Source organism: Pongo abelii, chromosome X, assembly GCF_028885655.2.
Source record: "Pongo abelii isolate AG06213 chromosome X, NHGRI_mPonAbe1-v2.0_pri, whole genome shotgun sequence".
In the NCBI taxonomy this organism is placed as follows: Eukaryota; Metazoa; Chordata; class Mammalia; order Primates; family Hominidae; genus Pongo; species Pongo abelii.
In genome coordinates, this window is record NC_072008.2 from 98661412 (window position 1) to 98733500 (window position 72089).

The window sequence follows — 72089 nt, forward strand, 5'->3', positions numbered from 1 at the left end:
TGGCACTGCATAAATTCAAAGGATCATCAGTGGCTACTATGAGAATCTATATGGCAATAAATTGGAAAATACCTAGACACATACAGCCTACCAAGTTTGAACCAGAAAGAAATCCAAAACCTGAACAGACCAGTATAAAGTAAAAAGATCAAAGCCATAGTAACATGTCTCCCACTAAAGAAAATCCAGGGACCTCATGGCTTCCCTGGTGAATTCTACCAAACACTTAAAGAAGAACTAAAACCAATCTGACTCAATATTTTCTGAAAAATAGAAGAGGAGGAAATCCTTTCTAACTCATTCTACAATGCCAGTATTACCTTTATACAAAAACCAGACAAAGACACATCAAAAAACAATACTACAAGCCAATATCTCTGATAAATTTTGATGCAAAAATGCACAGCAAAATACTAACAAACCAAATTCAACAATACATTACAAAGATAATTCATCATGACCAAGCAACATTTATCTCTGGGATGCAAGGATGGTTCAAAATACACTCTTCAATCAATGTGATACATCATATCAACAGAATGAAAGATAAAAACCATATGAACATCTTAATTTATGATGAAAAAGCATTTGATAAAATTCATCATCTCTTTATAATAAAAACTGTCAAAAAACTAAGCAGATAATAAACATACCTCAACATAATTAAAGCCATATATGACAGACACATAGCTAGTATCATACTGAATGGGGAAGAAAACCAAAAAACTTTCCTCTAAGACCTGGAACATAATAAGAATGTCCACTTTCACCACTGTTATTCAACATAGTACTAGGAGTCCTAGCTAGAGCAGTCAGACAAGAGAAAGATCTAAAGAGCATCCAAATCAGAAAGAAATAAGTCAAATTATACTTGTTTGCAAATAACATGATCTTATGTTTGAAAAATCTTAAAGACTTCATAAGAAAACTATTAGAACTGATAAAACAATTTCAGCAAAGATGCAGGATATGAAATCAATGTATAAAAATCAGTAGCATTTGTATAGGCCAACAGTGAAAAACCTGAAAAAGAAATAAAAAAGAATTCAATTTACAATAGCCACAACTAAAATTACATATCTAGAATTTACCAAAGTGAAAGGTCTCTGTAATAAAAACTATAAAACACTGATGAAATAAATTGGAGAGGTCACTAACAATGGAAAAATATTTTATGTTGATAGATTGGAAGAATCAATATTGTTAACATGTCCATACTACTCAAAGCAATCTAAAGATTCAATGCAATCCCTAACAAAGTACCAATGGTATTTTTCACAGAAACAGAAAAAAAAAAATCCTAAAATTTATACGAAACCACAAAAACCCAGAATAGCCAAGCTCTCCTGAGCAAAAAGAAAAAAAATGAAAAAAATCACATTACCTAACTTCATATTATACTTCAGATCTATATAACCAAAACAGCATGGTAGTGGCATAAAAACAGATACATAGACCAATGGTACAGAATGGAGAACCCAGAAGGAAATTCACACACTTACAGTAAACCCACTTTCAAGAAATTTGCCAAGAACATACACTGGGGAATAGACAGTCTTTTCAATTAATGGTTCTGGGAAAACTGGATCTCCATATAGAGAAGAACGAAACTACACCCCTGTCTCTCTTCACATATAGAAATCAAATCAAAATGGATTAAAAACTAAAATCTGAGACTGCAAACTATAAAACTACTACAAGAAAACATTGGGGAAAAATCTCCAAGACATTGGTCTCGGCAAGGTTTCTTGAGCAATACCCCACAAGCACAGGCAACCAACCAAAAATGAAAAAATGGGATCACATTAAGGTTAAAACTTTATGTAAAACAAAGTAAACAATCAACATGTTAAAGAGACAACCAACAGAATCAGAGAAAATATTTGACACCTACCAATCTGACAAAGGATTAATAAATGTAATATATAAAAAGCTCAAACAACCCTATAGAAATAAATCTAATAATATGATTTTTAAAATGGGCAAAATATTTGAATACATATTTCTCAAAGACATAGAAATGGCAAACAAGCATATTAAAAGTTGGTCAACATAATTGATCATCAGCGAAATGCAAATCAAAACTACAATGAGATATCATCTTTCCCCAGTTAAAATGGCTTATATCCAAAAGACAGGTAATAACAAATCCTGGAGAGGATGTGCATAAAAGAGAATCCTCATACACCATTTGTTGGAATGTAAATTAATATGAGCACTATGGAGAATAGTTTGGAAGTTCCTCAAGAAACTAAAAATAGAGCTACCATATGATCCAGCAATCACACTGCTGTGTATATACCCAGAAGAAAGAAAACCAGTATCTCAAAGTGATATCTGTACTCCTGTTTGTTGCATCACTGTTCACAGTAGCCAAGTTTTGAAAGCAACCTAAGTGTCCATTAACAGATGAATGTATAAACAAAATGTGGTACATATACACAATAGAGAACTATTTAGCCCAAAAAAGAATGACATCCACTCATTTGGAACAACATGGATGGAACTGGAGATCATTATGTTAAGTGAAATAAGCCAGGCACAGAGAGAAAAACGTCACATATTCTCACTTATTAGTGGGATCCTAAAATCAAAACAATTAAACTCATGAACATAGAGAGTAGAAGGTTGGTTACCAGAGTCTAGGAAAGGTAGTTGGGGACTTGAGGGGAGGTAGGGTGGTTAATGGGTACAAAAAATAGAAAGAATGAATAAGACATACTATTTGATGGCACACCAGGTTGACTATAGTCAATAATAATTTAATTTTACATTTTAAAATAAGTGAAAGTATATAATTGGAATTGTTTGTAACACAAAAGATAAATGCTTGAGGAGATGGATAGCTAATTTTCTATGATGTGATTATTATGCATTGCATACCTGTATCAGAACGTGACATGTACCCCACAAATATGTACACCTACAATATACCCACAAAAGTTGAAAATACTTTTAAATAAAATAAAACAGTTATTAAAAGTAAAAAAGGAAATAATTCCCATATAACACACTTTAAGTTTTACATACATATTCTTATAATGGTAGAGAATAAAATCAGAATCAGTTTTAGAATTCCAGGAGTGGTGTGTATTTAAGTCCCCAATCCTCCTCTCAAATTCCACCCCTACTTCTGCCAGTGAGATTAAAAATAGATGGTAATGTTAATGTGGTTCAGTGGACAGAATATGAATTTGGAGTCTGAATGTTCTTGATTTAAATATGTAATAAAGAAAATGTGGTACATATGTACAATGGAATATATCTGGATCTGATCTGAATTTGAGTATTAGTCCTCCCACCAACTGGCTGTGTGATCTTGGACAAGATAAATTTTTTCAATCTTAGGTTTCTCACCTATAAGTAAAAATAATGAATTGAATAGGTGCTCAGTAATTATAAATTTCTATTCCAGGTGTACCTATTATTGTGAGGTAGTTGTAGAAAAGAAATAATTTCTAAGGTATTATATTTTGCTTTGGACATAGTTTTAGTTTTTCATTTATTTTCTGGACATGTTTTATAAAAAGTAAACAGGGAAAACATTGGATACCACGTGAAAATATGGGAGGATAGAGATTAGAGAATCAAATCGCATAGCTAAAGATGTCTTATCTGCACACAGAAAGATCAATTTGGTCAGAAAAACAAAGGAATCTCCTAGCATATCATTAACTAAGTTCAAAATATTATTTAAAAGGAAAAAAAAACCAGACTTTAATAAACTAGTTTGAAAAAGAAAAGTTATTAATTGGCTTAAAAATAAGTATAGTCTACATCTGACATTTTAAAGACCATGATGGGCCAGGTGTGGTGGTGTGCGCCTGTAATCCCAGCACTTTGGTTGGCCAAGGAGGGTGGATCACCTGAGGTCAGGAGCTCAAGACCAGCCTGACCAACATGGTGAAACCCTGTCTCTACTATACAAAAAATTAGCCAGCATGGGGGCACATGCCTGTAATCTCAGATACTTGGGAGGCTGAGGCAGGAGAATCACTTGAACCAGGGAGTCGGAGGTTGCAATAAGGCGAGATTGCACAATTGCACTCCAGCCTGGACAATAAGAGTGAAACTCTGTCTCAAAAAAAAAAAACAAAAAAAAAACCATGATGGATATTATTGGGAATGTTTATATGTTTACATTTTTAAAACTTACTTCTTTTGATATGAAAGCCCATTGGTAGAAATGAGTTTTTCTTTTATTCAAAATAATCATAAGATCAATCTTGAAAACTTTGCTTAAGATGTATTTATGGGCCGGGCTCCGTGGCTCACACCTGTAATCTCAGCACTTTGGGAGGCCAAGGCAGGTGAATCACCTGAGGTCAAGAATTTGAGACCAGCCTGGCCAACATGGTGAAACCCTGTCTCTACTAAAAATGAGCTGAGCATGGTGGTAGGCACCTGTAATCCCAGCTACTCAGGAGGATGAGGCAGGAGAATCACTTGAACCCGGGAGGCAGAGGTTACAGTAAGCCAAGATTGCACCACTGCACTCCAGCCTGAATAACAAGAGTGAAACTCTGTCTCAAAAAGAAAAGGATGTTTTTATGGTGTACCTTAAATATAGTTTTATGTTACTTTCTGCCAAGAAAGTGTTTAGCTGAATAGAGATGGTAATAACAGAATGGGTCATTTGTTTAGTTTGTAGTACACCCTGGACATGTTTCTGAAATATCAAAAAGCTTTCAGTTAATCTGTAGGTGTAAGATGATTATAGAAGAAAACAGCTGTTACCTATCTTTTTCTCCCACTCACAGGAGTATTACAGTCAATTTTGTTTTCTTTCTATGCCTGATTGAGATGATTACTCAAAAAGTAGCTGCTAATGATGCAAGTTTAAACCAGGTACTGCTTCTCTCCAAGTAACTTTTCTCCAAGTGTATGATTTTAGATTTTGAAAGCTGCACATGCTCTAAGTGTCACAGATGATTTGTCTGAAATAACACTTTACCCACTTAAACTCTGGAGTTTTAATCTTGGGTGAAGAACAGATTCATAATTTCACTTGAAAAGATAAGACTTTTTTTAAGAATAGAGACTATTTTGACTTTCAGACTGGTGGAAAACTTTTTCAGGGATCTAAATAAACACTAAGCTAGCCCCTGGGATAAAATCTTCACTGTAGCCCCTGGGATAAATGTATGATGAAGAACAGTGATAATAATGGGATGAATAAAGAGGTGACTGTCTTGAACTTTTTCACCTGCATAATTGAGGCATCGCTTAGGATAGTCTAGACATGTGGAAATAATCTTCAGTGTTAAGTTTTACTTCAATGTTGTTGCATATGTGTTTGAGAGAGAAAGTTTGCACTGTAGCTACTTTTGATTTTTCAGGAATAATCTAAGCACCTTCACATTCTTCTCAGCCTTTGCATACCTATTGTCCACTTTACTTATGATTAGCATCTTCACCAGAAAGCAGATAAGAATGGAGAAACATGATTAAATTTAAATGTATAAATTCCATGTGTAGTTTCTTGAATACTTTAGAAATCAATGCCTTGCAACCTTGGCTGCAGATTATAATCAACTGGGGAGCTTAAAAAAACTCCAATTCTCAGACTGCTCCCCAGTCCAATAAAATCAGATTTCTATTTGTGGGACCCAGACATCGGTAAATTTTAAAGTCTTCCAGGGAATCAACTGTGCAGCGAATTAAGAAACACTGCTCTAACTCTTTTGAAGATTTAAGAAAAGATTAGGTCAGTTGCATTTCTAATGGCAAGTTCTTTTTGATTGCATTTTTATATGATTTCTAACTTATACGTTTATGACTGTTTCTAGTTTGGTAATTTTAATTGAAATTGTTTCTAATGTTATACATTGCTCAAATGTCATCTTTTCAGAAAGGCCATCTCTTACCATCCTAAAAGTCACCAACATACATTATCCTCTATCATCTTGCCTTATTTTATTTTTATTCATAGTACTCATTACTATATAACATTTGGTTAGGCATTAATCTCTTTATTGTTCATTCTGTCATCCCTGTCCTCTTCATTAGAATTTAAACTCCATAATGAAAAGCCTTCTGATTTGTTCAATACTACATCCTACATACCTGGAGCAGTGTCTGACACATAATAGATACTTAATAAGTATTTGTAGAATAAATAACAGTTAGTTTGCAGTTAATGTATTTCTTTCATTGCTGGTAATTTGTGTTATCAATATAAAACCTCTAATCTTACTTTGATTCAGAGAAGTGTAAGAAAATGTATTCTCAAACAGACCATTCATTCACTGAATATTGCATTAATATTAGGTATAAATTAGTTCTTCTCTATTTTATATTACTAGTTGTGAAAAATATTCAGTTAGCAGCAAGTATATTCTTTCTTTTTCAGTGGAGAAACAGAGATATATGTAATTTTTCATTGTCAGATCAAACAATTATCAAGTTGAAAAAAAGTTTTTACATCTAAATTTCTGTAGTATTGGGTTTTTACATCTAAATTTCTGTAGTATTGGGTTAAATACAACTCTTGGAGAGAGGAGAAAAAGAGTTTGAAGGTAACTTGGTGATGAAATACTACACATTTTTAATATATCACATATATACATTTAATACATCAACATTTTTATTTGTGCTATGAGTCAAAGGTGGGTTTCTTTTGTATTAAATATAAGTTAATTTATACTTTAAGAGTAGATATGTTCTGAGATTTTTATATTCAACACATGTAACAAATGCCATAATATTTGCCATCAGATGGCATAGTGAGCCAAACTGCCTTTTCCAAGATTGCTTCAACGAGATTTCTCATATTGTATGTGTATTAGTCCATTTTCATACTGCTGTGAAAAAATACTCAAGTCTGAGTAGTTTATAAAGAAAAAGAGATTTAATGAACTCACAGTTTCACATGGCTGTGGAGGCCTCACAATCATGGCGGAATGTGAAGGAGGAGCTAAGGCACATCTTACGTGGTGGCAGGCAAGAGAGCTTGCGCAGGGCAACTGCCCTGTATAAAACCATCAGATCTCATGAGACTTATTCACTATCATGAGAACAGCATGACAAAAACCCATCACCATGATTCAATTACCTCCCACTGGGTCCCTCCACAACATGTGGGGATTATGGAAGCTGCAGTTCAAGATGAGATTTGGGTGGGGACACAGCCAAACCATATCATTCCATCCCTGGACCTTCCCAAATCTCATGTCCTCACATTTCAAAAACACTGATGCCTTCCCAATGGTCCCCCAAAGTCTTAACTCATTTCATCATTAACTCAAAAGTCCACAATCCAAAGTCTCCTCTGAGACAAGGCAAGTTCCTTCCACCTATGAGCCTATAAAATCAAAAGCAAGTTAATTACTTCCTGGATACAATGGGGGTATAAGTATTGGGTAAATACATCCGTTCCAAATGGGAGAAATTGGCCAAAAAGAAAGGGCTACCAGCCCCATGCAAGTCCAAAATCCAGTGGGGCAGTCAAATCTTAAAGCTCCAAAATGATCTCCTTTGAATCCATGTCTCACATGCAGGTTACACTGATGCAAGAAGTAAGCTCCCATGGAAAAGAGCTCCCAGCTCTTCCCCTTTTGTTTTGCAGGGCACAGTTCCCCTCCTGGCTGTTTCACTGGCTGGCATTGAGTGTCTGCAGCTTTTCCAGGTGCACAGTGAAAGCTGTTGGAGAATCTACCACTCTCAGGTTTGAAGGAAAGTGGCCCTCATCTCACAGCTTCACTATGCAGTGTCCCAGTGGGGACTCTGTGTGAGGGCTCACACCCCACCTTTCTCTTTCACACTGCTCTAGCAGAATTTATCCATGAGGGCTCTGCCTCTGTAGCACATCTCTGCCTAGCCATTCAGGTGTTTCCATACAGCCTCTGAAATCTAGGTGGAGGTTCCCAAACTTCAATTATTGACTTTTCTGCACCCACAGGCCCAACATCACGTTTTAGCTGCCAAGGCTTAGGGTTTGCTTCTTCTGAAGCAATGGCCTGAACTTTATGTTGGCATCTTTTAACCATGGCTAGGATGCAGGGCACCAAGTCCTGAGACTGCCCAAAGCAGCAAGGCCCTGGGTCTGGCTCACAAAACAATTTTTTCCTCCTAGGCTTCTGGGCCTGTGTTTGGAGGGGCTGCTGTGGAGATCTCTGACATGCCCTGGAGACATTTTCCCTATTATCCATGATTAACATTTGGCCCCTTATTACTTATGCAAATTTCTGCAGCTGGCTTGAATTTCTCCTCAAAAAAAATTTTTTTTTTCCTATCACATTGTCAGGCTGCAAATTTTCCAAACTTTTATGCTATGCTGTGCTTCCCTTTTAAACATAAGTTCCAATTCCAAACCATATCTTTGTGAATGAATAAAACTGAATGCTTTAAAGAGCACCCAGGTGATCTATTGAACATGTTGCTGCTTAGAAATTCCTTCCACCAGATGCTCTAAATTATCTCTCTCAAGTTCAAAGTTCCACAGATCTCTAGGTTAGGGACAAAATGCCACCAGTCTCTTTGCTAAAGCATAGCAAGAATAACCTTAGCTCCAGTTTCCAGTAAGTTCCTCATCTTCATCTGAAACTGCCTTAGTCTGGACTTCATTTTCCATATCAGTATCAGCATTTTGGTTAAAACCATTCAACAAGTCTCTAGGAAGCTCCAAACTTTCCCACGTCTTCCTGTCTTCTTCTGAGCCCTCCAAACTATTCCAACCTCTGCCTATTTCTCAGTTCAAAAGTCATTTTTACATTTTAGGCATCTTAGTAGCAGTGCCCCACTCCCAGTTCCAATTTACTGTATTAGTCCATTTTCATACTGCTATGAAGAAATACCTGAGGTGTGGTCATTTATAAAGAAAAAGAAGTGTAATAAACTAAGAGTTCTATTTATAATTTAACTAAGTTCTCATTGAAAAAAACCCTCTATTGGAATCCCAAACTGAACTGGAAACTAGAATTTTGCAAACTAAAGTTAGCTTTTCAATATCCTCTTCCCTGACATCTAACTACTTACTGTAAACCTTTTTCTCTCTATTTATTCAGAGGGATCAGGTCAGGCCTTTGCTGTTTCAACTCAGCTACATAGAAACCACAAATGACTCATAGCTTATTACATTGCCTTTTTGATACCCTGCTTAACTTAAGACTATAGCAGCCACCAATAAACTTGTGAAGGTTTCTACTGACATACTCTTGGGCACTTCCTTGTAACTAATGGTCTCCAATGGTGTACAATCTTTGGTACTCATTTAAAAAAATTATTTTCAAGTTAGCTTATAAGACATTCATATTTTCTCTTTCATATGTTACTATTGAAGGAAATTATGTATTTTACCCCAAAATACACTACTTTGACATATTTTGAGATAGTGGTTAGGAGAGCCAGCAAACAGAAGTAATCTTCCTTGTTTTTGAGGGAGATTTGCATCTGTAGATAATCTGTACTAATGCAGCCTGATTTTTTTCTGAGGTTTCTCTTTATCTAGGAAAGATCAACTGATTTTGAAACATTTAAATGTCTGAAGAAGCATTTGCCATCTATTCTGAGGGCTGCTACCTCTGTGCTTTCATCTACATGAGAATCCTTTTGCTAGGCAAACCTCCTCTTCTTTTCATCTCATAATGTGTCTTACCACTATATCCGGATTTACTGTCTTAACCAGTTTTTGGTCATACTCTCAGACTCCGTTCTCTCTGTAACTTCAAGATTGTATATAAGCTGCTGAACCCCACTGGAAAGTTGGAGTGTCAGGACCCAGAAACTGATACCCCAAAATATGGCACTATAACATGCTGATGATGAAGCCTGAAGGTCTCGCTGACCCCGACATACCCACTGGTCTCTCCCACAGCACAGGATGAAATCGTTTTCTGAAATTCCTTTATCAGTCTGAAGTCTGGACCTACCAAGGAAAATAATTGTTTTTCTTCTCCCCTGTGAGTTATCTTATTGTCTATTGCAGAAAAGAAGACCAATTATATAACCACACCAGAACAGAACTGTTTAAAAGATATATCTATAAGGATTATTCAATTTCTGAAGAGAACCATTTGTGTACCCTGATCTACTCATTCTCCCTAGTAATCATTTATTGCCCCTCAACACAATTTCTCTTCTCATATTTTCCATAACCTGTTTTTCCAGGATCCAAGCCTCCATTCTTTTTTATTTTATTTTATTTTATTTTATTTGAGATGGAGTCTTCTGGGTCACCCAGGCTGGAGTACAGAGGCATGATGTTGGCTCACTGCAACCTCTGCCTCCCAGGTTCAAGTGATTCTCATGCCTCAGCCTCCCCCATAGCTGGCACTACCGACGGGCACCACCACACGCAGCTAAATTTTTTTGGTATTTTCAGTAGGTACAAGTTTTCACCATGTTGGCTTTGCTGGTCTGGAACTCCTGACCTCAAGCGATTAGCCCACCTTGGCCTCCCAAAGTTCTGGGATTACAGGCTTGAGCCGTGGTGCCCAGGCCATGCCCATTCTTTTTTATTTCAATAGCTTTAGGATATATGTGGTTTTTGGTTATATGGATGAATTGTATAGTGGTGAATTCTGAGATTTTAGTGCACCCATCAACTGAGTAGTGTACACTGTGCCCAATATGTAGGTTTTTCTTTAATCTATCACCGCACTCTCACCCACTCTTTTTTTGATCTCTAATGTCCATTATACCACTCTGCATGGTTTTGCGTACCCATAGCTTAGCTCCCACTGATAGGTGAGAACATACAGTATTTTGTTTTCCATTCTTGAGTTACTTCACTTAGAATAATGGCCTCCAATTTCATCCAAATTGCTGCAAAAGACATTATTTTGCACTTTTTTATGCCAAGCCCCAATTCTTTCAGTAACTTCAAGATGGTATATAAGCTTCTGTACCCCATTAGGGGGCTGGGAGATAATAACTATTGTTCTCCTCCATGTGCACATTCATAAATTTGTACGCCTTTTTTCCAATTAATCTGCCACTTGTAAATTGATTTTTTAGTGAAACTTCAGAGAGTAAAGAGGAAGTTTTCCCATGACCTTTACTGTTTTGGCACTGTGCACAGTATACCAAAGCTCTGCTCTTCCTGAAATCGCAGTGAATGGAACCCAGAATCTAATAAGCCAGAAGAAGAGTAAGAATTTCTTACCAAGCACATGGTAAAAATCACTGTTATTCTCTTTATTTTCTGCAAAATTTTATATAATGGGAGAACACAATTAGTGTAAGTAGTCTTGGTTGTAGCAACTCTGGTGCACTTTATGGTATGAATTTTCCTACCCTTGATCCCTTGTTTCCCAGAAATAGTATTTTCCTTTGACTTTGTCTTTTCTGTGTTATTCTGTCATAAAGAGGATAGAGCATTTCTTTAATAATTAATGATGTTGAGCACCTTTTCATATGTCTATTTGTCATTTGTATATCTTTTATGAAATGTCTTTTCAAATTTTTGCCCTTTGGTTTGATCAGATTATTGGATTTTTACCTATAGAGTTGTTTGGGCTCCTTAAATATTATGGTTATTAATTCCTGGTCAGATGGGTAGCTTGCAAATATTTTATCCCATTCTGTGAATGTCTCTTCACTTTGTTGATTGTATATTTTGCTCTGCAGAAGCTTTTTAACTTAATGTGATCACATCTGTCAATCTTTGCTTTGATTACCTGCGCTTGTGTATTGCTCAACAAATTTTTGCCCAGACCAATGTCCTGAAGATTTTTCCCAAAGTTTTCTTGTAGTAGTTTTATGGTTTGAGGTCTTAAATTTAAGCCCTTAATCTATTTTGATTTGATTTTTGTATATGGTAAGAGATAGGGGTCTAGTTTAATTCTTTTGAATACAGATAACTAGTTTTCCCTGTAACATTTGTTGAAGAAACTGTTTTTTCCCCAGCATGTGTTCTTGGCATCTTTGTAAAAAATTAGTTGATTGTAGATATGTGGATTTGCTTCTGGGTTCTCTATAGTTTTCCATTCATCGATGTGTCTGCTTTTATGCCAGTATCATGCTCTTTTGGTTACTACAGCTCTGTAGCATAATTTGAAGCCAGGTAAGGTGATCTTCCAGTTTTGTTCATTTTGTTCAGGGTAGCTTTGGCTATTCCAGGCATTTGATGTTTCCATATAAATTGCATGTTTTTTTTTTTTTTTCTATTTCTGTGAAGAATGTCATGGATATTTTAATAGGGATTGCATTAAATCTGCAGATCGCTTTGGATAGTATGGACATTTTAACAATAGTGATTTTCCCAATCCATGAACATAGAATATTTTTAAAATTTTTTGTTGTCTCCTTCAGTTTTACAATTTTCTTTAAGAGATCTTTCACTCTGGTTAATTCCTAGGTATTACGTTTTACTTGTGACTATTGTTTTTCATTTATATTTTACATTTTTCACTGCTGGCATATAGAAATGCTACTGTTTTTTGTATATTGATTTTGTATCTTGAAATTTTACTGAAATTGATCAGTTGTTATAATTTTCTAGTGGAATTTTTAGGTTTTTTCAAATGTAAAATCATATCATCTGCAAACAGGGATAATTTGACTTCTTCCTTTTTAGTTTGGGTGCACTTTATATCTTTCTCTTGTATGGTTGCTCCAGCTAGGACTCCCAGTACTATATTGAATAACAGTGGTGACACAGGGCATCCATGTTGTCTTCCAGATGTTATATAAAAGGCTTTCAGTTTTTCTCCATTCAGTATGATACTATTTGTGGGTCTGTTGTAAATGGCCTTAATTATGTTGAGGCAACTTTCTTGTATACCCAGTTTTTTGAGGGTTTTTATTATGAAGCAATGTTCAATTTTATCGACTTTGTTCAGAATCAATTGAAATGATCTTCAATCTCTCGGTTTGATGTATCACATTGATTAATTTGTGTATGTTCAAACATCTTTGCATCCCAAGGTTAAATCCTACTTTAATGCTGGTCATGACAAATAATCTTCGTAATGTATTGTTGAATTTCATTTGCTAGTATTTTGGTGAGGATTTTTGGATCAATACTCATACGAGATATTGGCCTATAGTTTTCTTCTTCTTTCTTTTTTTTGATGTGTCTTTGTCTGGTTTCAGTATCAGGGTAATTACCGACCTCATAGGATGTGTTTGGAATTATTCCCTCCTCTATTTTTTAGAATAGCTCGAGTTTGATTGATATTAGATCTTCTTTAAATGTTTGGATTAATTAAGCAGTGAAACCGTCAGGTCTCGAGATTTTCTTTACTGGGAGACTTTTTATTATGGCTTTGATCTCATTACTTGATATTGGTCTGTTCAGGTTTTGGATTTCTTCCTGGTTCAATCTTAGTAGCTTGCATGTCCAGGAATTTGTCCATTTTTTTTTTATATTTTCTATTTTACTGGCATATATTTGCTCATAGTAGCCACTAATAATCCTTTAAATTACTGTAGTATCAGTTGTAATGTCTTCTTTTTAATTTCTGATTTTGTTTGGATCTTCTTTTTTTTCTTAGTAAGCCTGACTAAAGCTTTGTCAATTTTGTTTAACTTTTTGAATAAGCAACTTTTTGGTTCATTGGTCTTTTGTATTTTATTTCATTTCAATGTTATTTATGCTCTGATTTTTATTATTTCTTTTCTTCTACTTAATTTGAGTTCGGTTTGCTCTTGCTTTTTAGTTCCTTAAGATGCCTCATTAGATTTTATATTTAAAGCTTTTTCTCTTTTTTGATGTAAGCACTTATTGCTGTAAACTCCCCTATGATCACTGCTTTTACTGTATGCCATAGGTTTTGGTCTGCTGTGGTTTCATTATCATGTGTTTAAAATTTTTTTGATTTTCTTCTTTATTTATTGACCCACGTTTTGTTTAGGAGCATATTGTTAATTTCATGTTGTATTAGTCTGTTCTCATGCTGCTAATAAAGACATACTCAAGACTGGGTAATTTACAAAGGAAAGAGGTTTAGTTGACTCACAGTTCCACATGACTCAGGAGGCCTCATAATCATGGTGGAAGGCAAAGAGGAGCAAAGCCACATCTTACATGGTGGCAGTCAATAGAGCATGTGCAGGAGACCTCCCCTTTATAAAACCATCAGATCTCATGAGACTTATTCACTATCATGAGAATAGCATGGGAAAACCCTGCTTCCATGATTCAATTACCTCCCACCAGGAGTCTCCCATGACACATGAAGATTATGTGAGCTACAATTCAAGATGAGATGTGGGTGGGGACACAACCAAACCATATCAGATGTATTTGTGTAAGTTCCAAAATTTCTTTTCTTAGGGATTTCTAGTTTTATTTCATTCTGTTTAGAGAAATCGTTGGATATTATTTCGATATTTTGACTGTTCTAATACTTGTTTTGTGACTTAACATATGGTTTATCCTGGAGAATAATTGATATGCTGAGGAAAAGAATGTGTGTTCTGCAGCCATTGGATGAAATGTTCTACGCATATTCTTTAGATCCACTTGATTTATAGCACAAATTAAGTCCAATGTTTATTTGTTGATTTTCTGTCTGAAGAATCTGTCTAATGTTGAATGTGAGGTGTTGGTGTCTCTAGCTATTATTGTATTGGGGCCTATCTCCCTCTGTAGCCCTAAAAATACATTATATATATATTTAAAGTTGAAATATTTTCTTGCTGAATTGACACCTTTATCATTATATAGTGACCTTCTTTCTGCATATAATTTTTTGTCTTGAAATCTATTTTGACTAATATAAGTATAGTGAATCTTGGTCTTTTTTGGTTTCCATTCGCATGGAATATCTTTTCTCTGTGTCTTTATTTTTAGTTCATGTGTATCTTTATAAGTGAAGTGTGTTTTTTGTAGGCAACAGATAAATAAGTCTTTTTAAAAAAATCCATTAAGCTACTAATATTGTTTGGGTTTCTGCCCCTGCTGAAATCTCATGTCGAGTTGTAACCCCAGTGTTGGAGGAGGGGCCTTGTAAGAGGTGATTGAATCATGGGGGTGGACTTTCCCCTTGGTGTTCCTATGATAGTGAGTTCTCATGAAATCTGATTGTTTAAAAGTGTGTATCACCTGCCCCTTCTCTCTTTTCCTCCTGCTCTGGCCACATGAAGACAGGCCTCCTTTCTCTTCACCTTCCACCATGATTGTAAGTTTCCTGAGGCCTCTCAGTCATGCTTCCTGTACAGCCTGCAGAACAGTGAGCCAGTCAAACCTTTATTCTTTATAAATTACCCAGTCTTGGGTAATATTTTATAGTAGTGCAAGTATGGACTAATGTAAACAATTGGTACCAGGAGTATGGTATTGATATAAAGATACCTGAAACTGTGGAATCAGCTTTGCAACTGGTTAATGGGCAGAGGTTGGAACAGTTTGCAGGGTTCAGAAGAAGACAAGAAGATGAGGCAAAGTTTGAAACTTCCTAGAAACTTGTTAAATTGTTGTGGCCAAAATGCTGATAGTGATATGGACAATGAAGTCCAGGCTAAGGTGGTTGTCTCAGATTGAGATGAGGAACTTATTGGGAACTAGAGTAAAAGTCACTCTTAGACTTTAGCAAAGAGACTCAGGCATGGAGGCCTAAGAGGGAAGAATGGTTTTGTGGGCCAGGCCCAGAACCCCACTGCTTTCTGCAGCCTCGGGACATGGTGCTCTGCGCCACAGCTGCTCTAGCTCCAGCTGTGGCTGACAGGAGCCAAGATACAGTTTGGACTATTGCTTCAGAGGGCGCAAGCCCCAAGATTTGGCAGCTTCCAGGTGGTGCTAATTCTGCAGGTGCACAGAGGGCAAGAGTTGAGGCTTGGGAGCCTCTGTCTAGATTTCAGAAGCTTTTGAGTTAATGTTGAAATTAGGTAAGACTGGGGAACTGTTGAGAACAGACAATTATATTTTTTAATACAAGAAAGACATGAGATTTTGGAGGTGCCAAAATTATGAATTACAGTCATAAATTATAAATTTCCAAATCTCAGGTAGTTCTTTATATCATTGCAAGAACAAAATAATACAGCTACTATATGTCTTCTGAGAGGGGAGTTCAGTCCATTTACATTCAATGTTATTGGAGAGACTTACTCCTGCTATTTTGCTATTTGTTTTCTAGTTTTATTGTACTCTTCTCTTCCTTTTCAAAATTTATTTCTGAACTTCTTTATTGAAGGTGATTTTCTATGGTGATATAGTTTCTTGCCTTTTATTTTTTGTGTATCTGTTGTATGTTTTTTGGTTTGAGATTACCACAGGGCTTGCAAATACTCTCTTATAACCCATCATTTTAAACTGATAATAACTTTTAATTTTTTGCATAAACAAACAAACAAAAATGAAAAGGGAATCGAATAAAAGTTCTATGCCTTAATTTTGTTCCCCTGCTTTTTAACATTTTGTTGTTTCTCTTTATATCTTAACGTACCAACTACATCTTTAAAAGTTTTTGTAGTTACCGTTTTTGATTGGTTCCTCATTTAGTCTTTCTACTTAGGGTAAGAGTAGTTTACAAACCACAGTTACAGTGTTATAGTATTCTGCATTTCCTGTGTACTTGCTATTACCAGTGAGTTTTATACTTTTAGATGATTGCTTATTGCTCATTTCATCCTTTGTTTTCTGATTGAAGTTCTCCCTTTAGCATCCCTTGTAGGACAGGTCTGGTGTTGAAGAAATTCCTCATCATCTTTTGTCTTGGAAAGTCTTTGTTTCTCTTTCACATTTGAAAGATATTTTTTGCCAGATATACTATTTTAGGGTAATAGAGTTTTTTTTCTTCAGCACTTTATACATGTCATGCCACTCTTGTCTGGCCTGTAAAGTTTCTACTGATAAGTCTGCCACCAGATGGAGCTTGATTATTAAATGCCTTCAGGTAAATCTGCTTGGTCTTCTATAATCTTCTTGTTCATGGATATTGATATCTTTCCCTAGGTTTGGGAAGTTCCCCATTATCCCTTTGAGCAAACTTTCTTCCCCTATCACTTTCTCTACCTCCTTTTGAAGACCAATAACTCTTAGATTTGACCTTTTGAGGCTATTTTCTAGTTCCTGTTGGCATGCTTTATTGTTTTTTTCTCTAATGATTGCATATTTTCAAATAGCCTGTCTTAAAATTCATTATTTATTTCTCCTGTTGATTAATTTTACTATTAAAGAACTCTGATGCATTGTTCAATATGCCAATTGCACTTTTCAACTACAGAATTTTTGCTTGATTTTTTAAAAAAATATTTCAATCTCTTTGTTCAGTTTATCCAACAAAATTATGAAATCTTTCTTTGTCTAATCTTGTATGTATTTTAGTTTTTTCAAAACAGCTATTTTGAATTCTCTGTCTGAAGGTTTACATGTCTCTGTCTCTTCAGGATTAGTTCATGGTGCCTTATTTGGTTCATTTAGTAAGGTCATCTTTTCGTGAGTGGCACTGATGCTAGTAGATGTTCTTCAGTGTCTGAGCATTGGGTAGTTAGGTGTTTATTATTATCTTCCCTTTCTGTGTTTATTTGTACTCGTTCGTCTTGGGAAGGCCTTCCAGGTTTTTGAAAGAATTTTGGTGGTATGATCTAAGCTGTATCTGCATTAGGGAGCACCCTAAGTCCAGTAATGCTGTGGTTTTTACAGGCTCATAGAATTAACACTTTGATGGTCTTGGCAAAGATCCAGGATAGTGCTCTGGATTACTGGGCAGAGACTATTATTCTCTTTCCAGACTTTCTCCTGAACCATAGAGTCTCTCTCTATGTTCTGAGCTACCTAAATCTGGGATGACAGAAGCTCCTCTGTGTCCATTACCACTATGATCGCATTGGGTCAGACCCAAAGCCCCACACAGCACTGGGTCTTGCCCAAGGCTTTCTATAACCACTCCCTGGTTACTGCCTATGTTTATTCAAGGCTCTGGGGCTTTACATTTTAGCTGGTGGAAAAAGCCACCCAGGTCTGTGTTTTTTTCTTCAGGGCAGTGAGTTTCCCTAGACTCCGGGTGGGTTCAAATGTGCTTCTGTAAGTCAGGAACTAGAGTCAGAAACATTAGCTGTTTACGTGGTATTTTACTGTACTATGTGTGAGCTGGTACTCAAACCACGAGATGCAGTTCTTTCCACTCTTCCCTCCCCTATCCAAAAGCAAGAGGTGCTACACCCCATAGTTGCCACCACCCCAGGCTACAAGGAGTACTGCCAGACTTACACTGATGTTCCTTAAAAGCCCAAGGGCTCTAAAGTCAGCTTGGAGTGAATGCTGCCTGGCCTGGGACTCACCTTTCAGGGCAGTGGTCTCCCCTCTGGCCTTATATGCAAGTCCAGAAATGCCAGCCAAGAGTCAAGTCCTGGAGTCAGGGACTTCAAGAGCTCACCTGGTGCTCTATCCTCCTGTGGTGGTGTTGGTATCTAAGGTGCAAGACAAAGTCCCCTGTACTTTCCCCTTGCTTTTCTCAAGCTGAAAGAGTTTTGCCTTATAGCCACCATAGCTAGTAATGTGCTGAGTCTCACCTGAAGCCAACAGGTCTCAGAGGCACAACCAATGCCTTCGATGCAGTACCTGGGTATTGCTGTTGGTTGTTTAGAACCCAAGGTCTCCTCAGTTATGAATGCTGCCTGAAGTGGATAATTGTTTCCAAATGCAGTGTGTTCTCCTCTGGCCCAGGGTTTTATAGAAATGTCATCTAGGATCTAGCGTTTGGAACAGGGGCCTCACAACACTGACTGGAGCCCTATCCTGTTGTGGCTGAGCTGGTATCCAAGATGCAAAACAAAGTTATTCTTACTCTTCCCTCTTGTATCCTCAAGCAGAAGGAAAGGGCCTCTTTCAGAGCAGCGAGCTGTGTAGCCTGGGGTTATGGGAGGAGTGATGCCAGCACTCCCTTAATCATTCCAGCTTTTTATTCAGTAGGTCATGTGTCCCCCTAGACCACTATCTTTGGGTCCAGTTTAGCACTAGGACTCATCTAAGAGGTCTAAGAGTTGCAGTCCTTGTGGTCTGTGCTGCCTTTCAAGTTTACTTGGAGGCAAAGGACACTGTAGCCCTTGGTGGTAAGGTTTGTGGGAACTTGAATTGGGACCACTGGGATCAGTAATCCTTTCTGAATAGGGCCAGTTTAAATGCTGCCTTCCTGGGCACCTGTCCACTGAGTTTAGTCTGGTTTTCCTTTCTGCTGTAACAGGAAAGCACTGAGTTTAATGCCTCAAAATTGCTGTGTTCTCTCTCCACCAGTGTCCAGAGAGCCTCTCCACTCCACACCACTCCTTCCAGGGGTGGGGAAGGTGTGGTGTCACTGATTCAAGACTGTTTTTTCTATGTCTCCAGACCCTCTTTCAACAATATGAAGTTAAAACCAGGTTCTATGGGTGCTCACCTAATTTTTGGTTATTATGATGATATTTTTTCTGTGTAGATAGCTGTTAACTTTGTGTCCTTGTGGTGGGAACAGTCAGTGGGGCCTTCTATTCTGATATCTTGCTCTACCTCCTTTTGGATTCCATGATATTTTTTCTTAGTGAGCTTATATCTTTGAATTTGAGCCCTTTGATTCTGAGGTTTAGACAAGTGACCATGGTGAGGCCTAGGGATAGCATCCATGCCCCATTCTCCCTGACCCTGCTGTGCTTCCTAGCCATGCTGTGAGGGGTTGGATCTTCCAGGCATTGACTCCACTGTACTTTGTCCTGGGCTCTGCATCTATCTGGTACATAATTTAAATTTCTTATTTTCTAGGTTTTTCACTAAAAATGATCACTGAGAGTATATATATATATATGTATATATATATATATATATATATGGTTTTTGGTGATATGGATGAATTGTATAGTGGTCAAGTATATTATATATATACTTCAATACATATATTGAGAAAATATATATACAGATGTATAAAATGTAAAATGCCAGATATAACAGTCTTCATTCAAAGTATATAAGAACAGTTGAGTGTGTTTTTGGTGAGAAAGTTTACAAAAAAGCATGAAAATATACTTTTTTGTTAAAAGGAAAGTAATCTTTCTTGTTTACAGATTTTTAACAGTTGTTTACATTGAAGTAATAAAAGTAAATAAACTTAATGAATATAGAAAGTTGGGGAAAGAAAGAAAATGGGAAAAAGTGTAATAGGTTATAAAAGGGTGTATGGAAATTTGACTGCGCATGCTCGAAGCTGATTGAAATTGGATGAATCTACTTATAAAGTTCTATTAAAATTAGCTTTAGCATTAATAATACACTAATGAAAAGATAGAACTTGTTTTTCTTTTTTGAATAAGATTTTGGTGTAATCTTAATAAAAGATGGTAAAATATTTTTATCTATTAAATAAACTGCAAAAGAAAAGGGGAGAGAGTGAGATAGATTTTGATTGTTTGGGAAATTATTAATTTATAGTGACCTGTGATCTGATTTTGAGCAAGTGTTTTAAACTTTTGATATTTGATAAACTCCAAAATCAAATTTGAAAGTCTTAATTAGGTCTTTTTTACCTAAAATTAACATTTTAGATTTTAGGGCTCCTGGATGTCCAAAAGAGACGTATTAGGTTTATATTGTATGTTAAAGTCATATGGGAAGCATTATCAAATAAAAAAATAGTGCTTAACTTACATAAGTGGGTTATTAATATGTATTTCAAAATTGTATGAGAGTCATACAATTCTGTTATTTCTTAGTACATTTTATCAGAAATAATTATGATTATTATGTTAAATAATTGTATGCCACAGAAATAACCAAATTTCCTTGCCAACTGTATCTTTAATCATGGATATTCTGAGTCTTTTCTCATACACAGGCAATTATTGTTTTACTTTCATTGTTTTTAAAAAGCAGTTTATAATTGACTAAAGTCTGTAATTTGTGGCTTCTTCAAGGAAATTCATGGAAAGAACCCTGAAAAATACTCTTCAAGTTAGGTTCTGATAACTTTTGAGATCATACCACTGGACTGGTAAAAACTTCCAGAACTCTAAAAAGTTGATGCTTTTATGAAGATTGCTAACCCAACATCTAGCAGAACAAGAGTTAATTACATGAGACTAAATTAATAGAGGACTGGAATAACATTGTTATGACTTTTTTGATTGAAACATGCTGCTTATTTTTATATTTTGTTTTTCAGAGCCAAGAAACCTTTTTTCTTTTGAACTGTTTATAGCTAACAATTGGATAAAGTATACTTTTTGAGAAAAATTGATACATTTATCTTTCTTTTTATTTGATTTCTCCAAAATTTGGAAACTATTTGTATTTTTAAATTTATGGCAATATAGTTATTTGAAGAAGTTTAGTAAGAGTATTTTTTTCTTTTGTAAGAGTATAAAATTGTAGACACTGGTTATTTTACCAAGTCTTTGATTAGAATGACATATTTTCAGATATGACCAAACATTTTTGAGGAAATGGGACTGAATTCATATAGCCAATGAAAAACTCCTTAGAAAGACTGGCTTCATATCTTGCCTACACAGTTCCCTTACAAAGTTTGTGATCTTGCAGTAAGTAAAGTATGCCACTCTCTGATATGTCCAGAATATTCATTCAAGATATTTTGGGACCTTAAGAGAAAAGGAATCCAATTTATACAGAGAATATAGGCACAATGTGATGTGATTGTGACTCTTTGACTTTACTTCCTACCTTCGAGGCTTTTAAAAATTTAACCTGTAAAGCTTTGCTTTAAAATTCCAGGAAAACCAACTTTAAAGAGCTTATATGGCCAGTCACAATTTTATGCTAAAAATTAGGCCAAGTACATTAGAACTGAAATTTATTTTTCAAATAAATTGGTCCTCTTATGTTTTATTTTTGGTAGGAATTGGGAACTAGAGAGAGAAAAATTATATTTCAGGAAAATTCTATAGTACACCTGTTTGTAGACTTGTCCATTGTTTTTCAGTTTTTATTATTTTTCTACAATTTAGACTGAATCATGCATTCTTCTCTGGCTACAAGTCTCCAACTAATGTTTTCAAATTTTCCTTCAATTTTTTTGACATGAGATCACTAGAAAATCAAACTACATTTCTTAAAACCCTGCAAAGTGAAGCTAGACAACTTGATATAAACATCACAAGAAATCACCACGGCAATTTATACACAAACAGCCTTCATGCTGGCTGATGTATCGACTACTCAGAAAGTTCAGTTGAACATTTGCTTTGAGTTATTATCCAGAAAAATCTGTCAGCTTGCCACTGCAATCTGAACATTCTTCAGAGACTCCACAAAAACAAGTCTATAGAGTACTCCGGACATTAACCTTTATTTTTCTTGTTTCCATAGAAATGCTTCTTATTAAAGATCTGTTTTTTTGCATGATATATACAGGCCTAGTCCATCTGCAATACCATCTCCTGGAATGGGACACGGCTGCTGAAATAAACTGATCTATTCTCAGGACTAAGAGACTGATTAAGAATGATATACATATATATATAAATGTGCTGTTTTCTGCGTATCCTAATTTGGTTACTTTCTATTTCTTTGCCTTTTTCAATCTAATAAACTCCAACCAAAATATCTTCAATGCTATAAGCCTTACTTTAACATATAAAACTTCTTAAAGTTTTAAAGTGGGAGCTGAAAGAAAATCAAAATATTTTACCCCAAAATATATTTCTTTGATGTATTTTGAGACATCTGTTTAGAAATCCAGCAAAGAGAAGTAACCCTACAAAGTTGTCTTTTGTGGGGGCCGATTTGCATCTGTAGAGAATCTGCATTGTTGCAGCCAGATTTTCTCTGAGGCCTCCTTTTATCCAGATCTAGGAAAGATTTACTGAAAGTCTGACACTTTTATAGGTCTGAAAAAACCAGTTATCCTGTATTCTTTCTGAGGTCTGCTACCTATGAAGTTTCATCTGCATAACAAGACCACTTTTGCTAGCTAAGCCTCCTCTTCTCTACCTCCCATAACCTGTTTTGCCACCATAACCTATTTTTTCAAATTCCAATCCCAATTCTTTCTGTAATATCAAGATGGTATTTAACCTTCTGAACTCCATGAGGTGATTGGGATGTAATCACTCTGTGTTTCTCTCCCACATGCATATTAATAATTTTTATGCCCTTTCTCTAATTAATCAGACTTTTGTAAGTTGATTTTTTTGTGGACCATTGGAAGGCAAAGGATAAATTTTTCTTTGACTCCTGTCCATTGTCAAACTGCTATAAAGAAATACCTGAGAGTCAGTAATTTATAAGAAAAGAATTTTAATTGGCTCATAGTTCTGCAGGCTGTACAGAAAGCATAACAGCTTCTGATTCTCAGGAGGCCTCAGAAAGCTTCCAATCACATGGCAAAAGGTAAAGCGGGAGTGAGCTCTCTTACATGGCCAGAGTAAGAGATAGAGAGAGAGGAGGGAGGTGCTACACACTTTAAAAAAAAAACCGATCTCATGAAAACTCACTTACTACTGCCAAGAATATACCAAGCGCGGTGGTGCTAAATCACTCCTGAAAAACTGCCCCCATGATCTGATCACCTCCTACCAGGCCCCATGCCTAACATTGGAAATTACAACTCAACATGACATTTGGACGGGGGCACAGATGCAAACTATATCAACCCCTATGTTAGATTTTACTATACCCTTGAACATTGCTACCCACAGTTATCAGAATAAACACATGATCTTCATTCATTGCTTATGTATACTTACTAAAAGCTCCTATGGAAAATTCAGAATTGACTGTTTTAGTTGTGGAGTAATGAAAAAAAAACTGAAGAAGGAAAATATCAGACTAACTATTTTATGGTAGATCCCAGTTCATCTTTAGAAGATAATTTCTTAAAATGGACTAAATCATTCTATATATAAGAATTTATTGCTCTTACTAGAATCCCTTTATGTAAAAAATGCCTAGACACAATGGCCAATCCAATAGCAATGAGCATTCTGAATCCCAGGACTGTGACATTTTAATACTATTTCTCATTTGCATAAACCAAACTTCCTGGACAAATGGTTGATTCAAGGTATGGAATAGAAAATATGCAAGATAAATCTGGAGCCCATTGATACACCAGAGAGCAATGAAGCTAACAAAGACTATGAAGATCATGTCAAAAGGACTCTAGTTCCAACTTAAATAGGTTCTTATAGCCAAACGATATACAGTTCGAACCTCAATAAAGATAAAAATTGAAACATATTGAGAACATCAAATACATGTAAATCCATGATTTTATAATGGCATGAAAAACAAGTGTTCACTTTTAAAAAGTGACAAAAGACTAATTATCTAAAAACTGTAAATAAGATTAAATAATCATACATTTAACCTGCCTTTCCTACATAAACTGTACCATTAGTTAATAAAACATTAGATTAAAAGTATCTCTGTATAAAATTATTCTAGATTTAAAAGCAAACAATAATAAAATTAAAATATTGCCGTTTTGAATGCCCCCCAATGAATCTATGCATTGAAGATCAAAAGCTGCTCACATTTAAAAAAAGGTGAAAAACAGTCATATGCCTCCTGATGAAAGGACAAGACACCACCAATAGCCTTGTCACAGGGATTGCATCTGATTCTGATCACATTTTCTAACCCAGCTGCCACTTTGCAGAAAATACAGAGGAACTTACTGAACTGTACTATGATTACCAAGCAGAAAACCCACACTGTAAAAGCGTTTACAAGTCAAACCTAAGTTTTTAAACAACTAAATTGTAAGAAAGAAAAGAATGGAGAGAGGAAATCTATTGATAAATGTGATGTAAAACTTATATCATTTTTTAAATGGGGAAGCTTAAAGCTATAGTGTCTAGGGTTGCACACTTGGGTAATAAAACCAAAAGACATGCAGGAAAGTGATTACTAAAGTGTCAGAATGATGGTTACTTTTGGAAGGAGGAAAAAATTGTGATTGAGATGGGACCAACGGAAAGACTTCTAGCATAACTTGAAAAGTTCCCTTTCTTGACCTGGATGGTGGGTATAATGGTATTCACTTTGTAGTAATTGTCTAAGATCATGTTATCCCTGGGGGAAATAGTGATTAGTAGAAAGCATAAGTAGGAATTCTGGGATGCTGGCCTGTATTCTGCTTCTTGATCTAAATGCCAATTACATGAGTGTTTTCCATTTCTTACAATTCATTGACCTGTTTACTTACATGCACTTTTCTATATGTAAACTATATTTCATAAAGAAATTAAAAATGTCATTGGCATTCCATTAAACACTTCAGAGAGTAATGCTTCTTCCATTAGGGTCTTCTAATGAGAAATATTCTCACATTACTAATTTCAATATACAATAATTTAAAAATTGGACCTTGATCATGGAACAAAAAAACTTATGCAAAAATAATCATAACACTGTCCATGGGGTCCAGAAACACCACAGGGGTAGGATTAAACCTTGGCACTTTTTTTTTTTTTTTTTTAGCAGTAATCTGTTTTTCTTGGAGATAATCCATCCTAATTTTCAGAAATTTTTCAGCTTCACTCAGAAAGTTAATTGGGGCACTTCCATTGAAATGGTTTGACTCTGTGTCCCCACCCAAATCTCATGTTGAATTGTAATTCCCAATGCTGGGGAAGGGACCTGGTGGTAGGTGATTTGATCATGGAGGTGGATTTTTCCATTGCTATTCTTGTGACAGTGACTGAGTTCTCATGATATTTGATGGTTTAAAGTCTCTGGCACTTGCCCTTTCTTTCCCTCTCTCTCTCTCCTTCTGCCATGTGAAGACATGTGAAGATGTGTTTGCTACCCCTTCACACTTCTGCCATGATTGTAGGTTTCCTGAGGCTTCCCTAGCCATGCCTTTTTTAAATCCTGTAGAACTGTGAGTCAATTAAACCTCTTTTATTTATAAATTACCCAGTCTCAGACAGTTTTTTATAGCTGTGTGAGAATGGACTAATACAGAAAACTGGTACTGAGAGTGGGGTACTTCCCCTTTGTTTTGGCCAATTTGTCCCATTTGGAATAGGAGCATTTACACAATGCCTGTACCCTCATTGTATCTTGGAAGTAACTAACTTGTTTTTTTATTTTACATGCTCATAGGCAGAAGGGACTTGTCTTGTTTCAGATGAGACTTTGGACTTGGACTTTTGAGTTAATGCTGGAATAAGTTAGGACTTTGGGTGGACTGTTGGAAAGTCATAACTGTGTTTTGAAATGTGAGAAGGACGTGAGATTTGGGAGGAGCCAGGGTCACAATAATATGGTTTGGTTCTGTGTCCCTACCCAAATCTTATGTTGAATTGTATTGACCAATATTGGGGGAAGAACTTGTGAGGAGGTGATTGGATCATGGGGGCAAATTTCCCCCTTGACATTATTGTGATAGTGAGTGAGTTCCTGTGAGATCTAAGTATTTAAAAGTCTGTGGCACTTCCCCCATCTCTCTCTCTTTTGCTGCTGTGTGAAGACCTGCTTGCTTCCTATTTAGCCTTTCACCATGATTGTACATTTCCTGAGGCCTCCCCATCCATACCTTCTGTACAGCCTGAGGAACTGTGAGTCAATTAAACCTCTTTTCCTTATAAATTACCCAGTCTCAGGTAGTTCTTTATAGTAGTGGGAGAATGAAGTAATATACCTGTCATGTTAAACCATCTCTATATCTCCAGTAAAATCTGTACCCAATCAGGGTACTGGTTTTATGTGAAGATCAAGTTTGTTTTTTGTTTACCACACATAAACTTGATTTGTGTATATGAGATGTTAGAGATGTATTTATTCAAGAGTAATCCACAACCTGTGGTTAATTTATCATTGAGGTGTGAGCCCACTATCGTAAAAATTAAAGGGGTTTATGAAAAATTACCCAGAAAAATCACTCACATTTATACCTACCATTCACACGATGATTTCTATAATGGTTAGACATTTGTCAATACCTTAGCTTAAGTGATAATACTTTCACAGCTTTTAAGTTTCAACGGAGAAGTTTAATTGTTTTTTGTCCAAGTGCTAATCAACAAATAAGTAGCTATAGATTCCCTATTAGCCAAGATGGTGTTTGGTGTTACACTCAGACTAATACTACTGCTGTGTAAAATGACAAATCTCTAAATTGAAAGAACTGACCACTTGGAAACTTGTTTTCTTAGCTTAGATTTAATTTGAATCTTAACATTCATTATGCTCTACATAATCTAACCCTTATTTTGCTATTAGTCTTTTTGTAAATTGTCCATGACACATGTGTATATGAGTCTTATATGCTGCTGTTCCATTAATGTCATATCAGATGGTCCAATAACTCATCATTTGACAAAAAGAACATAGAGGTCAGACCCTGGTCCAATTATAAACTGTTGTTTCTGAGACAATTATGCAATCTAATGATCACTTGAGTTGTACAGAACTGGAATAAGAACACTTTTGTGGCTGACTTTGTGATCTACTCAGGATGGCTGAGGGGATTTGGGAATAGAAGAGTCATATAGTCATCTGAATTGCCACTGAAACAATAGAATGGCTAGAGAAGATAAACAGTAGGGAAATCTGAGTGACAAAAAAAATATTGTGAGCCCTGGGTAGAGAATCAATAAATTTATTGGATGTTAAATAGAATAAAAGATAGTATTTAAATAATTCTTTAAAATTCTGTTTCAAATACATATATTTTGTATTCTAATAAGTCAAATTGACACAAGTTGGAAACACCTCTGATAAAAATTGTAAAAGCAAGATGTACAATGGCACAATATTAGGATCTCAGCTGTAAACACTGTTCAATAAATTTAGTTAATACCAACTCCTCATAGGGCAAAGAATTTGTATGCCAACTCCCAAAATGGAAAGAATGGCTCCCAGGCAAGACTTAAAGATAACCAGCTGAAAGTTATTAACATATCTAAAGATAAATTATATAGATGTAGGTGTGCTTGCTGCTTGTGTGGATGGTGGTATAGTATGGGGGGAGAAGAGGGAAAAGCAGAAAATGTAGAATAAAAATAGAGGGGTAGTGAAGAAAACCTTGACATTGCCCACACAAGCACACATCAGGAGTCAAGAACTCTTAAATAATAAATCAGCCTTTCATTTTTAGAATGCTTCCAAGTTGAAAGTTCTCAAGCCCCTAGGAATTCTCTTTAGTACGTATCTAAGTTAATGAGTGTTCATTCTAGCTGATTGCAAGTTCTGTCTTCTATGGCCTTCTCTTTCCCTAGTATTTCTGATTATCCCTGGAAAATTCTTACATATTCCACAAATTCATCCTGGCTTCACTTACCACCTTTCCTACAGACACGAACTCTGGTCTTCTCTTTTCAATGTTGTTTTGTCTTTTCCTGTGCCACTTCACTCCAGTGTGAACTAACATTTCTTTCTTAATGTCCTAAATATTTTCTAACTCTAATCTGTAGAAGCTATCAGATGTCTTCTGTGAAGTAATATAGCATTCTGGTTAAATGTGTGGACACTGATACTGTGTCTTAGGTTCTAATCCATTTGGCCACTTACTAGCAGTAAGACCCTAGGGAAGTTACTAACTTGATGCCTGAATTGTATTTTTTTTGTAAAACAAAGATAATACTAGTACTGATATCATAGACCTTCATTAAAGATTGAATGGACTACTTCCAAGTGAGCATTAGGAGCAGTACTTGGCACATAGTACATGCTAGCTAAGTATTATCCATATGGAAGTTTGGGAACAAACTATTGAGAATTGCAATGAAGGGAAAAATAACAAAAACCAGGTATAATATTTTACCTGATGTTCATTGACTAGTGCCTATCAAGGGAACTTCCTAACTGGTATTTCAGTCTGCCCTCTTCTACAGGATTCTCTGTGAAAAGTATAGTTTATAGCTCACTTACTGGAACTGCCCTGCCCTTGTCCTCTCTCCAGGGTACCCACCATCAATCCCCCTACCTGCCTGCAATACATCAGAAAAGAAAGTTATTTCTCTTCAGCAATTAAAAATTGATCACTTTGTAAAGCTGCAACTCGGGACCACACTGGAGGAGATTTTTACATGACTATACTCAGTTAACAAGCTCCTTAAATTCCTCATTCTAGGAAAGGATTTTGGCTTTTTATCAACATAAATGGAAAGCCAATAAAGTGTTTATCCCAAACCAGAAAATAAATGTTCCTTAGTCCTACACCACAACACCCATCAAGATAAGTAGTGTTAATCATACATTTGAAATAGGATTCCCCTCTAGAATAGCTGGAGACGCCTTTGAAATACTATGCTTTTAAATATGCATCACCTTAAGAAAGGCTTAACCTCTTATATCACACGGGTAACATTTTGGTAACAATTTGGACAAGATATTTAAGCTTTCTATTTCATCATCTATAAAATGGGGTTATTACTGCCATCTACTTCAAAGGGTTGCTTCCAGGGTTGAATACATAAAAAGATAAATAAAGCTCTTATTGCATTATCTGGAATATAGCAAATACTCAATAAATCTTAAATATTTTTAAATTATGGTAATAGATCCCAGAAAAGAGACTTTTTTAAAAAAAGTTTTCTATGCTCCTTGTTCTAACTTTCCTCTGGAACCTTAATGAGTTTCTGATGCAGTTCACATCTACAAATTTGCCAAGAATAGCTGATGAGATTCAAGGTGACTGTAAAAAGTTGCACCTTTTTTACATATTGTGTTTTTTAAGAGAAGAAAGGAACATGTTAACAAGGGTTTAGCTCTTTTTTAAAAAAGGGCAAGATAAAATAAGTCATATAAATCACCTGATTTTCTTATTTTAAATTACTGAATACATTTTCTATGCCACTTATCTTCTTTAATGATGCTATTCTGAAAGTTTCCTTCAATATTTTAACAGTTTCTGGCTGCTTTTGTATGATAGTTATGAGTGGTTCTGGAGCTAGAAATATCCAGTTTAGCAACTACTAAAAAAGGTTATTTATGCTTTAGATTGTGACTGGAAAACAGTTTAACAGTTTACAAAAGTATTGTTATTGATTCTAGATATCATTGGTTTCTTTGAGTACATTCTTAAATCTTCCTTTTATTATTTGTATAGTTGGAGGAAGATTAGGCATAATCTCTTTACTAAACTGAAGAGGAGAAAAACAGAATTTGTTTTACTTTTAAAAGGTCTTATAGGTATGTTCTGTGATTTGGTATTTTGTATTTGGTAAATATGTTTCATGGTATTGTTCTTTCCATTTTTATATTAACATTTTTGGATTTCATATTACATGAATCTTGGCATCAAAATGTTTCAACATGTCTCTCTTTTTGGTGAAGCTCATCCTGTTGGTTGATTTATTTGTCTTACGGCTGTAGTTTTCTCTGTGATTTTATGCAAGTCTTGTTGGCAACCTTAAATAATCAAAAGGCTCAGGATGTAGTTAAAAGAGTTTATTCAAGTGCAAAGTGTGAGAGAAGCTGTCTGGGAAGCAGAACTTCATCAAGGAAGAATGGTAAGAAGAATGGTAATCAGGGCTCCTGACATGAGAAAAATGAGGATTGTTTATATAGGCCAAACAAAGCTGCTGAACAGAATTACATTTTCCATACAAAGGCTAAAATACAGACATAAGACCTAATTAGCTACTATTGATTACACAAGAATGGAGTGGTTTGAAATACTTTTATAAAGAGGTAACAGTCACAATGGTCTCTATCTCTAACATCATTTAATCTAGGTTTGAATAAAGAATAGGAAGTCTGGATAACGTATAACATCTCAACACAAAGGTCAGAAAACAATGGTTATGCACCAGAGAAGAAAAACAGTTGTAATAGGTGAGTCAGCTTTTATGGCTTAACTTTTACGGCAAAACCTCTCTAAGCGTTTTGAATCTCAAACATTGCTTATTCGGGTTTGCATATCTGTCATTAATTTGGTGATGTTATGTAATTCATCTGGGATATAAACACAGGATTGTTTTTTGTATATATTTTTCCCTTTTACAAATTTTTATCTTTTATTTTAGAATCAGGAGGCACATGTGCAGGTTTATTACAAGGTATACTGTGTTATGTTGAGTTTGGGAGTATGAATGAATCTGTCATGCCGATAGAGAGCATAGTATCCAACAGGTAGTTTTAAAACCTTGCGTCCTTCCCTCCCTTCTACTTCTTGTATTGCACAGTGTCATATTGATCTCATCTTTATGTGCATGTATACCCAATGTTCAGGTCTCATAACTGAGAACACGTGGTATTTACTTTTCTGTTCTGCAAACTTAGCTTAGGATAATGGCTTCCAACCGCATCCATCTTGCTGCAAAGAACATAATTTCTTTTGTTTTTAATGGCTGTGCAGAATATCATGGTGTATGTGTACCACACTTTCTTTATCCAGTTCACTGTTGATGGGCACTGGGGTTGATGGCATGTCTTTGTTATTGTGAATAGTGTTTTGATGAGCATATAAGTGCCTGTGTCTTTTTGATAAAATAATTTATTTGGGGGAAGTATGTACTGAGTAACAGGATTGGATTGCTGGGTCAATTGGTAGCACAACTTTTAGTTCTTTGAGAAATCTTCAAACTGCTCTCCATACTGGCTGAATTAATTTTTATTCCAATGAACAGTATATAAGTGTTGTCTTTTCTCCAGAACCTCATCAACATATGTTAGTTTTTTACTTAAAACAAACAAACAAACACAACTTCCAACTGGTGTGAGTTCATACTTCATTGTCATTTTGATTTTTATGTCTCTGATGATTAGTGACAATGAGAATTTTTCCATGTTTGTTGGCTGCTTGTATGTCCTCTTTTGAGAAGTGTTTTTTCCTGTCCTTTGCCCACTTTCTAATGGGTCATTTGCTTTTTGCTTCTTGGATTAAGTTTCTAATAGATTTGGGATATCAGACCTTTTTGAGATGGGTATTTTTGAATATTTTCTCCCATTTTGTAGGTTGTCTATTTATGACCTTGATAGTTTCTCTTGCTCTTCAGAATCTCTTTAGTTTAATTAGGTCACACATTCAATTTTGTTTTTGTTGCAATTGTTTCTGAGGGCATAGCCATAAATTCTTTGTCAAGGTCGATACTGAGAATGGTATTATTTAGAGTTTCTTGTAGAAATTTTTTTTTTTTTGCTTTTTAAACTTAACTGCTTTTATTAAAAACAGACACTTTTCAAATGAACGATTTTAAACACCAGGGAATAGGATTCACTATCTTTGCATGCTATCAATTTCATAAATTCTACATTTGGTATATAAGCAATAGGAAAGCATGATGTAAAATGTAAAGCTTTGTCTAGCCCTAAGGGCTCATCTTGTAAACTATTAAATGTATGAGTTGACAAGAAACATCAATTAAAAATAGATGACAGATTGGCAAATACAGTAAGAGTACTTCTCACTTTGGGCCCCATCACTTGGAAAAGGTGTATTTCAGTTGGTTAATTACAAAAATCCCATGAATGTGGATTTAGAATGAAGACATACGCATAACTTCTAGTTTGTCCTAATATCTACTCTCCTTTAAGAATATGGTTTAAGTCCCCTTCTAATATGCCATACAAGGCCAACCATTATTTAATTTATTATTCTTATAAAATAACTATAAATTACATTTAAAAATAATTTCAAGAAAATTGCATAAATTAGCTATTTTAGCATAATTTAGCTACTGCTAACACATTAATGGGTTAACCTGAAATTTTGAAACAGAGGTAAAGTAATTTATCAGCAAAAAATTCTGTATTTTTAAAGAAATAAATGATAAGCAATTTTAAGCTTCCTCTGGTATTTTACAAAAGAATACATCTAGAAAGATTAATAATGTAAAGTTTTTAAATGACAAAGATGTAGAAATTTTTTTATAAGCATGGTTGTTGATATGAGTAACTAAATATCAATTTCCTCTAGAAACATTTTTCCATGGAACAAATCACTTTTTTTCCAGCAGAATACTTCTTGATGCTTAACGAAAGTGTTTCCCAATAGATATCCATCTTTGAGATCAAATTTTATTTCTCTGCCTGATTTCCAAAAATGCAATCTGATTTCATGAGGATATAGGCCAATGGACCAATAAATGACTGTTGTAAGTATGTATCAAAAATGGTCACATCTTGTGATACAAAATCTGCCTCATACTTCTTTCTTTCCATCTGAGAGTTGTAATTCCAACACCATGCCATGTACATGGATTGAGTGCAGAGATCAGCCCTAGGCAGGTTTAAATAAAACACTGACATTTTGAAAAATGATCCAAGTGTTTCCTTTTCTCACCTTCTTTTTTTTTATTATTATTATACTTTAGGTTTTATGGTACATGTGCGCAATGTGCAGGTTAGTTACGTATGTATACACGTGCCATGCTGGTGCGCTGCACCCACTAACTCGTCATCTAGCATTAGGTATATCTCCCAATGCTATCCCTCTCCCCTCCCCCCACCCCACAACAGTCCCCGAAGTGTGATGTTCCCCTTCCTGTGTCCATGTGTTCTCATTGTTCAATTCCCACCTATGAGTGAGAATATGTGGTGTTTGGTTTTTTGTTCTTGCGATAGTTTACTGAGAATGATGATTTCCAATTTCGTCCATGTGCCTACAAAGGACATGAACTCATCATTTTTTAATGGCTGCATAGTATTCCATGGTGTATATGTGCCACATTTTCTTAATCCAGTCTATCATTGTTGGACATTTGGCTTGGTTCCAAGTCTTTGCTATTGTGAATAATGCCGCAATAAAACATACGTGTGCATGTGTCTTTATAGCAGCATGATTTATAGTCCTTTGGGTATATACCCAGTAATGGGATGGCCGGGTCACATGGAATTTCTAGTTCTAGATCCCTGAGGAATCACCACACTGACTTCCACAAGGGTTGAACTAGTTTACAGTCCCACCAACAGTGTAAAAGTGTTCCTATTTCTCCACATCCTCTCCAGCACCTGTTGTTTCCTGACTTTTTAGTGATTGCCATTCTAACTGGTGTGAGATGGTATCTCATTGTGGTTTTGATTTGCATTTCTCTGATGGCCAGTGATGATGAGCATTTTTTCATGTGTTTTTTGGCTGCATAAATGTCTTCTTTTGAGAAGTGTCTGTTCATGTCCTTTGCCCACTTTTTGATGGGGTTTTTTTTTTTTTTTCTTGTAAATTTGTTGGAGTTCATTGTAGATTCTGGATATTAGCCCTTTGTCAGATGAGTAGGTTGCGAAAATTTTCTCCCATTTTGTAGGTTGCCTGTTCACTCTGATGGTAGTTTCTTTTGCTGTGCAGAAGCTCTTTAGTTTAATTAGATCCCATTTGTCAATTTTGACTTTTGTTGCCGTTGCTTTTGGTGTTTTAGACATGAAGTCCTTGCCCATGCCTATGTCCTGAATGGTAATGCCTAGGTTTTCTTCCAGGGTTTTTATGGTTTTAGGTCTAACATTTAAGTCTTTAATCCATCTTGAATTAATTTTTGTATAAGGTGTAAGGAAGGGATCCAGTTTCAGCTTTCTCCATATGGCTAGCCAGTTTTCCCAGCACCATTTATTCAATAGGGAATCCTTTCCCCATTTCTTGTTTTTCTCAGGTTTGTCAAAGATCAGATAGTTGTAGATATGTGGCGTTATTTCTGACGGCTCTGTTCTGTTCCATTGATCTATATCTCTGTTTTGGTACCAGTACCATGCTGTTTTGGTTACTGTAGCCTTGTAGTATAGTTTGAAGTCAGGTAGCCTGATGCCTCCAGCTTTGTTCTTTTGGCTTAGGATTGACTTGGCAATGCAGGCTCTTTTTTGGTTCCATATGAACTTTAAAGTAGTTTTTTCCATTTCTGTGAAGAAAGTCATTGGTAGCTTGATGGGGATGGCATTGAATCTGTAAATTACCTTGGGAAGGATGGCCATTTTCATGATATTGATTCTTCCTACCCATGAGCATGGAATGTTCTTCCATTTCTTTGTATCCTCTTTTATTTCCTTGAGCAGTGGTTTGTAGTTCTGCTTGAAGAGGTCCTTCACATCCCTTGTAAGTTGGATTCCTAGGTATTTTATTCTCTTTGAAGCAATTGTGAATGGGAGTTCACTCATGATTTGGCTCTCTGTTTGTCTGTTGTTGGTGTATAAGAATGCTTGTGATTTTTGTACATTGATTTTGTATCCTGAGACTTTGCTGAAGTTGCTTATCAGCTTAAGGAGATTTTGGGCTGAGACAATGGGGTTTTCTAGATATACAATCATGTCGTCTGCAAACAGGGACAATTTGAGTTCCTCTTTTCCTAATTGAATACCCTTTATTTCCTTCTCCCGCCTGATTGCCCTGGCCGGAACTTCCAACACTATGTTGAATAGAAGTGGTGAGAGAGGGCATCCCTGTCTTGTGCCAGTTTTCAAAGGGAATGCTTCCAGTTTTTGCCCATTCAGTATGATATTGGCTGTGGGTTTGTCATAGATAGCTCTTATTATTTTGAGATACGTCCCATCAATACCTAATTTATTGATAGTTTTTAGCATGAAGTGTTGTTGAATTTTGTCAAAGGCCTTTTCTGCATCTATTGAGATAATCATGTGGTTTTTGTCTTTGGTTCTGTTTATATGCTGGATTACATTTATTGATTTGCGTATATTGAACCAGCCTTGCATCCCAGGGATGAAGCCCACTTGATCATGGTGGATAAGCTTTTTGATGTGCTGCTGGATTCTGTTTGCCAGTATTTTATTGAGGATTTTTGCATCAATGTTCATCAAGGATATTGGTCTAAAATTCTCTTTTTTGGTTGTGTCTGTGCCCGGCTTTGGTATCAGGATGATGCTGGCTTCATAAAATGAGTTAGGGAGGATTCCCTCTTTTTTTATTGATTGGAATAGTTTCAGAAGGAATGGTACCAGTTCCTCCTTGTACCTCTGGTAGAATTCGGCTGTGAACCCATCTGATCCTGAACTTTTTTTGGTTGGTAAGCTATTGATTATTGCCACAATTTCAGCTCCTGTTATTGGTCTATTCAGCGATTCAACTTCTTCCTGGTTTAGTCTTGGGAGGGTGTATGTTTTGAGGAATTTATCCATTTCTTCTAGATTTTCTAGTTTATTTGTGTAGAGGTATTTGTAGTATTCTCTGATGATAGTTTGTATTTCTGTGGGATCGGTGGTGATATCCCCTTTATCATTTTTTATTGCATCTATTTGATTCTTTTCTCTTTTTTTCTTTATTAATCTTGCTAGCGGTCTATCAATTTTGTTGATCCTTTCAAAAACCCAGCTCCTGGATTCATTAATTTTTTGAAGGGTTTTTTGTGTCTCTATTTCCTTCAGTTCTGCTCTGATTTTAGTTATTTCTTGCCTTCTGCTAGCTTTTGAATGTGTTTGCTCTTGCTTCTCTAGTTCTTTTAATTGTGATGTTAGGGTGTCAATTTTGGATCTTTCCTGCTTTCTCTTATGGGCATTTAGTGCTATAAATTTCCCTCTACACACTGCTTTGAATGCATCCCAGAGATTCTGGTATGTTGTATCTTGGTTCTCTTTGGTTTCAAAGAACATCTTTATTTCTGCCTTCATTTTGTTATGTACCCAGTAGTCATTCAGGAGCAGGTTGTTCAGTTTCCATGTAGTTGAGTGGTTTTGAGTGAGATTCTTCATCCTGAGTTCTAGCTTGATTGCACTGTGATCTGAGAGATAGTTTGTTATAATTTCTGTTCTTTTACATTTACTGAGGAGAGCTTTACTTCCAAGTATGTAGTCAATTTTGGAATAGGTGTGGTGTGGTGCGGAAAAGAATGTATATTCTGTTGATTTGGGGTGGAGAGTTCTGTAGATGTCTATTAGGTCTGCTTGATGTGGAGCTGAGTTCAATTCCTGGGTATCCTTGTTGACTTTCTGTCTCGTTGATCTTTCTGATGTTGACAGTGGGGTGTTAAAGTCTCCCATTATTAATGTGTGGGAGTCTAAGTCTCTTTGTAGGTCACTCAGGACTTGCTTTATGAATCTGGGTGCTCCTGTATTGGGTGCATATATATTTAGGATAGTTAGCTCTTCTTGTTGAATTAATCCCTTTACCATTATGTAATGGCCTTCTTTGTCTCTTTTGATCTTTGTTGGTTTAAAGTCTGTTTTATCAGAGACTAGGATTGCAACCCCTGCCTTTTTTTGTTTTCCATTTGCTTGGTAGATCTTCCTCCATCCTTTTATTTTGAGCCTATGTGTGTCTCTGCATGTGAGATGGGTTTCCTGAATACAGCACACTGATGGGTCTTGAGTCTTTATCCAATTTGTCAGTCTGTGTCTTTTAATTGGAGCATTTAGTCCATTTACATTTAAAGTTAATTTTGTTATGTGTGAATTTGATCCTGTCATTATGATGTTAGCTGGTTATTTTGTTCGTTAGTTGATGCAGTCTCTTCCTAGTCTCGATGGTCTTTACATTTTGGCATGATTTTGCAGTGGCTGGTACCGGTTGTTCCTTTCCATGTTTAGTGCTTCCTTCAGGAACTCTTTTAGGGCAGGCCTGGTGGTGACAAAATCTCTCAGCATTTGCTTGTCTGTAAAGTATTTTATTTCTCCTTCACTTATGAAGCTTAGTTTGGCTGGATATGAAATTCTGGGTTGAAATTTCTTTTCTTTAAGAATGTTGAATATTGGCCTCCACTCTCTTCCGGCTTGTAGAGTTTCTGCCAAGAGATCCGCTGTTAGTCTGATGGGCTTCCCTTTGAGGGTAACCCGACCTTTCTCTCTGGCTGCCCTTAACATTTTTTCCTTCATTTCAACTTTGGTGAATCTGACAATTATGTGTCTTGGAGTTGCTCTTCTCGAGGAGTATCTTTGTGGCATTCTCTGTATTTCCTGAATTTGAATGTTGGCCTGCCTTGCTAGATTTGGGAAGTTCTCCTGGATAATATCCTGCAGAGTGTTTTCCAACTTGGTTGCATTCTCCCTGTCACTTTCAGGTATACCAATCAGACGTAGATTTGGTCTTTTCACATAGTCCCACATTTCTTGGAGGCTTTGTTCGTTTATTTTTATTCTTTTTTCTCTAAACTTCCCTTCTCGCTTCATTTCATTCATTTCATCTTCCATGGCTGATACCCTTTCTGCCATTTGATCGCATCGGCTCCTGAGGTTTCTGCACTCTTCACGTAGTTCTCGAGACTTGGTTTTCAGCTCCATCAGCTCCTTTAAGCACTTCTCTGTACTGGTTATTCTAGCTATACATTCCTCTAAATTTTTTTCACAGTTTTCAACTTCTTTGCCTTTGGTTTGAATATCCTCCCATAGCTTGGAGTAATTTGATCATCTGAAGCCTTCTTCTCTCAGCTCATCAAAGTCATTCTCCGTCCAGCTTTATTCCATTGCTGGTGAGGAACTGCGTTCCTTTGAAGGAGGAGAGGCACTCTGCTTTTTAGAGTTTCCAGTTTTTCTGCTCTGTTTTTTCCCCATCTTTGTGGTTTTATCTACTTTTGGTCTTTGATGATGGTGATGTACAGATGGGTTTTTGGTGTGGATGTCCTTTCTGTTAGTTTTCCTTCTAACAGACAGGACCCTCAGCTGCAGGTCTGTTGGAGTACCCGGCCAGCCGTGTGGGGTGTCAGTCTGCCCCTGCTGGGAGGTGCCTCCCAGTTAGGCTGCTCAGGGTTCAGGGGTCAGCGACCCACTTGAGGAGGCATTCTGCCTGTTCTCAGATCTCCAGCTGCGTGCTGGGAGAACCACTGCTCTCCTCAAAGCTGTCAGACAGGGACATTTAAGTCTGCAGAGGTTACTGCTGTCTTTTTGTCTGTCTGTGCCCTGCCCCCAGAGGTGGAGCCTACAGAGGCAGGCAGGCCTCCTTGAGCTGTGGTGGGCTCCACCCAGTTCAAGCTTCCAGGCTGCTTTGTTTACCTAAGCGAGCCTGGGCAATGGCGGGCGCCCCTCCCCCAGCCTTGCTGCCACCTTACTGTTTGATCTCAGACTGCTGTGCTAGCAATCAGCGAGACTCCGTGGGCGTAGGACCCTCTGAGCCAGGTGCGGGCTATAATCTCCTGGTGCACTGTTTCCTAAGCCCATCGGAATTGCACAGTATTCGGGTGGGAGTGGCCCGATTTTCCAGGTGCCATCTGTCACCCCTGGAAAGGGAACTCCCTGACCCCTTGCACTTCCCGAGTGAGGCAATGCCTCACCCCTGCTTCGGCTGGCACACGGTGTGCTCACCCACTGACCTGCGCCCACTGTCTGGCACTCCCTAGTGAGATGAACACGGTACCTCAGATGGAAATGCAGAAATCACCCATCTTCTGCGTCGCTCATGCTGGGAGCTGTAGACTGGAGCTGTTCCTATTCGGCCATCTTGGCTCCTCCCTCTTGTAGAATTTTTATACTTTGAGGTGTTATGTGTCAATCTTTACTCCATCTTGATTTAATTTTTATATATGGTCAAAGGTAGTGGTCCAGTTTCATTCTTCTGCACATGGATAACCAGTTACTCCCTCACTATTTACTGAATAGAGAGTTTTTTCACCATTGTTTATTTGTTTAGACTTTGTCATGGAGTAGATGGCTGTAGGTGTTTAGTTTTATTTTCAAGTTGTCTATTCTGTTCCATTGGTCTATGTGTCTGTTTTTGCATTGGTACCATGCTGTTTTGGTTATTATATCCTTGTAGTATAATTTGAAGTTGGGTAATGTGAGGCCTCTATCTTTATCCTTTTTGTTTGGATTGCTTTGGTTATTTGTGCTCTTTTGGTTTTATATAAGTTTTAGAAATTTTTTTTTTTGGCTAATTCTGTGAAAAATATCTTTGGTAATTTGGTAGGAATAGTTCTGAATCTGCAAATTGCTTTTGGGTGTATCGCCATTTTAATGATATCGATTCTTCTAATCCATCAACATGAAAATTTTTCAGTTTGTGTCACCTCTGACTTCTTTCAGCAGTTTTTGAAGTTCTTGTTGAGATATTTCACCTCCTTGGCTAGTCATATTTCTAGGCATTTTATTATTTTGTAGCTATTGTAAATGGGATTGCATTCTTGATTTTACTCTCAGCTTGACCATTACTAAGTGTATAGAAATGTTCCTGATTTGAGTACATTAATTGTATATACTGAAACTTTTCTGAAGTTGTTTATTAGTTCTAGTAGCCTTTTGGTAGAGTTTTAGGGTTTTTTTCAGGTATAGAATTACATAGTGGAGAAAGACAGTTTGACTTATTTTTATTTTTTTCTCTTGTCTAATTGCTCTGGAGAGGATTTTCACTACTATGTTAAATAGGAGTAGTGAAAGTGGGCATCTTTCTCTTGATACAGTTCTCAAAAGGAATAGTTCCAGCTGTTGCCTGTTCAGTATGATGCTGTCTGTGGCTTTGTCATAGATGGCTTTCTTATTTTGATGTATGTTTCTTCAATGTCTATTTTATTGAGGATTTTTATCATGAAGGAATGTTGGATTTCATTGAAAGCATTTTCTGTCTATTAAAATGATCATAAGGTTTTTAATTCTGTTATGTAGTGAATGATATTGAATGATATGTGTATGTTTAATCAACTTGCATCCAAGGAGTAAAGCCTACTTCATCATAGTGAATTAAGTTTTTGACATGCTACTGGAATAGGTGTGCTTATATTTTGTTGAGAATTTTTGCGTTTGTGTTCATTAGGGATTTTGGCCTGAAATGTTCTTTTTTTTCACTGCATCTCTACCTGATTTTGGTATCAGGATGACTCTGGATTCATGGAATGAGTTAGGAAGGATTCTTCCCTACTCAGTTTTTTGGAATAGTTTCAGTAGGATTGGTACCACTTCTTCTATATCTAATAGAATTTAGCTGTCAATCCATCTGGTCCAGAAATTTTTATTGGTAAGTTTTTATTACTGATTTAATTTCAGAACTCATTATTGGTCTGTTCAGGGTTTCAATTTTTTCCTAGTTCAATCTGGGGAGGTGAATCTAGCAATTTATTCATTCCCTCTAGATTTCCTGGTTTGTGAGCATGGATGTGTTTATAATAGTCTCTAAGGATCTTTTATATTTCTGTGAAATTGGTTGTAATGTCACCTTGTAATTTCTGACTGTGTTTATTTGGATCTCCCCTCTTTTTTTTTCTTTGTTAACTAGCAGTCTATCCATTCTGTTTATTCTTTCAAAAATTTATTTTTGGTTTTGTTAATCTTTTGTATGGAATTTTGGCTTTCAACTTTGCTCAGTTTGCTCTGATTTTGGTTATTTATTTTCTTCTGCCAGTTTTGGGGTTAGTTTGTTCTTGTTGTTCTAGTTCCTGTAGGTTCAATTTTAGATTGTTAATTTAACTAACTTCTTGATGTAGGCTTTAAAAAATATATATTTCCATAGGCTTTTGGGGAATAGGCAGTATTTGGTTACATGAGTAAGTTCTTTAGTGGTGATTTGTGAGATTTTGGTGCACCCATCACCCAAGCAGTAAACACTGAACCCAATTTGTAGTCTTTTATTGCTATAAACTTCTTAACACTGCTTTAGCTGTATCTCTAACAATTTGGTATGTTGTGTTTACTTTTAACAATTTCAAAGAACTTTTTGATTCATGCCTTATTCCATTGTTTACCAAAAGTCATTCAGGAGGAAGTTGTCTATTTGCATATAATTTTTTGGTATTAAGAGATCTTTTTGATATTGATTTCTCTTTTTATTGCCCTGTAGTCCAAGAGTGTGGTTGGTATGATTTTGATATATATATATTTTTAAATTTTGTGATACTTGCTTCATGGGTGAGCATGTAGTCAATCTTAGAGTATGTTCTGTGTGCATATGAGAAGAATGTCTTTTCTGGAATTGTTGGATAGAGTATTCTCTAGATGTCTTTTAGCTGTCCAATTGGTCAAGTGTCAAGTTTAAGTCCAGAATGTCCTTGTTAATTTTCTGCCCTTGAAGAACTAAAACTGTCAGTGGGTTGTTGAAGTCCCTCACTATTATTGTGTGACTGTCTAAGACTTTTTGTAGGTTGAGGAAAACTTGTTTTATGAATCTGAGTGTTCCTATGTTGGGTGCATATAAATTTAGGATAAATTTTCTTGTTGAATTGAGCCATTTATTATTATGTAATGCCCTTCTTTGTCCATTTTGACTGTTGTTTCATTTAATGTCTGTTTTATGTGTTGTAAGAATAGCGACCTTTGCTCTTTTTTTTTTTTTTTTTCCATTTGCATGATAGCTTTTTCTCCATCCCCTTACTTTTAGCTTGTGGTTGTCATTATATGTGACATGGCTTTCTTGAAGACAGTAGAAGGTTGGGGCTTGTATTTTTTTTTTTTTTTCCAATTTGCCACTCTCTCTTTTTAGTAGAGTATTTAGATCCTTTACATTCAAGCTTAATAAAGATATTTGAGGTTTTGATCCTGGTCATTGTGTTGTTAGCTGGTTGTTTTATAGACTTCATTGTGCACTTTGGGAGGGTGAGGTGGGTGGATTACCTGAGGTCAGGAGTTCGAAACCAGCCTGACCAATATGGTGAAACCCCGTCTCTACTAAAAATACAAAATTAGCCAGGTATGGTGGCACATGCTTGTAATCCCAGCTACTTGGGAGGCTGAGGCAGGGGAATTGCTTGAACCCAGGAGGCAGAGGTTGCAGTGAGCCAAGATGGCACCATTGTACTCCAGCCTGGGCAACAAGAGTAAAACTCCATCTCAAAAAAAAATAATAATAATAAAATAGACTTGGTTGTGTAGTTGTTTTTTAGTGTATGTGGGCAATGTACTTAGGTACATTAAATACTGTTTTTGTGGTAACAGTAATTGTTCTTTCATTTCCATGTTTAACACTTTTGTAATGTTCTCTTTTAAGGCCAGCCTAGTGGTAATAAATTCCCTTAGCTATTGCTTTTCTGAAAAAAAAAAATATTTCTCCTTCACTTAAGAAGCTTAGTTTGGCATAATATGAAACTATTGGTTGGAATTTATTTTCTTTATTGATCCTAAAATATGCCTTCAATTTCTTCTGGTTTGTGACTTTTCCATTAGAAAGTCTGCTGTTAGCCTGATGGGGTTCCTTTTTTATGTCACCTGACACTTGTCTGTAGCTTCCTTTAAGATTTTTTTTCTTTAATGTTGATCTCAGACGATCTCATGAGTATGTGTCTTTGGAATGGTCATCTTCTACAGTATATTGCAGTTTTTTTTTTCTTGAATTTGCATGTCAATTGCTCTAACAAGGTAGGGAAGATTTTCATTAACTAACTATATCATCAAATATGTTCTCTAAGTTTCTTATTCTCTCAGGAATGCCAATGTGTTGCAGGTTTGGTCTCCTTATATAATTCCATATTTCTCAGACATTTTGGCCACTTTTAAAAATTCGCTTAAAAAAAGTCTACTTGAGTTGATTCAAGACTGGTCTTCAAACTGAAATTTTTTATTAGCTTGCTGTATTCTTTTGTTAATACTTTCAATTATATTGTACAATTATTGTAGTAATTTTTTTCAGTTCTGTAAGTTGAGTTTGGTTCTTTTGTAAAATTGCTATGTCATGTTTCTTGTCTTGGACCATTTTACTGGTTTCCTTGAATTGGGTTTTGTATTAGTTCATGTATGTTGCTATAAAGGAATACCTGTGACTGGGTAGTTTATGAATAAAAGAGATTTATTTTAGCTCATGATTCTGAATGCTGTACATGATGCATGGCACCAACATTTCTCCTGGTGAGGACCTTAGGAAGCTTTCAATCATGGCAGAAGACAAAGGGCATGCTGACACATCAGATGGTGAGAGAGGGAGTGGAAGGGGTACCACACTTTTTAAAAGAATTATATCTTATGTGCATTCAGAGCAAGATATCACTCATTATCATGAGGACAACACCAAGCCATTCAGGAGGGATCTGCCCCAGTGATACAAACACCTACTACTGTGCCTACCTCCAATATTGGAGGTCATATTTTAACATCAGATTTGGAGAGGATAAAACATCCAAACCATATCATTCCATCTCTGGCCCCCCAAATTTTATGTTCTTCTCAGATTGCAATATAAAATTATCCCTTACCAATAATCTCCCAAAGTCTTAACTAGTTTCAAGCATTAACATAAATGTCCAAAATCTCACCTGAGACTCTAGGTACATTTCTTCCACGTATTTGTTTTTTTTGCCTGTAGAATAAAAAACATGCTATTTACTTGCAGGATGCAATGGTGGTACAGGCATTGAGTAGGCATTCCCATTCCAAAATAGAGAGAATAGCCAATAGAAAGGGGCAATAGGCCCCCCAGAAGTCTGAAACCCAGCAGGGCAGACTTTAATTCTTAAAGCTCCAAAATAATCCTTGAATCCATGTCCCACATCTAGGGTACACTGGTGCAGGATGTGGGGTCGAAAGGCCTTGGGCAGCTCTACCCATATGAGGTTGCATGATGTAGCCCCTGTTGCTACTCTCATGGGTTGAAGTTGAGTGTCTGTGGCTTTTCCAAGCTCAGGGTGCAAGCTGTCAATGGATCTACCACTTTGGGGTCTAGAAGGCTGCAGCTCTGTTTCCACAGCTCCACTAGGCAGTGCGTTAATGGGGACTCTCTGTGGGGTGTCCAACCCCATGCTTCCCTTCCACACTGCCCTATTAGATGTTCTCTGAAGGGTGTCTGCCTGTGGAGCAGGCCTCTTTGTGGGAACCCAGCCTTTTCCATACATTTTCTGAAATCCAGGGGTAAGCTATTAATTTTCCTTACCTCTTGCATTTTGCAAGCCTGCAGACTTAACAACACATGGAGACAGTCAAGAATTACAACTTGTACCTTCTGAAGCAGTGGCCAAAGCTGTACCTGGGACACTTTGTGCTGAGGATGGAACCGGAGCAATCCAGATGTTTGGAACTGTGTACCAAGACTACACAGGGCAGCAGGGTCCTTTTCCTGGCCCCATGGACCATTCTCTTCTCCTAGGCATCTGGATCTGTGATGGGACAGGCTGCCTCAGATATTTCTGAAATGACTTTGAGGCCTTTTTTTTTTTCATTGACTGAGATATTAGCACTTGGATCCCCTTTAGTCATGTAAATCTCTCTAGCATGTAGTTGCTCCTCAACCCCACTTGTATTCTTCCCCTGAAAGTATTCCTTCCTTCTCTACCACACTGCCAGGTTTTGACTTTTTAAAACTTTTATGCTCTTCTTTCCTTTCAAATATAATTTCCCACTTTAAGTCATTCCTTTACTCCCTTATCTGATCATTGGCTGTTAGAGGCAGCCAGGTCATGTCTTGAATACTTTACTGCTTAGAAATGTATTCTTCCAGATACTTTAGGTCATTACTCTTAAGTTTAAACTTCCACAGAACCCTAGGACATGAGCCTAATGCAGTCTTTTTTTTTTTTTTTTTTTTTGCTTGGGCATAATATGAGTGATCTTTACTCCAGTCTCAAAAAACTTTCTCATTTCTGTCAGAGTCCTTGTCAGCCTGGCTTCACTGTCCATATTTCTACCAGCATTTTGGTTACAACCACTTAACAATCCTCTAAGAAGTTTCAAACTATTCCCTACATCTTCTTCTCTTCTTCTGAGTTCTCCAAATGCTTCCAACCTCTGCCAGCTACCAAGTTCCAAAGCTGATTCCGTATATTGTATTATCTTTGTAGCAATGCCCCACTTCCCATTACCATTTGTTTTTGTATGAACTCATTTGCATTGTTATAAAGAAGTACCTGAGACTGGGTAATTTATAGAGAAAAGAGATTTGTTTTGGCTCATGATTCTGAAGGCTGTACAGGAATGCATGGTACCAGAATCTGCTAATGGTGAGGGCCTCAGGAAGCTTTCTATCATAGTAGAAGGCAAAGGAGGAGCTGCTGTATAACATGGTGTGTGTGTGGGGGGGGGTGGGAGTAAGCACTAAACTATTTTTTAAAAATTATTATTATTTTTTAATTGTGAGTACATAGTAGGTATATATACTTATGGCGTACATGAGATATTTTGATAAAAGCATGCAATGTGTAATAAGCATGTCATGGAGAATGGGGTAGCCATCCCCTCAAGCATTTATCCTATGAGTAACAAATAATCCAATTACATTCTTTAAGTTATTTTAAAATATACAATTAAGTTATTGACTATAGTCATCCTATTAGGCCATCAAATAGAATAGCAGATCTTATTCATTCTTTCTAACTATTTTTTGTACCCATTAACAATCCCCACCTTCCTGCCAAAACCCCACCACACTTCCCAGCCTCTGGTAACTATCCTTCTACTCTCTCTGTCTATGAGTTCAACTGTTTTGATTTTAAGATACCACCAATAAGTGAGAACATATTATTTTCATCTTTCTGTGCTATAATCTTTTAACTAACTAGATCTTGTGTGAACTCAGAGTGAGAACATACTCATTATTGTGAGAAAAGTACCAAGCCATTCATGAGGGATCTGCCCCCATGACCCAACACCTTTAACTAGATTCACCTCCAATATTGGAGGTCACATGTCAACATGAGATTTGGAGAGGACAAAATATCCAAACCATATCAGGTTTCAAATTTCTCCTGAATGTCTTCCTTGCCATCTAGATTCTAAATTCTATGGGTGTCATTTCAATCAGGTTAAGAACTATTTCTAAGGAGTTAGTACCATCATTTGGAGGTAAGAGGACCCTGACTTTTTAAATTGGCATTGTTCTCAGGCTGATTCTTTCTCATCTGAAAGTGCTGGCATTCCTTTATCATTTTGAATTGCTGTCTTTTGAATGGGGCTTTTTGTTTTTATATACTTTATTTCCCTGAGTTTGATTTTGGTGTAAGTTGAGAATAGTCTATTGGCTTCACTTCTGGGTGCTTTCAGAGGGCCAAGACTCTGTGTGGGATCTTTATTTGTGGCTAAATTCCTGCGTTGGGTTTCACAGGCAAGGTATACTGGAAGAAATCTTTTGTTGTTGTTGTTGTTGTTGTTGTTGTTGATGTAGTGCAGGCTGCAATCTAGTAGATCTGCAATCCAGTAGATGACAACTAAGAGTAATGTCCAGCAGATAGGCTCTTAATGACATGCCTCTTTTGTATTTTAGTGCATTCACAGCTGTTCTAAGTGGGGAGAGACATGGGGGATGGGAGGAGAGATGACTACCCTGCCAGGTCCATTCCCAGGCCTTAGGGGACCCCTCTCCAATCACTGTCACCCTGCCTGTAATTCCTTAGCCCCAAAGGGGGCCCTGCCAGGCTGCACTTTCCTCTCCTTTAGGGTCGGCTCAAGCTGAAGGTTAGTTCACCAGGAGATCTACAGAATGCTGGAGGCCCACTGATCCTCTGTGCTTGGCAGAATCAGAGTGGGTTGTGGGGTATGCCTGTGTGTGGTCTGTTCACGCAGTAGATCAAGAGCAGGGGATCTTCAGGCAGGGCAGTTTTGCTGTGGGTGTGCCACTGGTATGGCACAAACATCCCAAGGATTTTTGCCCATAAGATAGCTATAGGGACCACCTAGATCATTCTCCTTTGACTGGGTCTCCTTCCAGTGACTTCCCCAGTAACTGGCCCAATCATCTACTTTTGTCCTAAGCCTTCTGCACCATGCTCACTGGGGTATTAGGTGTTCCAGTCTGTGGGGCTTCCTTGGGCAGAGGCTGTAGCTGAAAGACAAGCAACGAGGTTTGAACTACTCAACCTTGTGCCCAAGCATAACCTAGTGAATATCATCCTAACCATCCTGTGGGTAACCATAGTTATAGATTAGTGCCACATAGCCAAGATGTTTTATTTGGAGATAACCAATAAATAATCAGTTATTTGCCAACCAGTACTTTGTAATCAGTACTTGTAATACAGTAGCATGCCAATCAGTATTTTGTAATACAATGATGTGGCTAAACCATTCTTTGGGTATCCATCCTATATCTGCTAACAAATAAATAATCACTTATTATGTCTAATTAGTGGCATGCCAATCAGTACTTTGTAATAAAATGATGCAGATATACCATTCTTTGGCTATGCATCCTATATCTCTATGTTCAGTTGGGCTGTTTATCTTTGGTGTGATTTTTCTGTTCCCCAAATTAAGGTGCATTTTGACAAGGCTAGCCAAAAGAGGAGGTGAGCCAAATAAACCCATATGAAATGTGTATTATACCATCCTGAAATTGAGTTGTTGATTGGGGTATCATTATTTTCTTCTCTTTTAGCTGGGGTAGTGTCACAGCAAAAGATAGTGAGCCAGTTTTCTTCTACCAAGAAGCTCTTCTTATGTCCCTTATTTAGTAAAGTATCACTCATAGGGCAGTATTATACATTATCCTTAGTCATACTAGAGTTAAGGTTGCCAGACTATTTTTGTGATGAACGAATAAAATTTTTATACTGTATTCAGTCTTGCCCTTGGCCACCATGGTAGGCCAGAACCACTGGACCGGAGCATGAGGCCACATATACAGCAAGAATTTTTGTGTAATCTATCAGCATAGTTTGGGAATCATTGCAAAATGAGGTTTTCTTCATGGGCAACAGCTTGTGGTAGTAGTACCAGGACATAAGGACTAAGGATAAAAAGAATTTTAGTGAGAGCTTATAAAAGAAAATCTTCTGCATCTCTTAACAATTTTTAGTATTAAACATTTATTTAGCTACAAGCCTGGCCCACAGTTTTGAGTTTTAGCTGTCTGTATCACATGCCATCTTTTTCTCAGCCTGGTGTCAAGTTAGTTCAAAGTTGGAGGTCACCTTCTGGAGAAACAGTCAAATCAGAAGTCTCAGCCTTCTTTAGATAATACATATGAATCCATGAATTTATGCCTTCTAACGTAGCAGTGCAAGGGTTGGTAAGGAGTACCCGATAAGGTCCATACCACTTTGGTAAAAGAGAGGTGTTTTTTTGTGTGTGTTTTGTTTTGTTTTTTTAAATAAATATTGTTTCCAATAGACAAAATCTCCTAGTTGAAGTCCATGGTCCTTGGAAGTTTTGTTTTCTGGGAGTTCACAGTGAAAACGTTCTTTTACTAATTTATAATTTGTATGTAATTGTGTCATAAGGCCATTACAATAGCTAAACATGTCTCCGTTTGCTATTAAAGGCATACAGTTTCCTGGAGACAATTTCACAGGTCTGCCTTTTATCATTTTGAATGGGGATAACTGGTGCTTGCCAAAAATGTTCAACCCCAGACTAAGAAGAATCCATGGAAGAGCTTTTGCCCAAGGAATTTAAAAGCCTCAGTTGATTTTTTGAACTGAGTTTTGATTACTCCATTCATCAATTCCACTAACCCAGATGACAGGGGATGGTAAACACAATGGAAATGTTGGAGAATGGGCCAAATTTTACACACCAATTGAATTATTTGTCTAGTGAAGTGAGTGCCACTGTTGCTATGAGTTTCCAGAACTCCCAAGGTTGGAATATTTTTTTCTAAGTGAATTTTACTCACCAACAAGCCTGTTGCTATTTTGTGTGAAAATGCCTCTACCCATTCTGAAAATGTGCAAATCATTACCAGAGCATATTTGCATGTTTTTTAAAGATGGTAACTGGGTGAAATCTAATTGCTGTGCCTGAAAAGGGGCCTCAGGTGAAGGAAAATGTCCTTGAGAGCTATGTAGTAATTTCCTTAGGTTATATTTTTAACAAACATAATAGCAATTTCATACCTTATGAGCTATAAGAGGTTTCCAAAAATATTGTTTTTCCCAAGCAATTGTTTTGTCAGGGCTCCAGTGAGTTAGGTCTTGTACATAGGTTAAAAATGGTAACCGTAATTCAGCAGCAAGTATAGGCAAACTGTTTGGCCCAGACTATACCTTTTCTTTGGGGGAACATGTTTCCTTTTTGTTTTCCAACTTTTCTGTTCTAATATTGGAGCTCTGGATTGAGCTAATTTTATGTTAAATTCAGAGTTTTTTTAAAGTTAATATAGATCTCTTTTTTCTGTTCGTTCGTTCGTTTGTTTAGATGCATTTAGAACAGCTTTGTGCTACTTTATCAGCTAGCTAATTTCCTTTGCTTTCTGGTGTATCTGATTTCAAATGGCCTGAGATTTTAATTATGGCCAGCGATTTTGGGAATAATATGTCTTCCAACAATTGTAAAATTATCTGCTCATTTTCTATGAATTGACTAGAAGAGGTTAAAAATTCTCTCTGTTCCCATTGCATTCCATAATTATGAGCTACTTTGAAAGCATATCTACTGTTTGTATAGATATTAGCAGTTGCTCTTTTTGACAATCAACAAGCCCTAATCAATAAAATTAATTCTGCTTTTGGAGCTGAGGTGGCTTCTGGAAGGTAAGCACGTTCTATTTTTTCAGTGAAAGATAATATTGAGTAGCTTGCACGGTAAGTCCCAGATATGTCCTTTAAGATCCATCTTTAAACCAAACTACCTCAGCATAATTAAGAAGACTCTCTTCTCCTAGGACAGAGAAGTTGAAAAGTTAAGATTATTCAATTGTGCAGTATTTCATCTGAAAGTAAAGGCAGAAGAACTGCAGGACTTAGATTTGTATACCTAGAGATGGTGATATGAGAAGCTGAAAAAAGTAAAACTTCATATAGAGCTAAGTGCTAACTGAATAACGCTGAGTGTGGTGAAGGTTAGCAATGATTTCACAAAATGAGGGATGAGAACACTATGGGGTATCCCCTTTACAATTTCTTCAGTTGCCTTAACCAACAAAGCAGTGACTATTATGGCAGTGCCACAAGGTGGTAGTTTTATAGCCACCGGGTATAACTGATGGCTATAATACCCTAACAGGTTCATTTTGGTCTCAATGTTTTTGAGTTAGGACCCTCAAAAGCGTTAGCACTACTTTCACGTATATATAATGAAAATGAAAAATTATAATTTGGATGCCTCAAAGCTGAGGTATTAGCAAGGTAATTTTTTATCATTTCTAATGTTAGTTGATCTTTTGTCCAATCTGGAGAGTCTAGTATGTCTTGTTTTAAGACGGCATATAAGGGCTGGCATTTTAAGACATAGCTTGGGATTCACTTTTTAAAATATCCTGTTATTCCCCCAAACCCTCTCAACACTTTCTTGGTTCTTGGTGGTAGAAAAGCTAAGATCTCTTTTAGTCTGTCTGGATTAATGAAAATTCCTTCCTTGGATATTAGATAACCTAAGTAGTTTACTTGTTTTTTTGACAAAATTGAAGTTTACCTTTAGAAGCCTTGTGTCTCTTTAAGGCTAATTGTTGTAACAAGTGAATCCCATTTTCAATAGAGACTTGCTTATCTTCTAAGCAGAGGAGTAAATTATCTATCTATTGTATTAACATAGATTTTTAAAGTCAATATCTGAGAGAGATCTTCTTTTAATATCTATAAAAAGTTTGGCTCTTAGTATAGTACTGAGGCATGACTGTCCATGTGTTTTGTCTGTTTTCCAAAGTGAAAACAAAGAGAAATGAACTATTTTTATTCATAGAAATACTAAGGAATGTATAACATAGGTCTATTATAGTAAAGAACTCACCTTCAGTTGGAATGGCAGCTGACAATGTATACGAATTTGGCACTTCTAGATGTTGAGGAATAACTATGTTTTTAATTGCTCTCAGATTCTGTACAATCATCCATCCTCTACCATCTGGTATCCTTAGAGAAAAGAGAATGCTGATACACTGTTGCTGGGAATGTATATTAGTTCTGTCACGGAAGAAAGCAGTTTTGAGATTTCTCAAAGAAGGATTGGAGTGTTACATGGTCTTTACAGAGAATAGTCTGTCTTCTTTTTATATAATTTGAAGGCTATTCCTATCAAACTACCAATGTCATTTCTTGACAGAATTGAAAAAAAAAAAACTTCTCTAAATTTCATGTAGAACCAAAAAAAAAAAGAACCTGGATAGCTAAAGCAATCCTAAGCAAAAAAGACAAAGCTGGAGGCCCCACATTACTTAACTTCAAACTGTACTATAAGTCTACAGTAACCAAAAGAGCATGGTACTGGTACAAAAACAGACACGTAGGCCAGTGGATCATAATAAACAACCCAGAAATAAAGCTGTATGCCTACAGCCATTTGATCTTTGACAAAGTTGACAAAATAAGCAATGGATAAAGGACTCCAAATTCAATAGATGGTGCTAAGATAGCTGGCTAGCCATATGCAGAAGATCAAAACTGGACCTGTTCCTTACACCTTATACAAAAATCAACTCAAGGTGGATTAAATACTTAAATATAAAACCCAAAACTATAAAAACCCTGGAATACAACCTAGTCAATACCATTCTACACATAGGAGGGGGCAAAGATTTCATGACAAAAAGAGGCCAAAGGCAATTGCAACAAACAGAAAAAAAAAAAAAATTAACCAATGGGATCTAATTAAACTAAAGAACTTCTGCACAGCCAAAGACCATACCAACAGAGTAAACAAACTATTGCATTTAACAAAGGTCTAATATTCAGAATCTATAAGGAACTTAAACAATTTAAAAAGCAAATAACAAATAATTCCATTAAAAATGGGCAAAGCATAAATAAGAATGAAATTGTGTCCTTGCAGCAGCATGGATGCCTGAGTGCATCTAAGTGAATTAATGTAGAAACAGAAAACCAAATACTACATGTTCTCACTTATAAGAGGGAGCTAAACACTGAGTACACATGGGCACTAAGAAGGGAACAACAGACTCCACAGCTTTCTTGGAGGTGGAGGGTGGGAGGAGGGTGAAGACTAAAAAATTACCTACTGGGTACTATGCTCACTACTTGGGTGTCAAAATCATTTTTACATCAAACCCCAGCAACATACAATTTACCCATGTCACAAACCTGCCCACGTACCCCCTAAACCTAAAAGTTTGAAGGAAAAAAATGGCAAAAAACATGAACAGACATTTCTCAAAAGAAGACATTGAGTGTCTGATAAACATACGAAAAATGCTCTTTATCACTAGTCATCAGAAAAATGCGAGTCAAAACCACAATGCAATATCATCTCACACCAGTCAGAATTGCTACTAGTAAAAAGTAAAAAAAAAAAAAAAAAAAATAGCAGGTGCTGGAGAAGCTATGGAGAAAAGAGAATGCTTATACACTGTTGGTGGTAATGTAAATTAGTTTGGCCTCTGTAGAAAGCAGTGTGGAGATTTTTCAAAGAACTTAAAACAAAACTACCATTCAACCCACAACTGCATTCCTGGGTATATACCTAAAGGAAAATAAATCATTCTATAAAAAAGACACATTCACTCATATGCTTATTGCAGCACTATTTACAACAGCAAATACATGGAATCAACTTATGTTTCCATCAATGGTAGATTCGCTAAAGAAAATGTGGTACGTATACCATGGAATATGCCATAGAATACTATGCAACCATAAGAAAGAATGAAATGATATCCTTTGCAGCAACATGGATGCAGCTGGAAGTGAATTAATGCAGGAACGAAAACCAAATATATCAAGTTCTCACTGATAAATGGGAGCTCAACACTGGGTACTCATGGACAAAACGATGGAAACAATAGACGTTGGAGACCACTAGAGCGGGAAAGGAGAAAAAGAGAGGGGCATAGGTTCAAAAACTAACTATTGGGTACTATTCTTACTATCTGGTGATGGGATCATTATTACCCCAAACCTCAGCCTCATGCAATATATCCAGGTAACAAACCTGTACATGTATCTCCTGAATCTAAAAGAAAAGTTGAAATTTAAAAAATAATAATAAAAAGAAAATATAACAAAATTATAGGCTTGATCCCTTTTAGTGTTTAAGTTCTCAAATGATGTTGTTTAACATTTCAATGAGTTTTTGATGGATCTATTTGAACACTGATTGGGGTGGCAAAGATGATTCTTCCAATATCATTGGAAGACTTTGATCATAACTGATCAGGCACTACCTTTAGAAGGTTTTATAATCTTTCATTGCTCAATAATTGAGTGTCTTCTATGGCAACATGGAATGCAATTGAATTTGATTTTGAAAACTTCATTATGTCTAGTAACACAGTTTTATCATCTTTTTCTAAATTCAATTTTCCCTTTTTGGGAGAAAAGCACGTAGGTATTATATAATTCCTAGAAGTCTCTTTCTATAAGATGGAGGGGGGCTAATATAACTAGAGGCAAATGTGAGTCCTTTGAGACCTAGTTGAAAAGTTAGAGGCTGAGACTTGTATGCTGATACAGGAGTATTTGTGACACATACCATTTAAATTTTTTGTTTACTCTCAGCAATGGAATCTTGTCATAAGGTGCAATTTCTTACATATAGTGTGGATCCACATCAGCAAGAGCTTGTGCTCACAACAAGAGCTTGCGTTAGTTATCTATTTAAAATAATTTGTATTTTTCTCAAAGTGGAAACAGAGACATAAACTTAAATATGTAATTTAAATTTCTTGGCAAAACCAACAGGGTCCTGGTGAGAATCGGGTAGCTTATTAATTATTTCTTTAAGTTCTACCGTTGACTATGATTGATCTTCTAGCTCAGGTTCTACCCTACCTGATACTGGCTGTTGAAGAAATGGAGCTAAAACATTAGGAGCAGGAGGAGGCAAAGGAAGTAGATCTGGGCAGGTAGTTCAGATATTATCAGATTAAGAAAAGGAGAGGCTGAGAGCAGATGAGAAATTTTCAAAGTCTTTTTAAACTCACAAATTGTTCTAGACAAGTTTTTGTTCTCCTTTTGTAAAGAAATATCTTTATTAGAACCCAATTTGGAAACTTCCAAATATCACTGAAAACAACTCTCCCAATTATTCTGTTTAATGGATTGAGAATGCAAGTAAATTAGTTTAGGCATTTCAAAGGTATCCCAGTTTGGCCACCACAATTTTGTTTTTTCCACAAGTTATGTGATACCATTTTTGAAAATAGTAACAGGAGGTGGCCTCATAAGTGTTTCACATGATTCCAGCTGTAGTTTCTATATTTGAATCTCTCCTTAAGAGGAAAGACTTGGTTTTGGATAGACTATTGATTATAACTTGGGTTCTCTTCTTAAGTGGTTCAAGACTGTAAGGGAAATTTTGGCCACACAAAAATGAAGTTTAGACAGTCAATTGAACAAAGCTCATGAAAATGGGCAGTTTAAAGATCACAACTTTTACTTGAGCCATACAGATTCACTTCTTTCACTTTTTCTCTTTTCAAAGAGAAACTATTTTCTCTGACCAAATATCAATGACAAGAAAGGCTGCAAACTTTAGCAAGTAAGACAAAACAAACAAACTAAACAAAAACCACAAAAAAACAAACAAAAAAAACACCCTTAATCTCAAAGAAAAGGGAAACCACAAACCTGGAAATGGCAGAATCTCTAGAGAATTAACACACAAAACTCCTACCTATAAAAGTAAGGCTTCAATTCTTCTAGCTCCATCAAGCATGGAATCAGGGCACTTGAGTAGAGTCTGAATCTCAGCCAAAGCCAGAAAAGATTCAAAACCTGAGAAAAGCCTTGAAGGGACCCTTGCCAGTTCCAGTGAGGTCAGATGAATGAAAGCCAATTGTGCTAGTACCAAAGATCCAAATGTTAATGAAGCAGTGCGGATCACAGGAAGTTTGCTTTGGGTCCTACCTGGATTGCAAAATGTAAACCTAAAATAATTAAAAGGCTTAGGATCTAGTTAAAAGAGTTTATTCAAATGCAAAGTATGAGGTCAGCTATTCGGGGAGCAGAACTGCATCAAAAAATGGTGAACAGTGCTCCAGGTGTGGGAAAATGCAAAATGGAAGTGTTAAACAGAATTACAACAACTTTTCATACAAAGGCAAACAGACATAAAATTTGATTGGCTAATATTGATAATAATCTAAGAGGCTGTTTAACATTCTATTGTAAAGAATGAACAATCATAAACACTCATATTTTTAACGTTATTTAGTCTAAGTTTGAATAAAGAATAGGGAGTCTGGATAATGTATAACATCTCAACACAAATATCAGAAAGCAATAGGCATGCACCAAAGAGGAAAAATAGTGTGTTACCTGAGTTCACTTTTAGAGCTTAACTTTTCCCTGTGGCATAGTAAATTTGCAAGGTCCTAAAATTTTATTTTTGTGTTACATAATTGAAGATCTAATAAAACCCAGTGCTTTAAGCTTTTTCTTCCTTCTTTATTTTAGCATTTTAAATCTTCTGAAAAGTAGTAATGCCATTAGCACTCTTAGCACTATATATATTTTTACCGACAGGGTCTTGCTATGTTGGCCAGGGTAGTCTCAATACCCTGGCCTTAAGCAATCCTCCTGCCTTGGCCTACACAAAGTGCTGGGCTTATAGGTGTGAGGTACCACGCCCAGCCTTTATTTTGTTATGCAAAATCAAGTAGGTAATGTTATTTATTTTTATTATAAAATTAGTACCACATTTTGAAAACTTTTGGAAATAAAATGTATAGCTAAATCACTTATTAATTGCTGCATTAACATATTGCACCAAAATTTAAGAGTTTAAAACAATAGTAAATATTTTATTTCACATGGTTTCATGAGTTAGGTATTTAGGAATGGTTTAACTGGGTAATAATAGCTCAGGATGTCTTATGAAGTTGCAGTCGAAGGGAACAACTACCTCCCTCCCAGAATACCATAAAGACTACTTTTAACTGAAAACTTTTGGACCAATAGCAGCTGCAAAAATGGCCTCATCTGAATGTCCTTTTGATTGATGATTAAAGCAGTGTTTTCCAAGAATTCAACTGCCATAAATCCTCCTCAAAGGGAGCTTCAAGACAGGAAGGAGACTGCCCATTAGCACTGGGATAAGAAATTTGATAAAGCAGCCCAATAGACCCTCCCATACTTTCCTTTTGAAGCCCTAACCACTTCCCCACTGCTCCCCCGCCAACACATACACACTTTTGTTAAGCTTCTGTATAAATCCCTACCTCTGACTCTCTGGGGAACCAGTCCTTTTAAAGTGTTCACATGTGCATGTGAAATAAGCTTTCTCTTGCTAATCTGTCTCTTGTCAATTAATTTGCAGCTTCCCCACTCCCTACTCACTCTACTCTCCCTTAACCACTAGGACCTATGTTGCTTGAAAAAAAAATTCTCCCAACACAGTCAAAATGTCAAATGGTAACAGAGTCATCTGAAACTTGACTAGGATTCAAGGATCTGAGTCCAAGGCTCATGAACATGGCTGGCAGGTCTGTTTTGAATACTGGCAGAGGACCTCAATTTTTCTCATCATGTAGAGCTTTATAGGGACACATGAGTATCTTTATGGATGTGATGACTGGCTTCTCCTAGAGTGAGTGATCAATAAGTAACAAAAGAGAACATACAATATTTTTTATAACCTAACCTTAGAACTCACAAACTGTTATTTCTGCAGAACACTGTTAGTTGCACAAGTCAGCCCTATTCCATGTGAAAGGGGACTATATATGGAATAAACAACAGGAGGCAATAACCACTTGTGATGGTTAATACCGTCAACTTGATTGGATTGAAGGATACAAAGTATTAATCCTGGGTGTGTCCGTGAGGGTGTTGCCAAAACAGATTAACATTTGAGTCAGTGGGCTGGGGCAGGCAGATCCACCTTTAATCTGGTGGACACAATCTAATCAGCTGCCAGCAAATACGAAGCAGGCAGAAAAATATGAAAAGGGGAGACTGGCCTAGCCTCCCAGCCTACATCTTTCTCCCGTGCTGGATGCTTCCTGCCCTCTAACATCAGACTCCAAGTTCTTCAGTTTGGGGCCTTGGATCAGGCTCTCCTTGCCTGGCAGCTTGAAGACAGCCTGTTGTGGGACCTTGTGATTGTGTAAGTTAATACTTCAAAAGCTCCCTTTGAGATATATATATACACATATCTCTCAATATATATAATAGGATATATATAAAATATATAATAGGATATATAATATATAATATATAATAGGATATATATAATATATAATATATATGATAGGATATATATATTATATATAATATATATGATAGGATATATATATTATATATAATATATATGATAGGATATATATTATATATATTATATATGATAGGATATATATATTATATATAATATATATGATAGGATATATATATTATATATAATATATATGATAGGATATATATATTATATATAATATATATGATAGGATATATATATTATATATAATATATATGATAGGATATATATATTATATATAATATATATGATAGGATATATATATTATATATAATATATATGATAGGATATATATATTATATATATAATATATATGATAGGATATATATATTATATATAATATATATGATAGGATATATATATTATATATATAATATATATAATAGGATATATATATTATATATATAATATATATAATAGGATATATATATATATATATATATATCCTATTAGTTCTGGCCCTCTAAAGACCCCTGACTAATATGCCACTGGAGGCCATTTTGGAGTCTAGCTACCACAATGATTCTTCTTTTCTATTTATTGGAAATCCCATGGTAAATACAATTTTGAATTTTACTTTTTAAGTTAACATTATACATAAAAGTATTTCTCTTTGTTATTACATCATCATAATCATGCTTTTTAATGACTTCATACTACACCATCAGAATTTAATTAGCAATTTCACTGTTTTTGACAATTTGTCTAGTTCTGAAATACATAATCTTCTCATTTATTTTTTTTTGCAGTACCTAGCATTTTTTCATAAAATTAGGCCCATAAAAAGAACTGCACATTTTGTTTTAACAAACACATAGTGTTTCTATGACTGTAGCTTGTTTAGACTTGATTGATGTAGCTGGTCCAATTCCTTCCTTAAAGAACTATTTATGAGAAGTATTTTTGTGTGCCTGAAAGCTCATTGTGCTGTGTGGATAGGACACAAGGAAATGGACTGACCAAATTATTTAGCCACATCTTTAGTCATTAAGAATCTGAAAACATGAAAGAGCCATGCTTAAAACCTTTGTAGGATCTCCATTCACTACAGATTAATGCCAAACAAATATGACGCTGAAGTCCTGTTACACATTTTCCCCTGTCTCCCTTACCTCTTCAATCTCCTCTTTCACATAATACTACATTTTACACAAACTCCATCCATAGGAGGTTTTCAGACCTCAAATATGACAAACTCTTTCACCTAGGCATGTCTTTGTTCATGTTGCTCCTAAATCTTGGAATGCCCTCATGCACCTCCAATACCACCTCTCCCATTAACTTGGCAAAGTGCTTATCTTTCAAGACTCCATATGAAGTTTCTCTAAGCTGTCTTCTCCAGATAAAATAAAAAAATCCTTCCTTTGTGTTCTTTTGTTTCTTTTCTTTAAGAAATCCTATCACAGTACCTGGAACCTTTCATTATACCTGTTTTTAAGTTCATTGAAGGCAACAATTTTAAAATATCATCATAAATTGTATTCTAAGTGCCCCCCATGTTGAGACATAAGTGCTTAGCACATAGCAGTAACACAATAAAAGATAAAATTAGTGGTCTTTGGAAATATTCAGCTTCCATTTTCTACTTTCTGTAGGAAAGATTCTATAACAGCTTATTGTTATTTTTCAAGACTACTGCATAAGGAGATTTTAGAAGCCTCCTGGTTTTATAATCAACAAATATTTATTGAGCAGCTACTTTATACCAAGCATTGTTCTAGGTGTGATCATAGAGTAACACTGAGGCAAGTGTAACTGCTGCTGAGTGAGCAAGGAGAAGAACATGAGGCCACGAGAATAGAGAGAAAACTGGGGGCCTATTTTAAAGACCTTGTTCTTTACTGATAAGGAGCAGTGAAGTAATACCTTCCAGAAGGATTCCGCTGGATGTCATATGGAGATTAAGGTATAGGAAGTTGAGGAATTGCTATTGTTTAAATATGATTTACTCCCACTAAAACTCACGTTGAGACTTGTTTCCCAATGTAGCTATGATGAGAGGCAGTGTCTCTAAGAAGTTATTAGATCATTAAGAGGAATTAATGCCTTTCTCAAGGGAGTGAGTTCTTGCTTTCAAAATAGCAGATTAGTTACTAAGAGAGTGGATCGTTATGAAACAAAACTGCCTCTCATCTTTGATCTCTGCACATCCCTGCTCCCCCTTCCGCTTCTGCACTGTTGTGATGCAGCATGTGGCTCTCACCAGAAGCCAGCCAGATGAGCTGTCCAATCTTGGACCTCCTAACCTCCAGAATCATGAGCTAAATACACATCTTTCCTTCATAAATCACCAAGTCTCAGGTATTCTGTTATAGGAACAGAAAGTAAAGATAGGGATTAAACAGAAAGACCATTCAGAAGGCTACTGAAATAATCAAAATAAAAATTGTTGGTGGCTTAAACCAGCTAGAAGTGCTGAATGTGGGAAAAGTTGTCATATTTAGGATACAGTGTGAAGGTAAAGCTAACAGTGACATATTTTGTATCAGGTGTAAGAGAGAGACAAATCAAACATGAGTCTATGGTTTATAGTTTAAGAAACTGGAAAAATAAAGTTGTAATTTACTGAGATTAAAAAAAAGACTGCTTAGGAACAAGGTGTGAGGGAAGAATAAGGAATTTGACTTTTATCATTTTAGAATTGCACTTGGCAATCAAGTAGCTGGATATATAAGCTTGGAGTTATTTTAGTTATTATGACTCTGTAAAAATAATTACCCCTGAATGTACTGTCTTAAAACAATGAGCATTTATTTTATTCATGAATCTACAATTACGTCTACGATTAGTGAGGCTGACTTATCTGTGCTCCAATTGGCATCAGCTGAAGTGACTTGATGGCTAGGAGGATGGAATCTTCTGAAGGGTCATTCCGTCACATGACTGGTGGTAGATGCTGGCTGTTGGCTGAAACCTTAGCTAAGGCTGTTGGTTAGAACACCCAAGTATGGCCTTTCCCCATGGCCCAAGCTTCCTCACAATATGGAAGAATGATCCCCAAAGGAAGCATCCTGAGAGACAGAGACAAAGGGCGGGGCGGGGGGAGGAAGATGTGTCCTTTTATGAACTCATCTTGGAAGTCAAATAGAATCACTTTTAACCATACTCTATTGGTTGGAGCCACCATAAGTCCCACCAAGATTCAAGAACACAGAATGTTAGTTACTCTGTAAGAAGAGCACATGGGATAGAAGTCACACCTATACCTGTTACCTAATTTCTTTCCTTGCCACTTTCAGATTGACCTAGTCATTTCCCAAAGATAACTGCTTTCACTAAGTGATCAAAAACTGGAAATGAGTAAAATGAATATATACATTGCCTTCTACTATAGGGTATTTTTAACTGGCTGATAATTGCTTAGGGAATTTTAAAATCCAAAATACTTCTCTTTAACCTCAAATCTCAATGGCCTTCAAGTAAGTAAGTAATAAGTACAGATACTAAGCATGTACTTTTCTCAGACTCTATACATTTTATTATAAAATTTTACTGTATCTTTACATTGGTCCAAACCTCTAATGTTCTGTCAAGGGGGAATGAGAATACAATATTTTCCTTAACTACAGATATTCAGGAATGTACTGAGAACATATTTTAAGTGACACTTCATGTCTATTTAGATAAACCTAAGTTAAACTGGGCCTTTTGTTTCCAGTTAATGATGGAGATTCAATATTAAACAAGGTAATAGCTGTTACTGACGGATGGTGTGTGATTGAAGCAATGTTGATGGTACCCAGAGACACTGATAAAAGACACAATCTCTAATGCAAGTAAAAGACACTCAAACACAGCTGCATGAAAATGGCTAAAGCAGGAGACTCAGAAGCATTCTTTTCATTGTAGGGGCAATCTCCCTTTGTGTTCAAGTCCCCATGAAGTTACCTTACTGCTTATAACAACACGTGACTAATATCAGATTCACCAAGTCCTTTCAGAAACTCAATCTAGACATTTCTTGGAGCAGGGAGGGATTTGTTTGTACTCATGTAGTCACCCTAAACTCTTCTGAGAGTCACACTGTCATAATTTACTTATTAAAATCTGCTAATGTGATGCAATCGGACAGAAGCTCCAAGTCAACTGCATTAAGGTACAAATGCAATTTGGCCTGGCAATAATTACTTCTACACCACTTATCTTCTTAGAACGCAGTATAAGCCAGTGCTGTCACATTTCTGGCAACGAGAGTAGGCTGGGTTGAATCAAAGGTTGAGGTCAGGAGTCTCTGGCATTGACCATCTCAATTAAGTTTGTTTCAGGCCTGCCTGTATTCAGTCCTCCCAAATTGTCTTCCCATCCTTTTCCAAAATAATATAAAGTAGATAGCCACTGACACTGTACTTATCATATTTTGAATGTGTCCAAAGAGCAACAGCAACGTATTCCAAGTTATAGTAAAATGGACACTAAAGGATATATGAAGCATCATTTAAAACCTATGATAAAATTAAAATGTATATCTATCTTCAAAATTAAATATTATTTATGAAATATTACTTATAAAATATTGATTTTTGGCTTCCAAGTCTTGTGTGAGAACCATTAAATTTTCTCAAAACAAAGTTTCTCTGTTGGGACACAATAAAGTTTTACATTTTATCATTAATGTATCATTAATGCGAATTTGAGTTTATAACTACTTTCTTCATTAAATTCAACTATTCCATTGCCACATAAAACATTCAGTTTAGGAAATATTGTCAATGACTCAATATGCTTCTGTTTGCTTTTAGAAACATAAATTCCCTACGTGGCTTGCAATACCCTGCATCACCTATCACTATCCACTTTTATACCACTTCTTACAGCACTTTTCACTTGCAAACTATACAGTAGCTTTACTACCATGATCCTGATCGCTTCTACTTCCTTGCTATAGTTTGAATATTTGTCCCCTCCAAAACGTATTTTGAAATTTAATTTCCAATGTTGTAGTATTGAGAGGCGGGGCCTTTAAGAGGTGATTGGATTGTGAGGGCTCTTCCTTCATGAATGGATTGATATCATTAATGGATCAATAAATTATAATGGGATGGGAAGTGGTGGCTTTAGAAGAAGAGAAAAAGAGACCCAAGCCAGCATGTTAGCATGTTCAGATCCCTTGCTATGTGCTGCCTTGTGCTGCCTTGGGATACTGCAGAGAGTCCCTACAAGCAGAGAGGTTCTTACCAGATGTACTCCCTGACCTTGTCCTTCCCAGCTTCCATACTGTAAGAAATGAATTCCTTTTGTTTCCATAAATTACTCAGTTTCAAATATTTTGTTATAGGCAACAGAAAACAAATTAATACATTGTTCAATGACTTTTTAAACTGCTGCTTATCCACCTGGAATGTTCTTGTTCCAAAGTTTCAAATGACTGTTCTTTTTTTTTCTAATATTAGTTGAAATGTTATTTGCTAAGACAGACCTTCCTTAACCACACACACCCAATAAGCAGCCAAATCTGAGTCACTAACTACGATATTTTCTTCTTTTAATTTTTGGGTAACACTCATCATTTTAAAATTCTTATTTTATTTATTTGTTCTCTCATTTATTTCTCCCCCTCTCCTTCCCTTCACTCCTTTATTTCCGAATGCTTTCATGTACTTTTTCCTCATTTATAGCATATGTTTTTCCTGCCTCTGGTCAAAAATTTACATAGTATCTATCTTCTTGCTCAAAACATTACATTGTTTTTATACTTTTTAATATGCATGGAAACATTCTTGGAATCCAGTGTTGTAATCAGAGCCAGATCTACTCAAGATGCAGAGAGCTGCAGAAGTTGGTTTAGTGTCCTTGAAAAACCCTGTCATTTCTCTTGGAAGCACATTTCATTTCTAGGAGCTCAAGATTCTTCTACCCTCAGCAAGGCTATGCAAAAATCAATGCTATGGATGCCTGTGGGGTCCAAGTACAAGAGAATATAGCTTTTGGTGTACCAAAGGAAGGAGGTATTACCCATTGAGTTATGCTTTCTTAGAATGCACTCTCTCTTCAGACTCAATTAAATACAAAAGCTTTATTGAGATTTAATTTATAAATGATAAAATCATGCTTTTAACATATATAATTAGTGGATATTAGTATATTCACAGAGTTGTGCAGCCACTACCACTATCTCATTCTCAACACCTCCAGAAAGAAACTGATACCAATTAGCAGTCACTCACATCCCTCACATCCCATGTAACAAGCTTCTGGAAAACACTAATTACATTCTGTCTTTATGAATTTGTCTAATCTGCATATTTCATATACAGGTAATCATACAACATGTCTTATTTCGTGTCTGGCTTCTTTGACTTAACAAAAAGTTTTCAAGGTTCATCCATATGGCAGCACATATCACTACTTCATTCCTTTTTGTGGCTGAATAATATTCCATTACATGAATGGATCACATTTTATTTTTTCAGTTATCACTTGATGAATAGTTGAAGTATTTCAGTTTTTCCTATTATAAATAATGATGCTGTGAATGTATAATTGTGTGGACATAGGTTTTCCATTATCTTTAGTATATACTTAGTAGAAGAATTGCTGGGTTGCATGGTAACTATATGTTTAATATTTGAAGAGCTTCCAAGCTGTTTTCCAAAGCAGCTGCAGTATTTTGTATTCCCACCAAAAATAAATACATAAGGGTTCTAATTTCTCCACTTCCTTACTAATGCTTGCTTTAATCTGTCTTTTTTATTATAACCATTCTATTGTGTGTGAAGTGGTATCTCATTGTGGTGTCGATTTACATTTCCCAAATGACTAACATATGGTGTTGCACATCTTTTCATGTGCTTATTTGCCATTTGTTTGACTTCTTTGGTTAGGTGTCTATGCAAATCCTTTCCCCATGTTTTAATTGGGTTATTTATCTCTTTGTTATTGGGTTATAAGAGATTTTATATATCCTCAGTACAAGTTACTTGTCAAATATAAAATTTGTCAACATTATCTTACAGTCTCTTGGTTATTTTTCACTTTCTTATGATGACCATTAAAGCATGAGTGTTTTAATTTTGATGATATAAAAGTGATGTTTGTTTTGTCACTTACATGTTAGGTTTCTATGTAAGAAAGCATAGCCTAATCAAATTAATGAAGATTTACTCCTATGTTTTCTTCTAAAAGTTTGATAAGTTTAGCTTTTACAATTAGATCTATGCTGCATTGTGAGCTTATTTTCATGTATGGTGTGAGGTAGGTCCAATATCATTCTTTTGCAAGTGAGTAGCTAGTTATCCCAATGCCATTTTTTGAAAATAGAACTTTTTGCCATTAGACTATCTTGAACACTTGTGAAAAAATCAATTGACAATTGATATGATGTTTTACTTACGGACTGTCCATTCTGCTTGAATGATCGCTATGTTTATCACTATGCCAATACCACTATGGCTTGCTTATTGCAGCATTGCAGTATATCTTAAAATTGAAGCGTAAGTCCTCCAAATATGTTTTTTAAAAAGAAAATGTTGGGGGGCTACTCTGGGACCCTTGTGTCTTTATGTAAATGTTAGAATGAGCTTTTCAATTTTTGTGTATAAAATAGCTGAGGTGTTACTAGAGCCTTTATATAATTTGCAGATAATTTTCAGAGTATCGTCATTTTAGCAGTATTAGTTATTCTAACCATTAAACATAGGAATATCTTTCAAATTTTTCTGGTCTTTTTAAATTTCTTTCAATGATGTATGTAGTTTTTAGTCTACAAGACTTCCATTTGTTTTGTTAAATTTATTTATATTTTTATGTATTCTGGATACTATTTCATTATAAGATATATGATTTACACATATTTTTCTCCCATTCTCTTGGTTATCTTTTCACTGATGTTATCATTTGCAGCACAAAATTTTAAATTTTTTAAAGTCCAATTTATCTATTTTTTTCTCTCTTTTTTTTCTTGTGCTTTTGATGACAGACTAAGGAGGCTTTGACTTACCTAAGGCTGCAAAGATTTACTATTATGTTTTTGCCCAAGATTTTTAAAATTTTATTTTTTCCAAGTAGGCTTTTTATCCATTCATTATTGATTTTTGTATATAATGTCAGGGATGGTTTCAATTTCAATCTTTTGTTATGTTGAAATTCAGCTGGTGCAGCACCATCTGTTGAAGACTATTAATCTCCCCCCATTTAATTGTCTTGGCACCCTTGTTGAAAATCAACTGAACAGAAACATGAGGATATATTTTTAGACTTTCAGTTGATTTATATGATTATGCTTATGCCTTTCCCACATTGTCTTGATCAGTCTAGTTTATAGTAAGTATTGAAACAAGAAACTGACAGTCTTTCAACATTGTTCATTATTACCAAGATTGTTTTAGATATTTAGGCTGCCTTACATCTATGAGTGACTCAACTTGCCAATTTCTGCAGAAGGAGCCAGCAGGGATTTTTGACAAGAAATGTGTTGAATTTGTAAATGTGTTTTCAAGGTATTACCATCATAGTAGTAAGACTTTCAATTCACAAACATGGAATGTCATTATATTTAAATTATCTTTAATTTTTAATGATATTTTATAGTCTTCAGTGCACAGTATAGTTTTCTCATACTTCTTTTTTTACTTTTATTCCTAAATATTTAATTCTTTCTAGTACTATTATAATTATAATTATTTTCTTGGTTTCCTTTTTGATAATAACTATGAGTTTCCATACATGCCCACTTTCAGGTTGAGAAAATTTCTATTCCTAGTTTTAAAAATTAATTTGGTGTTTTTCATCACGAAAGGACGTTGAATTTTGTCAAATTTTTTCTATATCTATTGAGATGTTTCTGTATTTCTTGTCCCTTATTCTATTCATATGGTATATTATTTTATTGATTTTCATGTACTGAATTAACTTTGCATTGCTGGGACAAATTCTACTTGGTAATGGTACATAAACCTTTTTATGTGTGGCCAAATTTTGTTTTAGTATTGTCTTAAGAATTTTTGCATTTATATTCATACGGAATGCCAGTCTGTGGTTTTGTGGGGTTTTTGATGCCTTTGTTATATACTGAATACTTGTGTTTCCCCATCCCCCAAATTCATATCTCAAAATCTACATCCCCAATGTGATGGTTTTAGGAGTTCAGGTCTTTGGGAGGTGCTATTATCTGAGTGTGTTCTCCCAAAAATCCATATATGGAATCGTAATTTTCAATGTGGTGGTTGGTATTGAAAGGTAGGGCTTTTGAGAGGTGATTAGGTCATGAGGGTCCCACCTCCATCAATGGGCTTAGTTCCATTAAAAAGAGTCTGAGGGCCAGGCGCAGTGGCTCATCGCTGTAATTCCAGTACTTTGGGAGGCCGAGGTGGGCAGATCAGGAGGTTAAAAGATCGAGACCATCCTGGCCAACATGGTGAAACCCCAACTCTACTAAAAATACAAAAATTAGCTGAGCATTGTGGCACGCTCCTGTAGTCCCAGCTATTCAGGAGGCTGAGGCAGGAGAACCTCCTGAACCCAGGAGGCAGGGGTTGCAGTGAGCTGAGATGGCGCCACTGTGCTCCAGCCTGGCAATAGAGCAAGACTCCATCTGGGGGAAAAAAAAAAAAGAATCTGAGGGCATTGGATAAAGAGTGAAGACCCATCGGTGTGCTGTATTCAGGAGACCCATCTCATGGGCAAAGACTGACATAGGCTCAAAATAAAGGGATGGAGGAAAATTCACCAAGCAAATGAAAAGCAAAAAAATCAGGGGTTGCAATCCTAGTCTCTGACAAAACAGACTTTAAAGCAACAAAGTTTAAAAATACAAAGGACATATTGGTAAAGGGAAAAATTTAACAAGAAGAACTAACTATCCTAAATATATATGCACCCAATACAGGAGCACCCAGATTCATAAAACAAGTTCTTACAGATGTACAAAGAGACTTAGACACCCATACAGTATAGTGGGAGACTTTAACATCCCACTGTCAATATTAGACAGATCAAGACAGAAAATTAACAAAGATATTCAGGACTGCAACTCAGCTATGGATCAAATGGACCTAATAGACATCTATAGAACTCTCAACCCCAAATTAACAGAATATACATTCTCTTCAGTGCCACATGACACTTACTCTAAAATCGACCACATAATTTAAAGTAAAACATTCCTCAGCAAATGCAAAAATCTGAAATCATAACAGTCTCTCAGACCACAGTGCAATCAAATTAGAACTCAGGATTAAGAAACTCACTCAAAACCACACAATTACATGGAAATTGAACAACCTGTTCCTGAATGACTCCTGGGTAAATAATGAAATTAAGGCAGAAATCAAGACGTTCTTTGAGACCAATGAGAAAAAGGAGATAACATACCAGAATCTCTGGGACACAGCTAAAGAAGTGTTAACAGGGAAATTTATAGCACTAAATGCCCACATCAGAAAGCTAGAAAGATCTCAAATTGACACTCTAACATCACAATTAAAAGAGCTAGAGAAGCAAGAACAAACAAATCCAAAAGCTAGTAGAAGATAAGAAATAACTAAGATCAGAGCAGAACTGAAGGAGATAAAGAGATGAAAAACCCTCCGAAAAACCAGTGAACCCAGGAGCTGGTTTTTTGAAAAGATTAACAAAATAGAAAGACAACTAGATAGACTAATAAAAAAGAATATAGAGAAGAATCAAATAGACACAATAAAAAATGGTAAAGGGGAGATCAACACTGACTCCACAAAAACACAAACTACCACCAGAGAATATTATAAACACCTCTATGCAAATAAACTAGAAAATCTAGAAGAAATGGATAAATTCTTGGACACATACACCCTCCCAAGAATAAACCAGGAAGAAGTCGAATCCTTGAATACACCAATAACAAGTTCTGAAATTGAGGCAGTAATTAATAAGCTACCAACCAAAAAAAAGCTCAGGACCAGATGGATTCCTAGCTGAATTCTACCAGAGGTACAAAGAGGAGCTGGTACCTTTCCTTCTGAAACTATTCCAAACAATTAAAAAGGAGGGACTCCTCCCTAACTCATTTTATGAAGCCAGCATTATCCTGATACCAAAACCTGGCAGAGGCACAACAAAAAAAGGAAACTCCAGGCCAATATCCATGATGAACATTGATGCAAAAATGCTCAATAAAATACCGGCAAACAGAATCCAGCAGCACATCAGAAAGCTTATCCACCACGATCAAGTCAGCTTCATCCCTGGGATGCGAGGCTAGTTCAACATATGCAAATCAATAAACATAATCCATCATAGAAACAGAACCAAAGAAAAAAACCACATGATTATCTCAATAGATGCAGATAAGGCCTTTGATAAAATTCAACATCCCTTTATGTTAAAAACTCACAATAAAATAGGTATTAATAGAACATATCTAAAAATATTAAGAACTCTTTATGACAAACCCACAGCCAATATCATATTAAATGGGCAAAAGCTGAGAGCATTCCCTTTGAAAACTGGTACAAGACAAAGATGCCCTCTCTAACTGCTCCTATTCAGCATGGTATTGGAAGTTCTAGCCAGGGCAATCAGGCAAGAGAAAGAAATAAACGGTATTCAGTTAGGAAAAAAGGAAGTCAAATTGTCCCTGTTTGCAGATGACATGATTATATATTTAGAAAACCCCATTGTCTCAGCCCAAAATCTCCTTAAGCTGATAAGCAACTTCAGCAAAGTCTCAGGATACAAAATCAATGTGGAAAAATCACAAGCATTCCTATACACCAATAACAGACAAACACAGAGCGAAATCATGAGTGAACTCCCATTCACAATTGCTACAAAGAGAATAAAATATCTAGGAATCCCACTTACAAGGGATGTGAAGGACCTCTTAAGGAGAACTACAAACCACTGGTCAACAAAATAAAAGAGGACACAAAAACATGGAAGAACATTCCATGCTCATGGATAGAAAGAATCAATATCGTGAAAATGGCCATACTGCCCAAAGTAATTTATAGATTAAATGCTATCCCCATCAAGCTACCACTGACTTTCTTCACAGAATTGGAAAAATCTACTTTAAATTTCATATGGAACCAAAAAAGAGCCTGCATAGCCAAGACACTCCTAAGCAAAAATAACAAAGCTGGAAGCATCATGCTACCTGACTTCAAACTATGCTACAAGGCTACAGTAACCAAAACAGCATGGTACTGGTACCAAAACAGATATATAGACCCATGGAACAGAACAGAGGCCTCAGAAATAACACCACACATCTACAACCACCTGATCTTCAACAAACCTGACAAAAACAAGCAATAGAGAAAGGATCTCCTATTCAATAAATGGCGCTGGGAAAACTGTCTAGCCACATGCAGAAAACTGAAACTGGACCCTTTCCTAATACCTTATACAAAGATTCACTCGAGATGGATTAAAGACTTAAATGTAAAACCAAAAACCATAAAAACCCTTGAAGAAAACCTAGGCAGTATCATTCAAGACATAGTTAGGGGCAAAGGCTTTATGATGAAAACACCAAAAGCAATTGCAACAAAAGCCAAAATTGACAAATGGGATTTAATTAAATTAAGAGCTTCTGCACAGCAAAAGAAACTATCATCAGAGTGAACAGCAACCTACAGAATGGGAGAAAATTTTGGCAATCTACCCATCAACAAAGGTCTAATATTCATTATTTACAAGGACCTTAAACACATTTACAAGAAAAAACCAAACAGCCCCATCAAAAAGTGGGCAAAGGATATGAATAGACACTTCTCAAAAGAAGACATTTATGCAGCCAACAAATGTGAAAAAAAGCTCAACATTGCTGATCATCAGAGAAATGCAAATCAAAACCACAATGAGATACCATCTCACGCCAGTTAGAGTGGTGATTATTAAAAAGTCAAGAAACAATAGATGTTGGGTAGGCTGTGGAGAAATAGGAATGCTTTTACACTGTTGGTGGGAATGTAAATTAGTTCAACCATTATGGAAGACAGTATGGCGATTCCTCAAAGATTTAGAAGCAGAAATACCATTTGACCCAACAACCCCATTACTGGGTATATACCCAAAGGAATATAAATCATTCTACTATAAAGACACATGCACATGTCTGTTTATTTCAGCACTATTTATAATACCAAGGTCATGAAACCAACCTAAATGCCCATCATTGATAAACTGGATAAAGAGAATATGGTACATATACACCATGGAATACTTCTCAGCCATAAAAAGAATGAGTTCATGTCCTTTGCAGGGACATGGATGAAGCTGGAAGCCATCATCCTCAGCAAACTAATACAGGAACAGAAAACCAAACACCTCATATTCTCACTCCTAAGTGGAAGTTGAACAATGAGAACACATGGACACAGGGAGGGGAACAACACACACCAGGGCCTGTCGGGGGTTGGGGGCAAGGGGAGGGAACTTAGAAGATGGATCAATAGGTGCAGCAAACCACCATGGCATGTATATACCTATGTAACAAACCTGCACATTCTGCACATGTATCCCCGAACTTAAAAATAAAATAAAAGAGAACATGGGAGCTTTCTCCCTCTTTCTGCCATGTGAGGACACAGGTAGAAGGTGCCACATTTGAAGCAGATAGCTAGTCCTTAACAGACACTAAATTTGCTAGCCCCTTGATATTGAACTTTCGAGCCTCCAGAATTGTGAGTAATACATTTCTTTTGTTTATAAGTTACCCAGTGTAGGGTATTTTGTTACAGAAACCTGAAGAGACTAGACAGAAACGTGTACAAAGAAGTGGAGGTGCTGCTGTAACAAATACCTAAAATGTGGAAGCAGCTTTGAAACTGTGTAACAGGTAGTGGCTGGAAGAATTTGTAGGAGTATGCTAGAAAAAGCCTACATTAATTGAGCATTAAGGGTAATCTAGTGAGGTTTCAGAAGAAGAGGAGAGCTGTAGAGGAAGCCTCAGTTTTTGTTTTTTAGCAATTACTTAAATGATCATGATCAGAATGTTGGTTGAAATATGGAGAGTAAAAGCCATTCTAATGAGATTGCAGATGAAAATGAGGAACAAAATGCTATTCAAACAGTGCAAGACTAACCCTGAAGGCATTTTTGAGAGCTTTGTCACTACCCGGCTCATCACAGGCCCAGAATTCCAGGGCCTCAGGGACAAAATAATTTCAAGGCTCTGCTCTCAACATTCTGGTGTGGTACTCCTTGGCAAGCCCACTTGTGGTTCAAATGGGCTTCAGGGGTGACTTGGGCCACCCCTCTGCAAGGCATAGGTGGCAAACCATCGTAGTGTCCATACAGCATCATTTCCATAGGCAGGCAAAGTGCACAAGCTGTAGAGGCATGGCTACTTTCACTTAGATTTCAAAGGATACTCTGGCGATCCTTGGGGAATGGACAGAGGACTACCACAGGGTCACAGTCACAACAGTATCCCTACTAGAGCCATGCCCAGCAGAACCACGGAGTCAGGGACATCAAAGAGAGTCCCAACTATGGTAAGACCTGGTGGAGCCATGGAGGTAGGGCTACACTTGAAACCTCACACTTGTAGAGCCAACAGCATGTAACTATAGCCTGGGAGAGCAGCAGGCATACAACCCCAACACATTAGAGCTTCCGTATG